Genomic DNA, 72,089 nt, shown 5'->3' with positions numbered 1-72,089 from the left:
CTTTTTGTCACTTTTTTTTGTCACTTTTTGCTTCTCACTGTGGCTCCATCTGACAAAATGCGTGGTTGCAGTTCCGCCCAGCTCAGCCCCTGCTCCTCATTCTCAATTTTCTCATCACGAAGTCAAGGAGCTGCTTAAATCGTTAATCTCAGTGCTTGAAACCTTGTTTAAAAAAAATCTTAAAAAAAAAAAATCGCGGCAGCCTCAATTGACCTTAAATCAATTGAGGCTGCCGAGGCAGCTGCTGCCACTTGGACCACTACTAAAGCGGCTGCTGCAGCCGAGACTGCTTAGATCGCCACAGAGGGGATCAAACGCCGCCAAGGTTGCTGAGCCCACCGCTGAAGCAGCCACCACTGCCGGGATGGCTTAGATCGCCACCGAGGTGATCAAACACCACCAAGGCTGCCAATCCTCCACCAGGGCTGTGTGGAGCACTGCAAATGCAGCTGAGGCTGCCAATCCGCTGCCGGGGCTGCATGGAGACCCGCAAATGCCACTGAGGTGACAAATGCCACCGAGGCTACCAATCAGCCACTGGGGCTGCGTGGAGCGCCACCAAGGCTGCCAACCGCCCCCACCACCACAGCGCCAGAGCTGCATGGACTACTGCCTAGCCGGTCACCGCCGCCGAATCCGGAGCTACATCCGAGGCCACTGAAGCCTCCAAGACCTCAGAAAGGGTGAGTCACCAAAAAAGTACCACCCTACCGTAGGCCCCATTCTCTCACTCCATTCCATTCTCTCGCCCAGCCCTTCGCCCACCTCCATTCAACCAAAGAAGGGCAAGGAAAGAAAGAAAGATTCATTGAAAAGGACTTCCCCAGGAAAGATTGGGGAGAGACATTATCCCAAGAAAAATTCCCCAAGAAAGATTGAGGAGAGTAACTTCCCCCACCAGCTAAGGAGGCCCCTAGGGAGAGAAATTTTCCCAATAAAGATTGAAGAGAGGAATTCTCCCTACTAAGAAAGGAGGTCCCTGAAAGACCACATGGGAAGATCTGAGAATTTAAAAAGTAGCAGACAAAATTATTCTGTAAAATACACACTGATCATTGACCATGCCAGGCAAAAATTCAAACAGATCTGCCAAACACCCTCAAACAAAAACTATCAATATAAATAATGATCAAAATGAATCAAATATATGTTATAAATGCAACAATATAAAAAATGAAAATGAAGAATCCGAGATATGCCGACTATGCTCCAGTTATGTCCACCACTCCTGCTTGAAAATAAACATTTCACCCACCTCCCCTGAAGATATAACGGAAGTCTTCAGAGATGGACCTGAATACAAAAACAGCGATGGCTCAGTGGCACCAAAATTCTGTAAAGTCATATGCATAAATAAGATCAGCAAAAAAAAGTTCATTCAAGCCATAAACAAAATTGCCAGAACTAACCTCAGCCTCAACAAACTTAGAGCTAGACCTGATCTATCTTTTCTTCAACAGATTCACTCTCATGAGCTTTGCACAGAACTCAAACAAAGGCAAGAAGAAGGAGAAACCAACCTTTATATTGACTACCGTCCTGACTGCATAAAAAGAAAAACCTACAACCAACTGGCCAACATCCAACCCCCCACCAATCAAAGCATCCAACCCACCGTCGCACCGAACTTCCAATCATCCGTCAAAAAAAAATTTCAACCAACCGTTGCTCAACCAACTAACCTCCATCCACCCGTCGCACAGAATCCCTAACCACCCATTGTCCCACAGAACCCCCAACCACCCATTGTTCAACCATCCATTGTTCAAACAACCGTAGCTCAAACAACCAACCTCTAACTGCCGGTTGAACAAAACCTCCAACCATTCATAGCTCAACCAACCAACCTTCAAATGCCCTTTGAACAGAACCTCCAAACATTCGTGGATCAGAACCTTCAACCAACTATCATCAACAAATAGGTACGCACGCCCCTTATTTCCTCTTCCCCAAACGTAGCAGATCTTAAATGCAAATTGATAAATGCAAGAAGCATTGTAAACAAATTGCCTGAATTTATCCTCGTGTTAAACAATGGTACATTTGATATTATATTAGTATGCAAAACATGGCTGAACTCATCCATCCCTGACTCCATTATTTCAAACAAAGAGTATCATGTTTTTAGATCAGATCGTGAAACCCGCAGAGGAGGTGGAGTAGCTATCTTTCATAAAAAGTCACTGAATCTAAAAAATGTTCAAGTTGGACATAAGCATGCTATCCCAGAAACTATTGTATGCGACCTGTCTCTTAACACCACACTTCGATTCCTACTATGCTACAGAGCCTCTGACTATGACATCACACATGTGAACATGTTAACCTCACTACTAACTTGGGCTACCTCTTGCCCATATCCTCTCATCTTCCTGGGTGACCTCAATATACCTCTTATTAACTGGGTAACTAACGAATGTACAACTGAACCCATCCATACTACCCTATACAACGCTGTTACAAATCTAGGTCTTGAACAACTAGTAACTAACAATACAAGACTCAACAACTGCCTAGACCTCATCTTCTGCAACAACTCAAACTCAATTTATGGACTACAAATAAAAGAACCCTTTTCCAACAGTGACCACAGCATGATAGACTTTTGTCTCAATATATGCCCTTACAAAAATCATCATAATAATAGTATTCCAAACTACAATTTCAAAAAAGCCAACTATGACCTTATAAACACCTACCTCTCATTTCTTGACTGGCAAAATCTATTCTCAACCTGTATCACTGCTGAAGACCACTACAGAGTTTTCCTACTCGAAGTCAATATAGTCATTAAACTCTACATACCACAAACCACCAGCAAAATCAGGAAAAACAAATTACCAATATCTATAAAAAATCAAAAAAAAAATTTCAACCAACCGTAGCTCAAACAACCAACCTCTAACTGCCGGTTGAACAAAACCTCCAACCATTCATAGCTCAACCAACTAACCTCCATCCACCGTCGCACCGAACTTCCAATCATCCGTCAAAAAAATTTCAACCAACCGTTGCTCAACCAACTAACCTCCATCCACCGTCGCACAGAATCCTAACCACCCATTGTCCCACAGAACCCCAACCACCCATTGTTCAACCATCCATTGTTCAACCAACCGTAGCTCAACCAACCAACCTTCAAATGCCCTTTGAACAGAACCTCCAAACATTCGTGGATCAGAACCTTCAACCAACTAACCTCCATCCACCCATTGTTCAACCAACCGTTGCTCAACCAACCAACCTCTAACTGCCGGTTGAACAAAACCTCCAACCATTCATAGCTCAACCAACTATCATCAACAAATAGGTACGCACTCCCCTTATTTCCTCTTCACCAAACGTAGCAGATCTTAAATGCAAATTGATAAATGCAAGAAGCATTGTAAACAAATTGCCTGAATTTATCCTCATGTTAAACAATGGTACATTTGATATTAATTTGTATACGAAACATGGCTGAACTCATCCATCCCTGACTCCATTATTTCAAACAAAGAATACCATGTTTTTAGATCAGATCATGAAACCCGCAGAGGAGGTGGAGTAGCTATCTTTCATAAAAAGTCACTGAATCTAAAAAATGTTCAAGTTGCACATAAACTTGCTATCCCGGAAACTATTGTGTGCGACCTGTCCCTTAACACCACACTTCGATTCCTACTATGCCACAGAGCCCCTGAATACGACATCGCACATGCGAACATGTTAACCTCACTACTAACTTGGGCTACCTCTTGCCCATATCCTCTAATCTTCCTGGGTGACCTCAATATACCTCTTATTAACTGGATAACTAACGAATGTACAACTGAACCCATCCATACTACCCTATACAATGCTGTTACAAATCTAGGTCTTGAACAACTAGTAACTAACAATACAAGACTCAACAACTGCCTTGACCTCATCTTCTGCAACAACTCAAACTCAATTTATGGACTACAAATAAAAGAACCCTTTTCCAACAGTGACCACAGCATGATAGACTTTTGTCTCAATATATGCCCCTACAAAAATCATCATAATAATAGTATTCCAAACTACAATTTCAAAAAAGCCAACTATGACCTTATAAACACCTACCTCTCATTTCTTGACTGGCAAAATCTATTCTCAACCTGTATCACTGCTGAAGACCACTACAGAGTTTTCCTACTCGAAGTCAATATAGTCATTAAACTCTACATACCACAAACCACCAGCAAAATCAGGAAAAACAAATTACCAATATCTATAAAAAATAAAAAAAAAAATCCTTTGGAGAAAAAACAAAAAGGGACATGTAGCTAATTTCAAAAACCACTACAGAGATATATGCAACCAAATAAAAATTGAATGCACCAATTACCACACCAAGCAAGAAGAAGACCTTCAGCGCACTAATTACAATCGTGCTTTTTATAATTTTGTGAACAACAAACTTAATGACTCGAGATCCATCCCACCACTAAAATAATCTAACGGCAAAGAAAATAATGATGAAACAGTTAAAGCAAACCTCTTTAACACTTCTTCGGCTCAGTCTTTGTTAACAGTAATGGCTCATACCCAACATTCCCCAACCGCACCAACAGCAACCTAACACATATAGATTTCACTGAAGAAAATGTTGAAAAAGCTCTTCACAAACTGAAACCATCCCTATCTATAGGACCTGATGGACTATGTGCTTACTTCTTAAAAAAGCTTTCCTCTAATATAGCTGAACCCCTAAGTATAATCTTTGGAAAAGCCTTCATGACCAGTTCCCTTCCCAAACTTTGGTCACTAGCCACAATCATCCCTGTCTTCAAAAAAGGAGACCCCAGCTTAGTTGAAAATTACAGACCAATCTCTCTATGCTGTGTCACCTGTAAAGTTATGGAATCTATCATCAACCAATCCATTACCCTCCACCTAGAAACAAACAGTCTACTCTGTAATAAACAATTTGGTTTCAGAAAAAAATTATCATGTAACTTACAACTTCTTCACTGCAAAAACATATGGACTACAAATCTTGATCAAGGCAAAACAATAGATGCAATTTACATAGACTTCTGTAAAGCTTTTGACTCAGTGGTACATGACAAACTTTTCCTAAAACTAAAATCCTACGGCATCTCCGGACCCCTCCACAATTGGATAACAGCATTCCTGTCTAACAGACAACAAATAGTCAAAATAGGCAGTGTCGTATCAAATCCTGTTCCTGTCAATAGCGGCGTTTCCCAAGGCAGTGTTCTTGGACCAACACTCTTTATATTATACATTAATAATCTCTGTGACCATATTAAAAGTAATTGTGTACTCTTCACTGACAATATCAAAATATTTAACAGTACCAACAATACAGCTACCCTTCAAAAAGACCTTGACTTTGTGTCAGAATGGTCAAAAACTTGGCAACTCCAAATCTCTACCAGCAAATGTCTGTCTTACACATTGGAAAAAAGAATCCAAACACTAAATACAAACTCAACAGACATTACCTTACAGATGACCCCCACCCTGTCAAAGACCTTGGAGTTTTCTTATCCAATGATCTAAGTGCCAAAGCCCACTGCAACTACATCACAAAAAAGGCTTTAAGAGTTGTAAACCTAATCTTATGTAGCTTCTTCTCCAGAAACACTACACTACTTACCAGAGCTTATAAAACATTTGCTAGACCAATTCTTGAATACAGCTCGCCTGTCTGGAACCCATACCACATTTCAGACATCAATATAATTGAACGTGTCCAGAAATATTTTACAAGAAGAGTTCTCCACTCCTCTGAATACAACAAAATACCTTATGCCACCAGACTTGAAATCTTGGGTTTAGAAAACGTAGAACTCCGCTGCCTTTGACAGGACCTGTGTTTAACTCATAGAATCATCTATTGCAATGTCCTTCCTGTTTAAGACTACTTCAGCTTCAGTCATAACAATACAAGAGCAAACAATAGATTTAAACTCAATGTTAACTGTTTCAATCTTGATTGCAGAAAATATGACTTCAGTAACAGAGTTGTTAATACTTGGAACACACTACCTGATTCTCTGGTCTCTTCTCAAAATCCCCAAAGCTTTAGCCAAAAACTCTCTACTATTGACCTCACCCCATTCCTAAGAGGTCTATAAGGGGCGTGCATAAGAGCACAAACGTGCCTACCGTTTCTGTCCTATTGTTTCCTTTCATTATCTCCAATTAATATAGTTATCACATACTTATGCTCATATATATGCTTATGTATTATATAGTTACTTTCATGCTTATGCTTATATATACTGTTGTGACAAATAAAAATAAATAAAATAAAAATAAATAAATATATTTCCCTGGATGACAAATGGAGAAACATGTTTTAAGGACAAAGCAGCTCCCTGCAGCTTCTTGCCTCCCACACACCTTTGTCAATGGGCCAGAGACAGAAACTCATTCCCCCCCATCTTTGTCAATGGGACCATCTAGCAACAGAAACTCACCACATGATACCTGGGAAGATTACATCAGCCCACAAGGCTAGTTAAGACCCCCACTCCCTGGGAGTCTGACAACCAATCAGGATACTCTTCCGGTGCCCCGGGAAGTTCAAAGCTTAGAGAGAGCATAAAGCCAGGGCGCACACAGCACCTCTCCCTTTTTCCGTTCAGGAACTCAACCCATGTGATCCTGTCCCTCATTAAACCATCTTTCCAAGCAGTCTCCATGTTTCCAGTGTCTTTATCCCCACTTGGAACACAACCCAGATGGACATTTCTTCCAACAGTAGTATCTCCTGAAAGCATTCCAAACTTTAGCACCTGTCACATCAATTCTTTTCTGTTTTGAATCTGCCAGCAGCCGCATAGTAAATATGCATTAATAATTGCATAAATAAGTTTAACTTCGTATGATATAGAGATGTCAGCTTCTGTTCACTCAGGATTCAGTGAAAGACATAATCTGTATCATACAATAATCTCTATGTATATATCTAAGCAAAAAGAAATATAAGATCACTCTAGTCATTCCTAATTTGGGGCTCTTGAGATTTTTTTGAACAACTCTCATCAAACATGAGCTTTGGTGCCCTAAGTGACCATTTGCCATAGACTCAAGTCCTGCTACCCATTTTTGGAGTGCTTCAATATGACATTCAAAAGTCAGATACGGAAGAAAATTATTATTGTCCCAAAATGTATGAAAAGTTAAAAATTAAGTGGCTGAACTTGTCATCTGCAAAACTGACAGCCCGGTTTCTTGAGCTGAGTGCCATGCAATGGGGTGAGCTCCTGTTACTTGCCCCAGCTCCTGCCTACCTAGCAGTTTGAAAGCATGCAAATGTGAGTAGATAAATAGGTACCACTTTGGTGGGAAAGTAACAGAGTTCGGTGTATAGTCATGCTGGCGACATGATCATGGAAACGTCTCTGGACAAGGCTGACTCCCTTGGCTAAGAAATGGAGACAAACACTGTCCCCTAGAGTCAAGCACAACTGGATAAGGGAAGCCTTTACTTTTATATTAATACATCCAGAGGTGGAGTTTCAGCAGGTTCTGACCAGTTCTGGAGAACTGGTAACAGAAATTTTGATTAGTTCAGAGAACTGGTAGTAAAAATTCTGACTGGCCCCGCCCCCATCTATTCTCTGCCTCCCAATTCCCAGCTGATTGGGAGGAAATGGGGATTTTACAGTATCCTTCCCATGCCATGCCCACCAAGCCACGCCATGCCCACCAAGCCACACCCACAGAATCGGTAGTAAAAAAAAATAAACCCACAACTGAATACATCTTATAGATATCAGCTCTTCATGGTAGACTGGGTTAAGAAACAGCTTTCACAAGGACTACTTAGAACCCTACTATTGTAATAACATGTTGAACACTTGCTGCAGTTTCCTTCTGTGCTCCCGTATATTACGTAGAATCAGGACAGGATTATTTTAATTTATTTTTTAATTTTCTTATGCTTACTTCATTTCCACGGCTGAGATTTTATTTATAGTCTCTTTTATCTGTGAAGAGCTCTTGCATTCCTTCACCATCTTCAATTCTGCCTTCTCCTATGATAAGTTACTAGGATACAGAATATCAATTGCAGGCTCTTTGCACAGATGTTTCTTACCAGATATGTACGATGCTTTAATTATTCATTACTCTGCACAGCTAGAAATGTATTTTGGATTTATATAGGAGTGTTCAATTAACTTCTACACGGAAATGGTTTTTGTGCAGTAATTGGGTAATATAAAGAGTGCTTTCCTTTCTTAAAACCAACAGATATTCCAAATGGGAAATTCTTTGCCACTTCCGTAGCACATTACAGGTAAACCTTGACTTACAAATGGTCATTTAACCACCATTTAGAGTTACAACGGGCTCAGCAAAGGTGCTTTATGACTTATAAAGCAGTTCCAGCTGTCATAAAATATCTCCTTCCTCTGGTCGTATGACTACGTTTGGGTTTGAATGCCACATGTATGAACCGATCATACATGTGAGCTATTGGCAACTGGCATCTAGCATCCCATGGTCATGTGACTGCAACTTGGCACTTTTTGCTAGTTTCTGGCAAAATAAATGCCTTTTGGGTAAAATAAATTCAGACTTAGACCCACGATTCAAAGACTGCTGTAAAAATGGTCATAAAATTGGATCTGGTCACATGAATGCCTTGACTTCACAACTTCACCACCAAAATTCTGGTTCCAGTTGTGGTCATAAGTCGAGGACTACCTATATTCCCTTTTGGGATATGCAACAATGTGCAAAATGCAGAAGGAATTAAGAAATGGTAAGTTAAAGAAATTAAGGATCTGAGAAAAGAGAAAGAAAATTAAGTATGTTGACATATTTACTACATTAATTACCAGCAGAATTCCAGCCAACTCAATGGTTTAATTTAAACTTTTAAAGCTCTAGATGTTTTGGTGCTTGCATACTTGACCAGAATTAGCAAGTCTGCTGTTCAACCTGTATCCCCATCCTACTTGAAGTTAAGGGGTTGGCAGGCCAGAGAAAGTTCTCAGTTATGGTCACATTGTGGAACAACCTACCCACTAAAATAAGGATACTGCCACCTTGTCTGAGATCCATTGATCTGCCTAGACCACGGGTGTCAAACTCAAGGCCTGCTTAAATTTGGCTTGCAAGGCTGGCCTGGAAATAGCAAAGGACCGACCCGCAGTGCCTCTGGCAGCCAAAATGGGGCATGGGGGGGGCTGCTGGCCCCCGTGCTCCGTTTTGGCTGGCAAAGTGTTGCAAGAGGCCATCCAGGCTGAAAACGGGCCACAGGGACTGCGCGCCCCCCTGCACCATTTTGGCCAGCAAAGTGCTGCAGGAGGTGTGCGTCTCATCTCCCCCACCCCAGCTCACAGAGAATTACAGTGTTGATCTGGCTCTCGAAGAAATCCAGTTTGACACCCCTAGTTTAGACCACTTATTTTCTCTCTTGTAACATCGGCCTGGCTGATTCAATCCTGCATGGCTAGTGTGCTATAGATGCCTTCCATTAAACAATGCCATCTCTCGGGATCCCAGAAGTGTCTCCTTATAGCGGTGGCTGCCTCTGGAACAAGGTTCCCCCGGAGATCTGGATGGCCTTCACTCTACTGTTGTTTCAAAGAGCTGTAAAGTCCTGCCCTTCACTCTGGCCTTTGCTAAGGGAGAGTGAGATTCCTCAGTTCATCACCCTTGCTACCTTTTCCCTTAATTTTCATTTTAATTTTATATCGTGCTTTCTACTTGTTGCGAGTCATCCAGAGTCATTGAAAATTGGGTGGCATAAAATTTAATCATTATCATTATTCTGAAATGCTCTGGGGACAGGCAGTGATATCAGTTTTCTTTGAAATTTTAATTGTACTTTAATTGTATTCTATTTTTATTTGGAAGTTAGATGATATAAAAATAAGCCTGCACAACTAAGTTTAATTTATGCCAATACTACAGTCTATGGAGATTCTAGTCATCCAGGTCATAGTTGTCCAAAAGGTGCTTTTTAAAGAGGCAACCAGTTACCTCTTGAAAAAGCACCTTTGGGACCAATACTACAGTATTTACTATGTGTCTCTGTACTTTTCTATCCTTGCAAGTCATTACACTTACTTCCATTACATCCATACAGTACTTCATACATTGCCTTTAAAATATTATGTGAAAAAGAATAAGAATAATGGACTGTTTTATTAAAAGCAGAAAAAACCCCAATTCATCTTCATTAAACTAAACAGGTTCTTCTCTATATAGCAGTGATGGCTAAACTTTTCCTGACCGAGTGCCCAAAGTGTGGGCATGTGCATTAATGTGTGCATGCCTGAATCCCCAAAATGCAATGCATGTGTGACCCCGCGCATGTGCCCCCCACACGTCCCGCACGTGCGTGTGCACCCCCACACACATGTGCATCCCCCCACCCCCTGCGCATGTGTAGCAGACCTGAAGACCAACTGGGTGATGGGAGGCGCATGTGCATGCGCGGCAGAGCTGAACTGGGGCGACAGCTTACGTGGCCACAGAGGGCGCTGTGTGCCACCTCTGGCACATGTGCCATAGGTTCGCCATCATGGCTACATAGGATTGCATTAGGTGTTCCTTGCTAAGTAACTGCCTCATTTAGCAACTCTTCATAGTTAGGAGGGTGATGAAAAAAATGTTATAACCAATCATCACATTTACAGCATTTGCAGGTATGTAAAGCAAAGGTTAAGTAAGACCATAAGCACAGTTGCAGTTTCATTTAGTGATGTTTCACTTAACAACCGAGTTGCTACTCCCAACTATGGCTGCAAAATGAGGATGCTTGTGTTTGTTAAGTTGGTAGTAAATTTAATTAAATTTCCTAGCATACACTTATTTCTATAAATACTTTGTAAGGCATCAGGGTAATTTCATACATCAGTTTAGACATACTTCTAGTCTAAATTCTGATGTTATAAATCTCCTGTATGTAAAGCAAATATATTTTGACATCTACATTAAGAAAATGTACTGTACTTCAAAAGGAATTCTATTTTAAACAAATGACAGATTTAATCAACTCTCTTTATTTACATAGAAATATGTGTACACATATATTCTGTATTTGTACACATACATTTCTAAGTATATATACATGTATAATTTCCACATACTCTACAATAAACAATCTCATTTGTATTTAAAGTAGCTACAGAATTGGGTAAAAATACAAGTTCAAAAATAACAGCTTACAACTAAATTACAAAATCACCCAATAATGAACTCATAAATTTTAGCAAGAAATCCTAGCTTATATACAGCCAGATCTAGGCCACATGATACAAATGTGAACCAGAACTTTTAGTTAAGTTTTTAGTTTAGTAATTTTTTTATTTGAGAAGAAAAAGCTGGGAAAAATTAATTTGGCAAATCTCTTCAAGCCAAAATAGGGAAATGATCAAGTTTTTGATCACATAAATGAAAATATACACATTTCCAAACTCTTAATTTTGAAGACCATTTCTTTCTTTTAACAAATGATTTTGAGCAAACATGTTCCTTCTGAACAGTGTGGATGGAGATAGGAACCAACTAGATATATAAATGCCTGGGATATGCTTATAATGCAATCTGGAGTTCCTCCTTGCTGAAAATCATGGAAAAATGTCAATTTCCCCCAGATCCTGGACAGGAAGCCCTCTGTGTCAGACATGTAGGTGAGATAGCTGCTAATATTAATATTAATATTAAATAATACGGAATGGGCTACTTTTTCACTACATGCCAAATTACTGTACATTTCAATTTTCCTCTTCTTAAATGGCTGATTGTAACAAAAGCAAATCTAATGGTCTGATCCTTACATTATCAGAAAACAGCTATTTTCTCTCCTTACTGGTCCTTGATCTTTTTGGCAAAGAGGGTTTTTTTCCCCTCTTCACAGGCAGAAATCTCACTTTACATACTTTGATTGCAGATGCCACTGCCATCATGGATTTATTCCAAAAACTGTTTGAATCTTTAATCTTATCCTTCAAATATGATGGTAAATTTATTGAGTATCTTATTATTAAGCTAAGAGTTTGTCATTCATTTTGCAAAAAATGCATTACACTCATAGCATAATTAAATGAAGCTGTTTGCTGGTCTGCCTCTGTATGTGGCTAACAGTAATCTCCTATCTTCTATGCACAGAAAACCTTTGAATCCCAAATGAAGCCGAGTGGAGTTTCATGCAATGTGAGAATTGTTCGGTTATTACTTTTGTTGCAACAATGAATAACTTCTACCTCTTTCTATAGGTAGACATGCTAGAATCTGCTGTATAAATACTTGGGTGATATATCATCACATGTGACAATCCCAAAATGCACAATGCACTGTTTATATGCCAGTTTCATTTCGTTTCTCTTGGGGATGAGGAGAATGAAGTTCTCAGGTTTAATAAGAGGGACAATTTTCATGTATCCTCTTCTCTCTCTTCAACTGAGCTCCAGAAAATGTGGAACAGATTTGTGAATGGGTAGACGCAAGGAGAAAAAAGAATCTATTTCTGCCTCGGGGGGGGGGGGGGAATGATGGATATAATTGAATTTTCTCTGTAGCAATAGTTCTTGGAAAATTTTTAACAATTTCTTAAAAAGTGATTGGAGGATTGAGATGATACTATCTCATTGATGAAACCTACTCAGTTTGAGATAAGTTAATGCCTAGGTCACATGAAAGCTATCTGATTTCAGCCAATTGATTCATATCCAAAGGTAAAATGTAAGTATTTACATTAGCAAATCTTACATAAAAGTTTCATTTTAAAAAAGATTCACTGCTTTGAAAAATTAAACAAATGTACGTCATCTGGAATTTTAGTCAATGAAAGCAAAGTGGTAAAAATGTCATTATAATTTTATGTTAGGTTTCTTCTTCAAGAGTTTTTCTATAATGGTCCTGGCAAGGGTTTATGATACTAAAAAGACAAGTCCGTTTGTATCTCGACATGATTCCACTGCAGAGAGGGAGATTATGAAATCAGAGTTACACTTTATTGCACTGAATGAAAACAGCCCCCTTTAAAGACCTTGTGATTTTAATTTTAGTAGGCTTTCAGAATGGCAAAATTGGTAGAGATCCCAATTTCTGAATTACATGAATAGACTAAGGACAAAGTAGTTTCAATACAGAACACATTTTCTCAATATTTTTGCATTAAATGGATATTTCGGTAGAATTCTTTCATATCAAACTATGTGCTTTTTCTACCCACTGATTTTGAAAACAAAATCCCTGTGTTTACTTTTCATGTTTGAATGAAGAATAGCACTGTCTGCAAATCTGTTATAGTGGGCAACATATCCACAAACACATTTTTATCCAGTTCTCTGCTCCTATTACAACATGTACTTTACTGATATAAACATGGCTTTAGAAGTGTGCAACTGATTTACCCAATTGTTACATAAAGGGCACAGTTTTGTCAGATTATCGCTAGAATGGTTGTAGATATTTAATAAGCAAATAATATTGCTTGTGAATGATTCATTCACGAACAAATTATGTAAATCTCATAGAAATTCTTCTAATTTTAAATTCCTATAGATTTTTTGCCAAAGTGTTAAGCAAAATTCATGGCAGCACATCAGAGAGATTTCTTTCTCTGAATGTTTCTCCCTAATCTCATAAAAAAAAAAGTTTAGCTACTTTCAGAATCTATTTTGATAACATCTCTTACATGTTAAGAGAGCCTGAATATTACCTTTGACAAATTTGCTGGCACTGGCAGTTTAACATTCCTAAAATGCTAACAAAGAATGTTTTTTTCCAATACTACCAGCTGAATCTGCTGTTGCAGCAAGTCTTAGTAAGAGATCATTTGTGTCTCTTCCTTGCAAAGAATTTGGCTTTTTGCACTTATCTATATACTATTAATATTTGATAAGATCTGACACAATGAGAAATTAAATACAAATACTGTATTTTGAAAAAAGTGGTAGTTTGATTTTTGGATATTGAAATATTTATGGTAACAGCAAACCCTTCAGGCTGGTCCACTCATTCAGTGATTCATCATGGAATTACAACTGCATGGCCAAATAGGGACTCTGATCTGAAGTCTTATGGAAACGTTACATGGTGCTCGATCATGATGGCTCATTGACATATGCAAGTTGCTACATGATGTTCTAGTCACCAAGTGAAGAACATTCATGGGTGAACCAGCCCACAAGTGGTAATTTTCCTTTAGGGAGAAGAAAGCTGCTTACTTAACCTGATTAGGAACAATGCCTTAAGAAATTTAAAACTAGAATTTCAGACAGATTTTTTTTTCCTGATATAACAGTCACTGATGAAGAGAGAGTACATCATCCCGAGGATAAATATGGTGTCTCACTGTGGTAGTTGTAATCAGGGCAGACCTTCTGCACTAGTTTGTAATCAACACTGTAGAAAGCAATGTAAATACAGATGACCTTAAATGGTTTAGAACATAACCAGGACACATGGCTTTGGGTCTGCTCTTGGTAGCAGATTTTTGAAGGGTCAAAGTTACACAGTGCGGTTTTCTTAGCCCTATCAGTTTTCTCATACTCAATTCGGCAGTTGAACGACTTGGATTCCTTAGTCTCTAGAGTTGATTGAGGGGAAGATTCAAATTCCACCACCTTGGAAGGTGGCACCAGGCTTACAGAAACGTTTCCAAGGCCTGTTGAATTGTGCCGGAAATAAACACTAAAGGTTCCATTGCCATGATCGACAATCTTCCCTGTTATCAGAAGATTCAACTTCACAGTTTTGATATTAGAATGGAAATCGCCCCATCCAAACATTTTTTTAAACTTTCCAGTTTTCACAATTGGTCTGCGTTTAGTTCGTGCAAGAGATTCCTGAACTTCAGTGATATTGGATAGCCAATCCCAAAAGTTGTCTGTGTTGTCTGAATATGGCATCCGCCCATGTTTCATTGTTGGGGAGGGCTTCACAAAAAGGCGTAAAGGGTTGATGATCCGAGAATGGACTACATTAGCAACCAAAGTATCCGCAGCATCTTTATCCTCCCAGTCCAATAAGTCTGTGGCCTGGATGATTTGCTTAGCATCACAGAATATCTGTTTCGAAAGAGAAAGAGAAAATAATTTAAGAAATAGAAACACGGTATTTTTTTTTTAATCATTGCTGTCTTTTTAGAAAGAAAGAGCACAAAAGTTTACAACATTGCTAAACTATTATACAATGTTCGGATTAACTGAGCTCAGTCTTGTTGGATTCTATTCAGATGTTATTCCTCTCTTATTATTGTCAGAGCTGTGAATTTTCTACAACTGGCTTGATAATGAATCAAATTATTTTTGTTTCCTTCTCAAACTCTCATTAAGAACTATTTTACCTTCTTTTTATATAATCTTATGATGTAAACATGTGAGACTATTCGTTTTCTTTTTGTATCATGTATTTTAGATTACAAGCCATTACTATAAAACAGACTCCTTGAATTGTTTTACAGGAGGACTATATATACACATATGGTAAATAAAATAAATATCTAAATTGGAAGTACTTCATGAATAAGTGATAGCACTCGTGAATTATTCGTTCATGAATATTTTAAGAATCATAATGTTAAACACAGCAGTTTTACATGCAAAGTGCATCCCAAATTTTTGATAACATTCTTCTTGTACTAGTATAAAAAGCTTCTTCTTTTTTTCAAAAATATGTTGTAAAATTTATTTATTTATTTATTTAAGAAAATGTATATGGCTGCCCAATTCACTCCGGACACCTTACAAAGATAAAAACCTACTATAAACACAATAATATGCAATAACACCACCCCTCCCAGTGACAACAATCAGTCAATCCATAAGCCACTTGATAGGCTCCATCCCACTCTGGGTTGCCCAGTTCTGTTGGTAAAGCCAGATCTTCAGGGCCTTGCAAAACAATGTCAAAGCAGGGGCAATCTTATCTCCACAGGAAAAATATTCCATAGGGAGGGGGCTACCACAGAGAATGCCCTTCTTCTTGGTCCCCCTAGATGTACCTCTTTAGGAGAGAGGACCTGTAACCTTCCCTACCTCCCCGCTCTAGTGGGTTGGTAGATGTGACCGGGTAAAGATGATCCTTCAAGTAACCTGGTCCCAAACCATGTAGAGCTTTGAAGGTGACAATCAGCACCTTGTATTGGATCCAAAAGCAAATCGGCAGCCAATGCAACTCCCAAAGGAGACATGTGCACATCTAGGCCTGCACAAAACCACATGGGTTGCCGCATTTTGAACCAATTCTGGATACTTTTCAAGGGCAGCCCCATGCAGAACCTGTTGCAATAATTAAGATGTGAGGTGACTAGGGTTGTGAACGACTGTGAGCAGGGATAAACAACACTTACCGTATATACTCGAGTATAAGCCGAGTTTTTCAGCACGTTTTTTGTGCTGAAAAACGTCCCCTCGGCTTATACTCGAGGCTACGTCTTCGGGAACCCCGCACAGGAGGGGGTACCGAACGGACTCCCATGGGAGGGACGGGGAGCGGGCCCGCCGAGGTCTCGCGGGATTTGTCGCCCCCAGGCCGGCCCCCATTCCCGTGTCTGGTGGGCGGACGGCGCAAACTTGGCGGACTGTGCATTGGCGCGGGGAAGCCCTGGTGGTGCAGTGAGAGGGCTGGGCAGGGGAGCCGCCAGCCTTCTCGGCTGAGGAGGAGGTTTCCCCGACGCGAGCTTCGCCGCCGCGAGAGCCACCCAAAGGCCAGAAGAAAAGGTCATTCCATCGAGTAATGGGCGGCTCCTTCCTCCCGCCTTCCCCATGCTGTGCGAGCCCGGCTGGCCTCCACCCCCGCCGCCGCCGCTCCTTCCTCAGCCTCCCGGGGCTCGCGCTCTAGCAGCCGTCAAGCTCAGGCCGGACTCGGCAGCTCCCCATCAGCACTCGCACGGCGCGATTCGGGCAGGAGGAGTCGGGCTCGCTCTGTGGCGGTGGCGCCCGCCGCCGCCTCCGCCGCCGCCACCGCCGCCGCCGCCACGGCCACGGAGCGAGACCGACTCCTCCTGCCCGAATCGCCCGTGAGTGCTGATGGGGAGCTGCCGAGTCCGCCTGAGCTGGCGGCTGCTAGAGCGCGAGCCCGGGAGGCTGAGGAAGGAGCGGCGGCGGCAGGGTTGCAGCCCAGCCGGCTCGCACAGCATGGGTAAGGCGGAGAGGAAGGAGCCGCCCATTACTCCGATGGAATGACCTTTCTTCTGGCCTTTGGGTGGCTCGCGGCGGCGAGTTCAGTCGGGAAACCTCCTCCTCAGCCGAGAAGGACTGCACCGCCAGGGCTTCCCGCGCCAATGCATAGCCTGGCGGGAGTTACTGCAGCTCACCCGGCTCCCGCCCCAACTGGTGGTGTTGGGGCAGCCGCCCGCTTAGCAAAAGGTCGCCGCCCAAAACTCCTCGCCTTCTCCTGGGAAGGGCTGGATGGCTAGCCGGAAGGTTGAATAAGCAAGCCAACCTCCTCCTCCCTCCCTCCTCTCCCCGCAAACGAAAGAGCGTTTTCCGTTGGAAGAGAGAGAGAGAGAGAAAGGAGGGCCGTTCCTCCTTCTTTCATTCTTTCTTCTCCTCCGTGCTTCACCGTGCTGGGCGACCTGGAGCAGCTGCTCTTCAGCCAGATGCTCGTGAGTCAGCCTGCCCCTTCCTTCCCGTGGGGTCTGCCTTGCTGGTGAAGGTTATTGGGGCTTTTGAGCAAGGGAGGAGGAACGCGAGCACCGCCTTCGCTGGCATTCCGGGATTTCCTTTGTTTAGAGCTGGGAATCCTCCTTCCCCTTTGCACTCCTCCTCCTCCTCTCTCTCTCTCTCACACACACACACACACACAGACTTCTAAAGTCGATTGGCACAATGCTAAGCAAACACAGCAGTGGGTCAAGGGTGAAGGGCTAGGAACCTGGCAGGTGAAAGGTTGAGCGACATGAAAGGCAAAGACCACAATTGTTTTAAGAAAGAAGCTTTAGCAGGGAGGGGGGGATGGGAGGGTGTTTTAAGTTTTGGCAAACAGCCAGGCCAACTGTATTGGAGAAGGTCACACAACTGGCCTTAACATTTTAGCTGCTGTCTTTTTCCTCACACTTGGGTTTAATGATATTAGATATTGCCCTGCCAAAAAAAAGAGCCACCCCAACGTCTATGAAAATTAACCTTCTCTGCCAAGAGACACTGTGCAGGGTATTTTCACTATTGGTGTGCATACAGGCTTAGATTTGTGCTGGGTTCTTAGTGCTTAGAGCACTGACCTTCAGAGGCACCCTGGTCCCTTGGAAGCTAAAGGAGGACTCATTTTCATGCTTGCAGTTGTATTGTCAATTTCTGTGAGACAATGTTGTTGAAGTAACTCACTCACTCATTCATTCATTCATTCATTCCTTGTGTGTCCAATCACACTTAGCCAATAAAAATTTATTCTATTCTATTCTATTCATTCATTCATTCATTTTATTTTGTCAAATACATATTAAATAATTATATAAATATAAGCATGAATTGAATACATAAAAGGAATACAACTAAAGGGAACATTAGGACAGGGACGGTAGGCACGCTGGTGCTCTTATGCACGCCTTACAGACCTCTTAGGAATGGGGTGAGGTCAATACTAGATAGTCTTTGGTTAAGGCTTTGGGGATTTTGGGAAGAGACCAGAGTCAGGTAGCACATTCCAGGCATTAACAACTCTGTTACTGAAGTCACATTTTCTGCAATCTAGATTGGAGAGGTTCACTTTTAAGTTTGAATCTATTGTGTTCTCGTGTATTGTTGTGGTTGAAGCTGAAGTAGTCATTGGTAGGGAGTACATTGTAGCAGATAATTTTATGAGCTATGCTCAGGTCATACCAAAGGTATGAGTTCTAAATTTTCTAAAGCTGGGAATCCTCCTTCCCCCTTTTGCACTTTTATTGTTTTTCGTTCAAATAAATATTCATGTTATTTTACTTGGCTCTATCTTTATTTTTTACATTGACCAGTAGCTGCCTCATTTCCCACCCTCGGCTTATACTCGAGTCAATAGTTTTTCCCAGTTTTTGTGGTAAAATTAGGTGCCTCGGCTTATATTCGGATCGGCTTATACTCGAGTATATACGGTACTTAACATTGCTTAAGAGTTACTAAATATTCTTTGTTTATTGTTTCTATATAATTTAGTTATTGTTTCCATATGACAATATACCTTGTGTATTTATCCAATCACATTTAAATGTAAGAGATAAGGCTCATAAAATTTTGGTAGTGAAATAATATGCAATGAAGAAAGGATGCTATATTATTGAATCCTTCCAGAAAACTAGAAATGCCTCTTCTCTGAACTGAGAGATGATTAATAGTGAAATACAGCACTTAAATTGTTTTACTAGTCAACTTGTCCTAAAAGTGGGCTAATTTTCTTTTTTATGAGGATTGGATTAATCATTTTTCTGTATGTGAACTGCAGCATTTTCAGAATTTTTTTATTTGGAAAGGGTACATTATTTTAAAATATTAATGGATTTTGTGATTTAATTAATGCTTATTCTAGGTTAATCTAACTGTGAATATGTATTAGAATATTTTGATTACTGTTTCATCTCTTATTAAAATGATCGTAATTGTTATCACAATGTATTCTTATGTAAAACTAGGATATTATGTGTGTCTGCATAATATCCAAATAAATGTTTTATTTGCAATTAAATAATACAAAGCAATATTCACATGGAATTTTTCATATTCCTTAATTAAAAATCCGTCCTTCATACAGCTTTGGTTTATTACTATCTTCCAGCCTTTAGAAGGCATTTGAAAAATATTTCAGCTTCTATAAGGCTTTTCCTAAACTTTTTACTCAGAGTCCTCAATAATTTACCTTTTTCAACGTTTCAATATATATTTTATAGCACTCCCTCCCCCCTATTTCTGCCCCATGACACAAGCAAATTACAAAATGGAGTTGACACCTGATGTTGAGAGAAGATACTCAGGTATATTTCTTTTTCTTTCTTTTTTACAGTGCTGCCTTGCCTTAAATAAACAGCAATATGGTATCAAATTCTACTTGGAGTGAGTTTTAGTGACATTAATACATAATCAAAAGTATAGTCTGGTTGGAAAATGACCCAGCTCTTATTTCTCTCAAGGCATCTGTGTTAAGAAGTAAGCAAAACACTTTCAAAGTATATTCTTGGCATATAATGTACACTTACACTATTTTCCTTTCTATAGGTAAATGCCTCAAAACAATGTATGTATTTAATATGGCTGCCCATCTCACTATAGCAACTTTATAAAGCTAATTAACATATAAATAGTACAATACAAAACAATTTAATATATGATAACAATAAAAACATGTAAAGGCAGTGGTGGTACAGAAAACAATGTATCATATATAACATAACATTGTTATTATGAGTTGGAAGGGACCTTGGCAGTCTTCTAGTCCAACCCTCTGCCCAGGCAGGAAACCCTACACCATTTCAAACAAATATTCAGGATTATGATTGGGTTTCAACTAATTTCCCAGACCTCAAGCATGGGAAGACAATGTCTCTAAAGCCTTCCAAAAGACCAACAAAGTTGGGGCAAAATGGATTTTTGTGTCAAAGGGCAGGCAATGTAAAAGAAAAGACCCATTTCTGGGTCTCGTAAGATGACAAACTTTAATTGACTGGACCCAAAACATACTGGAACCTAGGCACATTAATAGCCAGGTATAATGAAAAGAAATTCCATGTTCTTCACCTTCAAAAATGAATCACATGCACTATCTTCCCAGATATTGTGTCAAATGGAAATAGCATCCCACTCCACAGTGGTGAAATCCAATTTTTTTTACTACCGGTTCTGTGGGTGTGGCTTGGTGGGTGTGGTGTGGCTTGGTGGGCGTGGCAGGGGAAGGATACTGCAAAATCTCCATTCCCGCCCCACTCCAGGGGACGGATACTGCAAAACCCCCATTCCCTCCCCATTCCTGGGGGAAGGATATTGCAAAATCTCCATTCCCACCCCACTCTGGGACCAGCCAGAGATAATATTTGCTAGTTCTCCAAACTACTCAAAATTTCCGCTATCGGTTCTCCGAACTGCTCAAAATTTCTGCTACTGGTTCTCCAGAACCTGTCAGAACCTGCTGGATTTCACCCCTGCCCCTCCACCAGCAATGATATCATGATCCACGATGATGCTATACTGAAATCATTGCATTGCCCTTCTTTCCTGGTTAGAGTGCGGGCCATTCTAACATCTATGGGAATGATGTTCCAGAGAGAGGGTGTCACCACGGAGAAGGCCCTTCTTCTGGGTCCAACCAGATATATCTCCCTAGGGGATGGGAACCGCAACATTCCCTGCCTCCCCACTCTGATGGGTCGAGTAGATGTGACCGGCAAGAGATAGTCCCTCAGATAACCTGGTCCCAAGCCATGAAGGGCTTTAAAGGTGACAACCAGCACTTTGCATTGCACATGATAAAGTGGCAGCCAACGCAGCTCTCACAGGAGAGGTGATACATATGCGCACTGGGGTCTACACAAAATCATGCGGACTGCTGCATTTTGCACCAACTATACCTTCTAGATGCTCTTCAAAGGCAGCCCCATGTAGAGTGTGTTGCAATAGTCAAAACGGGAAGTGACTAGGGCATGAGCGACTGTGAGTAGGGATTGTTAGTCCAGGAAAGGGCATAACTGCTGCAGTTATGCCAGTTGAACTAGAAGATCTCCAAAGCCCCTTGCAACTCTGTTTTTCTATGTTCTAAGTCATCTGATTTTTCTGCTTGGAGATTAGGATTTATTTGAAAAAAGATGGCAGAGGATATTGCAGTTAGACATTACTCAAGTCCTCTGGGCATATCCACAAGGGGTCTTTCCAACATCATTATTACCTATTTTTTTTTAAACAAGAAATGCCAGGAACTGCATCAAAGGTTTGACAAAAAAGATATTGTTTACTGCTTTAAAAAAATGACCCCTTTTCAATTGGCTGTAAACCGCCCTGAGTCCTTCGGGAGAAGGGCGGTATACAAATTAAAATATTATTATTATTATTATTAATTGTTTATGAGTAATTAAATTGTCCACATTCAATAAACGCTTAATTTATACCTAAATCCTAATCTTAAATCCTTCTGCGTGAAAATTTTAGAGGTCCTTATTCTCATCCTTCTTTTCTTGGAAGTATGGTAATAATTTTAAGAGTGTTTTCCTTATAGTTTCCATTGATACAAGTTTCCACTAGATCAGGACAAGCTTCAAAAAATGCACAAATTTTAGAAAAAAATGCAACAGGAGACACAGAACACCAAGTTGGAGATGGAGGCCACAGCCAATGAGTGGGTTGGACTTTATGACCAGATAAGGATTATATATATTATAAATATATAACTTGGAATATAAATGGAGCTAATGCTCCACAAAAGAAAAGAAAGCTTTTCCATCATTTATGAAAATTAAATTCAGTTATGACATGTTTGCAAGAGACTCATATAAAGAAGAAAAATGTAAAATATTTGATTAACAGACACCTAAGGAAGGAATTTATATCATTTTTAAAAGATGAAGTTTTATACATTAGACCAGGGGTAGTCAACCTTTTTATACCTACCGCCCACTTTTGTATCTCTGTTAGTATTTTCTAACCACCCACCGGTTCTACAGTAATGCACCGTGTATCGCCATCTGTGCATGCCTCACGCATCGTGGATTGGGTTTGGGGGGCGCTGGCTACCAGTTCTGCTTGTCTGTTACAGCTGGGTGGTGTGGGGGGAGATGCGTGAACTATTCTGGGACGAGGCTCTTTTGTTTGCGGTCGCACTAAAGCGCCATTTAGTTTCACTTACTTAACGTGAACCAAACTTATGCATGGGCAATACAAATAGTATATTTTCAGAAATTTAAATTGTCACGGGGAATTTTATGAAAACCTAATGAAAATGTTTTTAAATAATGCTATGAATTTTTTTTAAAAAGTCAATTAAATTTTAAAAAAAGGAAAGTGTTTCAGTATTGGACAAAAACCCTACCGCCCACCATGAAAGCTAGAACTCCCACTAGTGGGCGGTAGGGACCAGGTTGACTACCACTGCATTAGACCATAATTGAAGCCATGTCTTTTGTTGACAGATGACCAAGGAAGATAGTAGATATTTAGCCATGGAAGTGGAGATTCAAGGAGTCAAATATATGGTAGGTGAACTTTATGTGCCACATAATTAAAAAAATTTTTTTTTTGTTCATTTAATGGAGCAATTCTCATTTTCATACCAGAACTGGTGTATGTTGGGCGATTGGAATGGAGTAGTACCCACTCAATTTGATATAACTTCTAGTAAAGAAATCAAACTTAAAACAAATTACCAACATCTTTTTTTAAAACTAGATGACTTGATTTTAGGGATGTTTGGAGATGTAAAAATAAATCAGCAAGAGAATATTTTTTTTTCAGAAAGGCATAAATCTTTTCCAAGAACTTGTATGATATGGCTCTCAAAGAATCCAGCATACAAGATAGCAAAGGTTTTAGATACAATCTAGCATACAAGATAGCAAACATTTTACCAAAAATGTTTTCAGATCATAACCCATTTATGTTAGCTTGTATTTTAATGTTTGTTTTTGGAATTTAATAAAGGCTTTTTAAAAAAAATAGTGTTGTGTTTGAGTTTTTGGTAGAGGTACATCCAAAATACAAGTGGGAATTGGAATTTACAAATAGGTCTAATAAGTTACATGAGTCAATTCTCTACAGCATTTGAGATTGCAAATGTTGCTTCCCACCTAACAATTGACAAAGCACCTTCAGGTATTTACAATTCTACTTCACTAATGAAAAGTGGCTAAATATCCCTTGTTCAATAGTTTAGATAATTGGATTGTGTTAATTCTGTCCTGTCCTTTTAGTTTACCAAAATGACAAGCTACCTCAAAGCAGGAAAATAGGGAGGGAGGGAACCCTTTCATGAACAAATTTAGCAGCATATTAAATATTCTGCTTGTAAATAAATCTTTTAAAAGAACTATCTAGCTTTAGAAGCTTAGATACACCAAAATCTCTGCTAAAAATACTGAATGCAGACCCTACTCCATAAAAGAACAGTGATAAAGCTTCTACCAAAACCATATATCTTCTGAATCTTTAGGAAATTGTCAGAGCAGCATAATAGAAAAATGATAGAAAGTGGGTGAGGAATGACAGAAGTGAGCTATATATCAATATACTAATTGTAGATATTAATATTTTCCAATGTAATATATCACTTTCTGAAAAGGTAGCAGAGCTGATAAATGTTAGTAGCAACTTTAAATGTGAGGGTGAAAAGAGGAAGATAATTATAAATTGTGCTCAGTTTTCCTAAAAGCTTTTTTTTCTTTTATGGTCTTTTTAAAAATTGTTACTCAAAACACCATCCAACAGATGGAAGAGAGAGCATCTAGAAAGCATGAATGGAAGTCAGATAAAATCTATACAGGATAATGGATATAAAAAGGCCCATTTTTCCTTTTCTTATCTGTCAGTACATTGGGAATAATTTCTAGATGTACAGCAAAACTGTGGGAGACTTAAGTAAATGGTGCCACTTAGCTTTAGGGTATTCATCAAACTCTTCACTAATAATTTTAGAAGATTCCAGCTGCATTTTTTCCTACTTCTGCTTTCCAATTCTGGTATGAATGTCCTGAATCTGATATGAAACAATGGCATAAATATGGTAGGTAGGTAGGTAGGTAGGTAGCTAGCTAGCTAGATAAGAGAGAGAGAGAGAGAACTAAATTTCTGTTTTCCTCAGCAAGGTTATGAAACCTTAAAAGCATGGTCCAGTGAAGTACAACAGTGCTCAGCTGAAATTAACCTTGCAACATCCCTATATGGCTCACACAGAATCCTAATTCAATTTGTTTACTTGGTTAAAATTCCAGTATTGTTTCATGAAGTTTCAGAGAAGATAGCAGCTAACTTTTGTGAGAATTTGACCATCTCATGTGATTTTTTAATTATTTATTTATTTTCCATTCTTTTTTCATGATGGTAGATAGCACAATGGTATCTACCACTTGAATCTGCCTCCTGTCCTCGAAGTAAGGTTTTTAGGGAAACGTGTCAACTCCTTTGAATACTATTGAAGGTTTCTGTGCTTACCCTCGCTTTCCAATAACTTCTACCAAGTTTCAATATTGTTTGCCTGACATTTTGTTTTCTTCCCTATGCATTCTGCTTCTGAACTTACATTTTCATTTCTGGCTCATGACAAAGCTTACATGTAGCCAGAAAGTCAATAAAGGGTCATTACTCTCCTAATCCTTCTCTTAAATGAGTGTTTAAGTGTGGCCTCTCTGGCGATCATGTGAAATGGTTTTGATCTTCTTGGAGACTGATGAAAGAGCAGTATAAAAAAATGGGGGACAGGTTGTGTCTGAGGCCTCCACCTCTCTCTCGAGGGAAAGATTTTCCACTTTAGCATAAATAGATTTTTTCATTTCCCTCTCAAACCATCTATTTTCCCTGTTCAAAATCTGAGCAGTATGGTCCTCAAAAAAGTGTCCTTTTTCTTTTAAGTGAAGTTATACTGATTTCATAGTAAGTAGCAGCAAATTATTCAAACTCGTTGACAGAAGACTAATGACTGCACTCACTAATTTCAATGCTTCTTACAAAACATATTATTTCGTGATTATTATGAAGACCAATTAGAAGATTTGGAAATAGCTTGATTGTACTTCAAGAATTTCACAGGCTACTCATCTGGCTTTGATGCAAATCTTATGAAAACATGATTCTTTCTGCCTCCACACTGGGATACCTATGAGCAATAACCTTTGTTTTGCTTTTTGATAAAAGTGGGTGAAATTTGCAAAGTTAACAGAGAAGTGATGTAAAATAGTCAGGGTCATGTGATTTTTCACAGTGAATGCATCGCTTCGCTTAATGACTGAAGGAGAAGTAAAATCATAAGCCTGTCATGGCGATTTGATTTTGTCCTTTGAAACCATGGCAGCCCCAAATGTGGTCACTAGGTGAAGACTACGTCTACAAACACAAAGGTTCATTCAGGAAAGAAGACTAGCTTCAGGAAATTTATGAAGGTGCAAATACTTTTAACATTTTGGGAATTTAAAAATAATGTCTTGACATCTTGCTCCAGTTATGGGGACTTAGCAGAACTCTGCATAAGCTTTAGTTACAGAAGCTTCCTATTGAATAAGCAGGAGGTAGCGCTTGTTTTCTCATCTCATTTGTTAAGCCATGAGCACCCCTATATATTCACAAAGGTAATAAAATCACACAAACAGCCTCTTTGGGGGGGGGGAAACCACCTTTAAGTGTCTTCCATACTTCTTGCAAAAGCCAGATTAGAATGAAGGAATTTTGACAAGAGTTATTGTCTGACTGAAAGCTGTAATTTCAGCACAGATGTAATTGGGTGCTATAAAGAACATTGCCTTCAACTGTCTCTTGAGAATATCTACACTCAGCTGTTGACCAGCCAACCCAGAACATGTAGATGACATTTTCCAAAAGCAAATTGTAGATCTTGCAAAGACTCGTAATAATGATTCAAATAGTATTGGGTAACGTTTGTTGAAAAACAATATCTGTATATCCAAGTTCTTGGGAAGGACTCAACAAGTGGACAAAAATTTCAAATCTAGTCTAAACTTTTGTCTGACTAACCATATTAATATCATTAATAACATAATAATATAATATAATAATAATTGCTCACAGCAGTTTCCTCTTTTTCTACTTGGTATAAATTTATCAAGAGTTTTTGCACAGAAATTACCATTCGAAGGAAAAGGCACAAAATTTGTAGTAGAGCTTTCAAATCCATAAATACACTTTGGAACTATTCAGTGGGTTTATGCTTCTCTGTATCAAAATCCCAGATCCACCTGATCCTATGTTAGACTCAGGATTCATCTGAGACAGACCATCATAGAAAGCTACGATGAAGAAATCCCATAGAGTGTTTTTTTCATCTTAGAATGAAGATAGGAATAAAAATGTAGTAGTAGAACTAGGATCTCCAAACTTGGCAACTTTAAGACTTGTGGAATTCAACTCCCACAATTCCTTGCTGGCTGGGCAATTCTGTGAGTTGAAGACCATGAGTCTTAAAGTTGCTAAGTTTGGAGACTCCTGTAGTAGAGTGTTGGAAGTAGACTTCCAGTGGTTGTGTCCTTTTTCATTCCTGCTTTTTAAAAAAATATTAAAAATTATATGCATTTTGTATAAGCTTTTTTTTTAAGCAACTGAACCAAGTGTTACTGATCAGCACATTGAAAACATTTTTTATTTATCTTTTAAGAAATGCCAAAGATTCTCATTTTTCTGGAAATGCCAATCCACATGCCAGTACTTCAAAACTTCCCTGGATAGCTCCCAAATTAGGGGCTTTTTGGGGTTGCTGATTGAAACAAGCACAGCTAGCATTTGTTTCCAAATGGCATCAGCTGACCACTTCTACTGAGTTTTATCGTTTAATGTCCTCCTTTCCTGAGTATTTCTTTAATGCCCGTGGATTTCATTTTACCTTTACTAAAATCAATTCATTAAAATACTAATTTCAGATTGTAATTATATATTGGTTAGCTCTGTTGGCTGAAAAACCTATAGTGCTGATAGCTGCCAAACTGCAAGTTCACAGATGTTTTACTCCCCAGGAGACACCACTGTGCTTAGAGGCAGTCTTCAAAAAGATTTAGAAAATGGGCTTTTAAGAATAAAGCAATTTTAAGTGATTGTAATCAGAAAAATTGTGGGCAACAAGAGAGAAACTAGCAAGAAATAAATATATTAAATAATTTCTAATCTAAATGCCACCTAGCTTTGTTCAATCGTTTAAATTAAAATTGTTTTAAATCAGTTCTTGTACTCTCTACTCAGTTTTAGATATTCTTAAATCTTTATAATCTGGCTAAGCAAAGCATATTTTACTGAACAAATGAGGTTTATATTTAAACAGCAGGAACACTGTTAAGACTTAAAATAAAATAAAAATCTCTTTAGATATGATTTAAGTACAGTAAACCTTTGAGTGGATTGTTTAGTGTGAGGAAGGGATATCTTCTAAAGCCGTGATGGCAAACCTATGGCACACGTGCGAGAGGTGACACTCAGACCCCCCTCTGCTGGCATAAGTGCCATCGCCCCAAGTCAGATCTCCGTGGCGTTTCTTTCGTGAGCTTCTGTTTCCCTGCAAATGATTAAATAGAAGCTCACGAAAGAAAAAGATCTTATCTCTTGCCACGTTGCCAGTGTTGGGATGCCCTGCCTCCTGCCGGCCAGCTGGTCTTCAAGTCTCTGTTGCGCATGCCCGCGTATGCGCCCATTTGTGCATGTCAGCACATACGCCATTCGTGCATGACCATGCATGCGCACATGCATGTCTGCGCACCTTTCAGTTCGGGCATGCACACGTGCGCAGTTTGGGCACTCACTGTCTAAAAAGTTCGCCATCGCTGTTCTAAAGCTTAATGTAGTAAGATTTTATGTGTACATACTTTACCTTTTTATATACCTAATATATAAAATTAAAACCAAGAACATTTTTATGTTTGCATTTAATGCCTGGTATATATGAAATCCACTAAATGAAGTGCAATTGAAATTAAGGTTTACTATATTCATCTATACAACCAACAAGCTCACAGTAGCTTAATGTGTTCCCAGAAATTGAAACCTTCAAAAATGCTATCGACCATGAAAGAAAGAATAAAAAAGGTCAGAGAAGGTTAATACTTCTTTGGGGAGTAACTAAAATTTTATAATGTGAGCTTTTGAGTTCTCTAGGAGTTTGCAGGTTGGACTGGAAAAAAAACAGAAAATGGGAGCAGGGAGACAACAAAAATGGAAAGAAACTATTGATGCTCAAAAGCCTGTATTTTCTAATTAACTTAAGACGGAGTGCAAAAATTCTGCTGGGTGCAAAACAGGTTTCAGGATCCATGTATAATAATTCTAATTTTATTCAGTGATATAACTTAACTTTTAAAGTAATTTTTATATACACAGGTTGTCCTTGCGTTATGACTGCAATTGAGATTGTTGTCGCTAAGTGATGCAGTCATAAAATGCAATGTCACATGACCACTTCACTTAGTGACAGCAGTCTAGGCAGTCCCAGTTGTGTTTGTAACTCAAGACTCATGGGTCGTTAAGTGCAAAGTGGAGGGAATCCCAGATAAGGAGTGCAGGTATGCTACAAGTAGGTGGGGGAGGCCTGGTGTAGATCACATTTCAGTTGGGAGTGAGGGCTGCTGCTGGGGTGTGAACTCAGGGAGGATGGTGAAGGAAAGTTCAGAGTGCATGTGCAGGAAGAACCAGGAAGGACTGAACTAGTGTGTGTGTGAGAGTGCGATTACTCAGATGACTCAGATGAAGCTCTGGGGATATCTGACAGAGACTATGGGGAGCACAAGAGGAACATGGAAGGCTCTATGGCAGAACTGGATGGTCGGGGTGAAGCCATGCTAGGAAAGTGAGAGGAATCTGAGAAAGGAAGAGCAGCCGGAAGCGCAGCTGCAGCTAGTTAGCATAGAAGAGGAGTTGCCATCCCTGCCTGAGAGGCACAACACAGATTGGCAAGGCTACTCACAAAGAGGCAATATCATCTCTCCTAATGAGGAACACTGGTCAATGCCTAATTTACTTCAGCACTTGGACTCTTGGAGTTGTCAAAGACAATCTTTCATAATCTATTCATCTATGAATGTTTTTCCCTCATTGCCTTGTACTCAAGGCAATTTGCCATCATTGTGCCTTGAACCCAAGATTGCCTTTGTTGTGTCTGGAAACTGCTGGAGTCGTGTTGCCTTTGTTATGCCTTCAACTGCATTTGCCTTGGCTGCACTTTAAACCCTGAGCATCATGGGACTGTTATCCTGCCAGTGCTGTTACTATGCCTTAGGTGCAGAACAGACTGTGGCTTAATTTGCCAGCATTGTCTTCGCTATGTCTAGGTTGCCTGGAATGGACTTTAAATGACCGCTCACAGGGAACTGGGACTTGGGGAATGACTACAGGATTGGTTGTGTGAAATAAATAGACTTACTCTACTTGTTTGTGTGGATATGTGTGTGTGTGTGTGTATAGTGGGATAGGACAGTCTATGAGCGTGAGCACAGGGAGGCTGTGAAAGAGAGAACAGGGTGTGTGCATACTTGTGTACAAGTGTATAGCAGCTCAGGAAGAAGGGTGCTGGTGTGTCTCTGCATGTGAGCAAGCCAAAGGAGGCCAGCAAAGGAGAGCACGACATGCATGCCAGGAAGGGGGAGAAAGGGAACCTGGGTGCATATGAGTACAAAAAGGCTGGAAGGGTGTGGAAACTTACCCGAGTGGCTTATGACCTTCCCTGCTGGGTAACTCACTGATTTTCCTTTTGGGAAGCTGGCAGGGAAGGCTACAAATGGTGACCATGGGATGTTGTAACTGTCAAACTGGTTGCCAAACATGCCGGAACTTTTGTTCAGCATCGTTATAACTTCAAACGGTCGCTGAAAGACCGGTCATAACTCAAGAACTACCTCTATCTAAATATACAGTTTTTTATTTATGATTTTTACATGAATAAAAATATCAACATAAGAATATATATAAAAAGGAGAATCTATCTGTCTGTCTGTCTGTCTGTCTGTCTGTCTGTCTGTCTGTCTATCTATCTGTCTATCTATCTATCTATCTATCTATCTATCTATCTATCTATCTATCTATCTATCTATCTATCTCTACTATCATATATATGTGAGTGTATGTGTGCATACACACAGATATGAAAAAGGGTGAGAAAAAGTACAAATAAAAAAAGAAATTAAAGAAAATATAGTAAAAGAATTGACTTTCAATCTTATTTACAGGAGTAACAAACCAACTTATTGCCTTTTTTCCCTCTCTGTCACATAATTCCTCTCTGACATGTAATTCCTCTCTGATATTTAGTCAACACATAAAATCACCATTTCATATGTCCTAATATTCCATTTTTTTACTTACTCTTTTCAAGTATCCAAATTATGTTTATACTTTTACCTGTTATCTTATATATGATTGACAAAAATAAAATAAATAAAATAAACGCAATGCCTTTCTGTTTTCTCCATATTCCCTAGAAAGACCCTGATATTATTTCCTTTTAAAGACATGGTCAATTGAAGAAAAAAAAAAAACACCAAACTTTTCCATCAGGCTGAACAGACAACCAAAAATAGCTTGTGGAAATTATTCTTAAATAAGAATTATAAAATGGAGAATTATATGGAAGTGCGGAAAAATATAGATACATGTTAGAATAAGAGTATAATGTATTTTTAGTTTTCTCTTTTCTAAAGAGAATTGAACTCATTTTTTTCTATTTCGTGTTCTTTCTTTATCTTCTTTCTTGTACTTTCACTTTTTTCCTGAGCTTTTTCTTTTTTCAAATCTTTTTTTTATTTGTTTATCATTTAAGATAGCATTCTTTTGAAAATCAATAAAGTAATATCCAAATAAAAGAGAGTAATTTAAAATACAGGTTGTCTGCATTGCATGAATTCTTTTGCCTGGTGATGGAAGCTGTTTATATTGTACATACTCTTTTTAATGTGAAAGATGTCTGTATATAAAAAAGCTATAATATTAATACCACTTTTTGACATCTTATTATACCTTTTGATTTTACCTTATCAACAGTATAATGCCTGCATAATGTTAACTTGCATTAGAAAATACAGGAAGCTAGAAATTGCCAGCTTCAACTCTTACTCTGTAGCATAACTATTTCCATTTCTTCCATATATGATGGGAACACAAAGAGAAAGACACACACACACATGTCTATCAAGACAGTTATTTAGTCCAATTGCTAACTCATTAGGGGATCAAAATATAGGTATTATTGAAAAGAAGAGCAAAACCACTTTATCTGTAAGGAAAAGGGCCAGAATAGATAATGGGGAAGTCACATGTATTTATAGTACATAAAACCATATGCATTCATTTAATCACAAAAACAAAAGCAGGGGGAGTATTTTTCAAATGTAATTAAACAGACCCAGCATATTTGCAAGTTCTCTTGAAAATGACCAATCTAAATTACTAAAGGCTATATTGCAGGTAGCCTCTTGAATTCCAAATATTGTAGTATTAAAGAGGGAGGTAGAGCTATCTAAGGTCAAAACAGGTACATGGACTTGTATCATAGCACACTGGTTGACTGTTCCTTCCAGTGGTGGAATTCAATTTTTTTTTACTACCGGTTCTGTGGGTGTGGCTTGCTGGATGTGACAGGGGAAGGATATTGCAAAATCTCCATTCCCACACACTCTGGGGCCAGCCAGAGGTGATATTAGCCGGTTCTCTGAACTACTCAAAATTTCCGCTATCGGTTCTCCAGGACCTGTCAGAACCTGCTGAATTTCACCCCAGGTTCCTTTCCTCAGGTCTGAATTCTTCTTTGAGGAAAATTACAAAATGCAGGATAACCTCACAAAAACTTTTCCAGGGAAGTGTTCCTAATGATAGATCATGAACAGCACATCTAAACAACATACGAAAAATCTGGAAGCCCAACAGGACCAGTCTGCTTTACCCAAGAACATTTTTCTCAGTTGTCAATATCCTTTTTGCAACTAGTGAGAGATATTTATCCCATACAGCTGTTTCTAAATTCCCCCAAGCATGCTTCGGTGTTCTCAACATAGCAGCTTTGGAGGGCTGATACAAAGAAGTCCCCTATGAGCTGAGACTGTGCCCTTGTGGACAAGGGGCTATTGAAACTACATCTCATGTTCTGCTGCACTATACTGTAGCTTCTAGAACAGGGCTGTCAAACTCGTGGCCCATGGGCTGGATGCATCATGTGTTGGCCACGCCCACACCATTTACCCAAGAGGGGGAAAGTCCCGATACGTCACATGACACCCCTGCTCTAGAAGGACTCAATGAATTGTCTCATCATTCCTCACCTGATAAAAATACCTAGGGAATTCTGATCATGAATGTATCCTTGAATGTAAAGCTGAATGTTGTTATACTGTCTATAAAACTAGGCACACTTTTATCATCCACTGATGAACTCACCAAAATTGTAATATTTTATCTTGTTTTCTTTATTTTTTTATCCTTAGTGTGCTTTTGTTAGCAATTCTGGTTAGTTAATGAAAATATTCATTTCAGATTCATCAAGCATATACATTTAGCAGTCACCTCCTTCCTCAAATGTCATGCTAAATCAAGGTTTATGTCTTGCTTCAAACTGGAAAAAGGATAAGAAAGAATGGCTGAAGCATAGGAAGGGAAGAAAGCGGATATTTTTTTAGACCTTGCCTAGGCTCAGAGACAACTCTGAGTTCCAGGGTTATTTGGAGGCTTGATTCTGCTGCAATCTAACCAGAAACCAAAGGGCCCAAAATGCACATCATAGCTTTAAGATGGGCTTTAAAACAAGCAGGAAAGAGTTGCAAATCAAAATCAGGTACAGTAAAATCTTAGGAATAAAAAGTGATTTAAAGGTAAGTAGCACTCAATGGGTCTTCACAAGTAGCACTCAATGGGTCTTCACAAGGCTAGAACAGTAATATTGAAACCCACAAAAAGTGCAGGATGGCTGAATCCTACTTTCCTTCCTTGCGGGGATCCAAAATACGGATACTAGGGAGTACAGGTAATCCTCAACGTACAACAGTTCATTGAGCGATGGTTCAAAGTTACAATGGCACTGGAAAAAAAGGGACCATTTTTCACACTTACGACCTTTGTAGCATCCCCATGATCATGTGATCAAAATTCAGATGCTTGGTAACCGGTTGATACTTATGACCATATTTGTATCCCAAGATCATGTTTGCACGCTTCTGACGAGCAAAATCAATGGGGAAGCCTTAACAACCATGCTACAAACTTATTGACTGCAGTGGTTCACTTAACAAGAAAGGTCGTAAAATGGAGCAAAACTCACTGAACAAATGTCTCACTTAACAACTGAGATTTTGGGCTCAATTGTGGTCATAAGTCAAGGACTACCTATATCTGCATTAGAGATCATAGTGTGAGTCATTCTACTACTACCCTTCTATACCATTTCAACTCCTTGCCCCTGCAGAGCCATCTGCACAGCATATAAGAGGGAAGCTACATGAATAAATCGTTCATTCATAGCTACATGAATGAACAGTTGTGCTATTACATTCATTTGTTAGTGTTTCTGAAGTTTTCTGCATAGAAGAATATTCTGGCAATTTAATTTTAATACATACTGACCCCTATTTGTTATGATACCTATTCATTTTCAAAAACCAAGTAAGTATTCTTGTTTGTTTTTGTTCTCTCTTCCCATGTACCTTGCTCTTTCAACCTAGGAATAGAAGTTTGTAATTATTTAATTAAAACTTGAAAGTTTACATCCTAGCTTTGATAGGCAGGAAACTGAATAAATTCCAAAACTGCTGTAATTGTAACACATAAGAGATAATTAAGAAAGAATGTATTACAGCCATCTGCCCCCTCTGAGAATATAACTAATGAACTTCTAACAGCTGCTGCCAAAAAATCAAGAGTACTATCAACCGCCCATTACTAGACAAAGCACAGCTGACAAGTTTGAAGTGACAGATCAGTCTACCCAAGGATTAAAATAACAAGTCCCAGAAGATCTTTAAAAGATCTTGGAAGAGACTTCCATGCATTCTATCAGCATGGAGACCGCTGATGGTATCAGTTTGCAAAACAAATGGTCAGGAGATTTAACTTGCTTAAACCAAACTTAGTAGTATTCTGATAAAAGTTTAGTACAGAGAGAAAAAGTGTTCCCTAAAACACCAAACCATGTCTAACTGGATATGTTTCCTTATTGAAGAGGGTTGAAGTGCCATATTTCATTCCAAATGTTTAGCTCATTTCACTAAATTATTAAAATTATTTTGAATTTTATATCTAAGTTATTAAATGTTCTTTACATTCAGGGTGATTGAAAATTACCTTGAAACCTAACATTATTTGGAAGAACTTGTCAAATTGATTAAATTGGATATAATTCAGATATGCAACTTAAAATGGCCATAAAGTACAGTAGAGAGGAACGTTAATAAAGAATGCAAATGAATTATATATTTTATGGGAATGGATATTGAGTTCGATCTGGAGCAAAAAGATACCTACTGGTAACATGAAAAAACATTAGAACACGAGTAAGAAGCTCAAGTATGTCACAAAATCTTTTTGAAAAGGCTCCCTAAAAATGAGAGTTATGGGAGGGTCATTGCAAATCAGAATAACAACATTCTTTCCACATCACTATGACTTCTGCTCATTACGTATTCAATAATGTCAGCTGTATGAATAACATCCATGTCATTCTTACTGTTGGAAGAAAAGTCCATCTGGGTTCAGTTCCAAGTGAGGAAAAAGACACTGGAAACAAGGAGACTGCTTGGAAAGACAGTTTAATGGTGGACAGGATCACATGGTTTGAGTTCCAGAACAGAAAAGGGGGCAAGATGCTGAGCGTGCCTTGGTTTTATGCCCTCTCTGAGCTTTGAACTTCCTGGGGCACAGGGAGAGTATCCTGATTGGCTGTCAGACCCCCAGGAGGTGGGGTTTTTAGCTAGCCTTGCTGGCTGATGTAATCTCCCCAGGTGCCATGTGGTGAGTTTCTGTTGCTAGATGGGTCCTATTGTGTTGCAGATGATGGTCCATTGGCAAAGGTGGGTGGGAGGAATGAGTTTCTGCCTCTGGCCCATTGACAAAGCGGGGGAGGGAGGAAGGTGGGAGCTGCTTTGTCTTCAAAACATATTTCTCCATTTCTCATCCAGGGAATTATATGCTGCCTTTTTAATATTTCCTAAAATATTTCATTCTTCTAGGAGATGGCTGGGTGCTAACTTCCTACACTATCTTGAATCAATATTTGTATACATCTCTTAGTTTAGGGGTCCCCAATCCTGGGCTGCAGACCTGTGGTCTGTGGCCTCTTAGGAACTGGGCCGCTTCATCCGTGTATGCATGAGATCCTGGATGGTATAAATGGTTTGAGCATATCTGAAATAAAACTGAATTTGTGTGGTGTAGAATACTTTCACAAAAATACTAAAATTAACTGATGGTTATCTAATAGTAGGGAATCCTGCATATGATTTTAACCTAAGGAAACCTGCAACAAGACTATTCTCTCTTTCCCTTTTTAAAAAAGAGGCATGTAAAAACTTTGGTTAACCAAAGGTCAAAAGGCAGAAAACTGTAGGTTTAAGTTTAATTATGAACAAAGGACTACAATGCATATCAGAAAACATGACTTAGTACCTGTCAGTGCATTCATGATTGGCAGAGACATGGTAACAAGATCAGCCAATGAATCGGGCTTAGTAACAAGGTTAGCCAATGGGAACTGAGGCAGCAAGGAGCCTGACCGCGGCTTAGCTGTGCTTAGGTCGGAGTGCTGTGCTGAGAACTGAAACTGAAACTAGTCTGCTCTCTGAACTGAAACTGAAAACTGTTCTCTCCTCTGTCTATGTTTGCTTGTACTCTCTACCACATTGGAAGAATCAGCCATTGGTATTGTATATTTATTTTCATGTGTTCTAGTATATATAAAGAGAGGTTAATGAATGCTGCTGAATCAGTTACCTGTGTGTGCTTTCTGGATTTGATTGCTGCAACAAACTCTGACAGTATCATCCAGGACAGGTGTGCCCAACCCACAGACTATGGGTCCCATGTGGCCCTGGGCAGCTAATAAACATAAGATTGTAAATGTTTAATGTTTTATATACACACACACACTCTATATTGTATTATATATTTTATATATATATATTTTTTTTGTTTACATTTATACCCCGCCCTTCTCCGAAGACTCAGGGCGGCTTACAATGTATAGGGCAATAGTCTCATTCTATTTGTATATATTTACAAAGTCAACTTATTGCCCCCCCAACAATCTGCAATATGCAGTCCAAGATAATTCCTCTTCACTCAATGCAGCCCAGGCAAGCCAAAGAGTTGGATACCCATAGTCTAGACTGTTACTGAAAATAAAAATTTCTAAGTTGCTGATAAATGACAATGGAGATAATTAATGAATTAAGTAGGAGTTCTTCTGGAAAAAATGTACAATGATCGTAATAAAGAAAATCCATGGACAAAAGTTATTCTACCAAGTGACATGAATGGATGGGAGGAAATAAGATGAAAAGGTACTTGAAGAAATGAAGGAGAATAGTGCTTATTTGGCAAGTATCTTCTTATAAAAAGATCTATTTCAAGTGTGTAGTTTAAGTATAAATCTATCCATGAATGCACATAGTAAAAGATTGCAGGTAAAAGCATGACTGAGTTTATTGCTTAGATGAAAAATGGTGAACAATAAAGGGCAATGAAAGGTTCTGAATGTAGAATATACCATTATTTAATAAAAACTGAATTTTGGAAAAACAGATATAAAGTTGACAAGCAAAGATATATGTGAATAGATCTAAATATGGAGCCTGAAACCATGACTGGAATTAAGAAAAAAATGATTCTACAATTTGGGTTACAATTGACCTGAAGGGCTCTTTGAAGGGTATTTTGGAGTTTTGCAAGGGAACGGGAGTAGTATGGTTTAAAAAGGGCTGCAGATGGAAATGATATAACTGGAAAATCTTAAAAACATTGCTGCATGTTTTGCTTAACGTGTATGCAAAAAGTGTCAGCTTTGGAAGCCATACTAGGCTGGAAGCTTCCGTGCTGCCACTTGCTCATGTGTGGGAAATTAGGAGGGGGGGGGGTTTAGCAGAGGGTTGGTCTTTAGACATAATAGCATTCTTCCTGTCAGTCAAGGTCAGGCCGATCCTGCATCTAAAGAAGGAGTGGTTGGAGTGCTGTCTTGAGATGGGACGGTTGGTGATTAGAGCATGTGATTGACTGCGGAGTCAGGGGATGGTTTGGGGTTTTTTTTATTTACTGAAGGAAAACCCAGACCCCTCAGATTCCAGTTTACCTGTGCCAGTTTACTTATCCTAGTAAATAGAACTTTGAAAGATGCTTGCTTCGGAGTTTTTACTTGGAGTGGGGTTTTTTTCTGGAACGCTGACATAGAATGCATCTCTCCATGGCAAGAATACCATAACTATGTCCTTACAGAAAGTGAAAGAGAAAAAAACCCCCACAAAAGTGAACAGAAAATCCACATGAAGGTTTGTTAAATGTGCCTGAGGCGTTTGAGAAATTGAAAGGATGTAAAAAAAAGCCATGTAGATGTATAATTTGCACTTCAGCATTCCACTGAAAAATGTATGAGAAAAAAAATAGTAGTGTATGTTAATTTAAAGAAAGTATATGATAACGTAAATAAACTTGAATTTTATGAAACCTTTTATATTATGGAGTGCAAGGTTGGTTACTATTCATGCAAAACACTAATAAGTAATATACACAAGGAATAGATGGACTATATAGCAACTGCTTCCATAATGAACAAGGAATTTTATTTAATGTCTTTATGGGTAATCCTGCATACACATCACCACCAATCCTATAACATAATGCCCGCCATACATGTGAACCACTTAAAGTGTAATAAATTATGCACAGCAAACTGAATTAACTCTGAATGGCAATGGGGGCAAAACCAGACAGGAACCAATGGGCCAACAAATCTCATGATTTATATTTATCAAACATATCTCAAAGATAGCATAACTGCCATGTTGCGCTGATATGAAAAAATAAATAAATAAAAGTCAGCTAGATGGATTTATCATAACATTGCAAGTTCAAGCTGTAATTTACACATTTGTCATTTTCTTTGTCTTGTGTTTATAGCATAGTAGAAGGAAAGTATATAATCTATTTAATATTTTGTATATTTATAATTTTAATTTTAAGCTACCTAGAGTTACTTTTTGGAGTGAGATGGGCACATATAAATAAATAAATAAACTGTAATTTTTCTTTTGTTCAGGGCTGCTCAGCGAGCTGCCAATATTTTCCTAAGGGCCCACAGAACACTGTAATGTATTTGAATGCTTAATAAATTTATGATATATCTTCAAAATATTTTGATTGATTTAAATGAGCTAACACGTACATTTATACTGTTTCAGCCACAATAAAATAAAGGTACTTATCCTAATTCTAAGATGGTGCTGAGTATCCGAATGATTTTAAGCAGCTAATATATTGCCGGATGCAATGGGAAATATGATTCTGAAAATTAATGGATCAAACGCCAAGGTTTCTGTGTCTGATAGGGTAAATGGTAAATGGATTGATCAATTGCAACTAGCAAACATTCTAACAAGTATATTTCTGAATTTTGGTGAAATGTTTACAAAAGATAGAAGGAAAAGGTTAAGATATGCACAGCTGAATATAATAATGTACTTCTGCCCATTTTATTATATTAAAGTGAGAGTTTGGTATGTCAGGAGAAACAGAAAAGTTGAATGCAATTGTATTAAATTATTAAAATATGTTCGGTAAAATAAGAAAAAAGTCAGAATGAATGGGTGAGAAATGAATGTGGATTGAATACAAAGGTATAAGAAAGTCATGGTTGGATGGAGTTGATGGGATCCTCCAAAAGAATAATGTAAAAGAACAAGATGTATGGATATAATTTGTAAGAGTAGAAAATAATACAGTGAACATTGTTGATTTAAACTAGATTTATTTTTCTCTTCTCCCTAAATTACTTTAATTTCTGTCCTTTCTAAGCTACTTCTTACTTTTAGTGTACTTTCAGTTACTTACCATGTTTCCCCGAAAATAAGATCCTGTCTTATATTTTTTGAACCCCAAAATAAGCGCTTGGCCATATTATTTTGGGGTGCATGGAACAAGACGGGACTCCTCTTGTCATCTTACCTTAATTCCAGCTCTGTCTCCCTAATCCTAACCAGACCGGCTGCCCATGCATTTAAATATTTTCAGGGAGGTCTTATTTTGAGGGGAGGGTTTATTTTGAGGGGAGGTCTTATTTGGGGGGGTGGTCTTATTTTTGAGGAAACACGGCAGATTTTTTAGCATAGCTTCCTCAATGTATTTTTGGCTCAGAGTTAGTGGACCTGTGCGAAGAGTTGACTCTGTGCTGTTTTTTTTATTAATCTTGACTTCAGGGGAAGTTATGATGAAGCTGACAACTGTGGCAAAGACCAAGGAACCTTTCCAGATAAGGAGAGGACAGGAGATCATCCACATATGCTGCAGACAGCTGCTCCTCACCAAGAGACTGAAACAGTGGTTTTCTGAAGTATAATACCGGTAATACGTGGGGATGACCTTGAGGGACGAGAGGAAGAGATGCTACCTAGGAAATAATCAGACAAGAAAGGAGGAGTTCCCAGTAGCTTAATGGTCAGAAGAATAAACTTTGGAGCAACTCACTCTGATGGATCAAGCAGTTAAAATTGGTTGTGGGAGAGTTGTATATTCAGATTTGCAAGATTGATGTCAGCCCTCCCAGGTAAACCAGATAAGAAGCACATCCAGATGACTTAATTCTACTTTACTGTAAGATTACAGTAATAGTATCTTGCAAGTTTGAAGGCATAAATCTCCTGCCTGAGGGACTTTTCTAAGTTTCTTCCTCTGACTGTTAAGCCACTGGAGTTCCACATCTCTTGTCTGAGAGTTTCCTAAGCAGCTCTAGCAACTCCAGAGGCTCTCTTCCTCTTATCCCATACTATATTCTCACAGAACATTACGGTAGGTTTTAGTGGTAGAAGAAGGTGAAATCAACTACCTTGCTTGCAACTGTGGGAGAGACTTTTAAAATACACTACATTCACAAACCTCACCTTATAATCACATCTGAAAATTGCACATTAGCTATTCTAAAGCTATTAGAGAACTTTGGAATGAGAGTTTGAGAAGTTTTTATTGAGTAAGTTTACCTTTAATTCTGAACAAAAGAAAAAGTAATCACAAGCTTATGAATTTAAAGAATAAACAGCAAAAAGCTAAATAAGATGAAAGTTATAAAAGAATTAAGGGTCCAGATAAATTTCAAATATTGACTTCTATAATAAGCTTTTGGAATCAACTATAAAAAAATAAAGTTTTTCATAGGAGATAGATTTATTTTGGTTATCCTGATAATAGCAAGTTATAAGCAAAGAAATGATTTTAGAAATTGGACTGTAGAGGGGAACAAAAAAAATTTAAGGAAAAAAGCATACAAAACCCACTGGGATTTATATAATGATACAAATGTAACATTAGAAATATTAAATGGAATTGTTGAAGAATGGAGCCAGAAGTTAGTATTTACACTGCCAGTATTGATGTTTGCTTCTAGGGGTAGATTATGTCTAATATATGTTAATGAAGGAACGGCAAACATGAAACAAATTTTATCTGATAAGATAGAGAAAATACAGAATGTGAAATAACAAATGATAGGCCAAGGGACTTGATTTGGAAAAGGATGCTTTGCTGTACTTGTAGTAGAAACTTGCTGGTTTTAAAATTAAAAGGGAAATAAAAACGACACACCCAAGAAAATGACCTAAAAATTATAATAAGATGGTGTATTATATTATATATTATGCACAGGGAAACAATGTACTCAATAGCTCTGTGGGACAATTAAATCTTAACAGATTTTCCAAAGGCCAGCAGAACATGTACATTTATAAAAGAATTTGACTACATTTTACTAATAGCTGCCATGACTTTAGATTTGTCTTTAGCCTAAGGAATCTTTGATTCTGCATTGACAATCTAGTGTGATGTTAAAATTCTTTTTCAAATCTACATATACTCAGTTTGTGCTATTTGGTTATCACATTTAGTTAAAAATGGAGGATATCCATGTAGATTAAACAGTATATAAATTTAGTATTTTGTAGATTGAACAGCTCCACTTAGATAAATTCTCTCCTTTATACTGTACTATTGGAATGTATGAGAGACATCAGCAGATACTGTAAAATACCAGTTATGAAACTAACAAAATGAGTTATGTGTAATTTGCAGCATCTTTGCTCTTTGGGCTAATAGTATTTGCAGATGTGTCTGATGACTCTACCTCCATATTAACAGTCCCCTTCTTTTCTCAATTCACATATTAATGGATTGTTTCTACAAAAAGACATGAAGTAATTAACTACACCAGCTCCTTTCCTCCTTTCCCATTCTCTCTAGGCCTTCTTACATTTATCAATTTTCTACTGATGATTTTATAAACCAAACCTCTGGAGAACCAAACTGATTAGTCAATCAGTAGTACAACACTCTGCAGAATTTGAGCCAGCCGTTAATGAAAGTAGGAACGGATGATTATCATTTCTTTTACAAATCATTTTTCCCTGAGGAAATAAAGATTTTTTTTATTCCTTATCCACTAATCTGCACACTTTTGCACCTATTTTTAGTATTTTTAATTTCTAGCCTTATATTTCAATTTTATTTACTGCAAACTTGTAGTTCCCAAATATATATATATATAATTTCATTTTGTCACATCAGTATACACAAACATCAACATAAGAAAATCAACACATTATAAAAGAAAAATATATATATAAGCAAAAGCATGCAACAACCATGTTAATTTGTTATAATGAAAGGGAATAATAGGACAGGAACGGTAGGCACATTTGTGCTCTTATGCACGCCCCTTATTGTCCTCTTAGGAATGGGGTGAGGTCAATAGTAAACAGTTTTTGGTTGAAGATTTTGGGATTTTGAGTAGAGACTATAGAGTCTGGTAATGAGTTTCAAGCGTTAACAACTCTATTACAGAAGTCATATTTTCTGCAATCAAGTTTGAAGCGGTTGACATTAAGTTTGAATCTCTTGTTTGCTCTTGTATTATTGCGATTGAAGCTGAAGTAGTCTTTTACAGAAAGGATATTGCAATAGATTAAAATATTGTTTTAGTATGACTAGAATTCTGAGGCAGAATTCACAATTGTTTAGAGATATGCAATGTAACATATAGTGTGGGTTATAATACTCAAATTAAACACTGTTGCCATATTATCATTATTTTTGTAATTGTTGTTATTAGTCTTGTTCTGGATTGCTATGTAATCCAATTAAGCTTCCAATAGGAATAAATAAACCACAGCTTTCTCGTAAAGAGTTGCAATTACATGTACTAGCTCTATGACTGCTTTTGTCTGGTGTGTCTGTATGCATTTAAGAGAGTGTTGACTCCAGGTGGCTGTCTGGGTCTATCCCTTCAGGTTTTCTTTTTTGGCAAGGGTTTTGGAAGTGGTTGCCATTGCCTTATTTTGTAAGTCTGAAAGAGGGCGACTGCCACAAGGTCATCCAGCTAAGCCTCCCAGGTTCTAGCGTAGTGCCTTAACTACTATACCAAACATTTAGTATTTAAATAATAGTCCATTCATGGGTCATTGAATAAGTATGTTCTAATTGCAGTATAGAGTATTTCATAAATTTGAAAAGAAAGAAATTTAAAAATAAAGAAAAAAGTAGCTAAATTTCATTCTCATTTTGATCCCTACTTCTTTATTATACAATATACAAACATTAAAAAAAATAAAACTTTTATACTGTTTAAAATTAAAAGAAAAAGGTTTGGGGGCAGAAATTGCCAAATTGTGTATCAAATATTTTGAGTAAGTTGGTTTATGGTTGCAGAAGAGGATTCTCTTTGAAGTTTACAGCTGGCAACTTTGGAATGTTAAAATACTTAATTGCATTCTGTTTTATAGGGAGGCAACATTCCCTCAAGTGTGACTCCTCTGCTTGAATAGGCACAAGAATGTCAAAACTGGAAAAAGTACTTCCATCTGCTGCAACAAAGGTTGTCCTAAATAACAAGAATTTAGAGGGAATGGCTAAGAGAAAAGTACAATACCCAATACCCATTATTTATGAGCAGAGTTAATGCAATTGCCATTTATTGTTGCATGGGTAACAATATCTATGATACACCATTGTATCATTCATTCGTTCATTCATTTCTACAACCTTTTAATCCCAAATGTATGACTCTGGGTGACTAATAATAAATAAAGACAAGATAAAAACTTTACAACAAAATAACAACGTATATAGCAGCAAGATAATTAAAAAAAAAACCTATCAGCAGTTAATATTATCAGGTTATGAGCTCAATCACACATCCTGGGCTCAGGTGCAGTAATACAACCAGGTCTTAAGACTTTATGGAAAGGTTGGGGTAAGTTTGATTTCTGCAGGAAGGAAGCTTTTCAGAGCAAGGGTCACCAACCTTTTGGACCTTAGGGACCACTAAACTCATAATTTTAAATCCCTTGGACCACTAATATGATCTGCTTAATGACCGGCTGGTTGGGCATGTCCAACTTTATGTCACTCACGTCGAGGGGCACCTCGCTGGCCTCTACTTTCCCTCCCCTCCCAGCCACTCCTCACCTGCCTGCCCGGGCCCCAACAGGAAGCAATTGCTGGAGCTAAGCAGCCACCACAAGAAAGAGTTGGCAAAAGAGCTGGCTCAATTCAAATTGGATCTGACTGAGAAGAAGGCTCAGCAGAAGCACCTCACTGAGGAATACAAGCATAGGCTTTGCAAGCAGAGGAAAGACCTGCGGGAGTGCAAGGCCAGGTACCGGCGCCTAGAGGCTCAGTGGGCTGAGATGATTAGTCAGTTCCAGTCCCACTGGAACAAGGCCCTCTGGCTCTTCGCCACCAGTGGCACTTTCCTCCAGCTTTCGCCCAAAGACCTGCACCAGGAGGCTGAAACAAACTCCAAGTCGGAATTTCTGCCCCCCTCCGACCTGCACCCCAAAGGGGAGAGACTCTGCAGTAACACAAGCATTCATTGCATGTATCCGGCCCAGGGGCTGTAGGTTGAGGACCCCTGATTTAGTTCAATATAAAAAATGCAAATAATTTTTCTGCGGACCACCAAAATTTTCTCACGGACCACCACTGGTCCACAGACCACCAGTTGGTGACCACTGTTATAGAGGGCAAGTGTCATGACAGAAAATGTGCTCTTCCTTCCAATCCCCAACAGATAGGACCCAGAACATGTGTCTCCTCTGAAAATAGGATGACTAGATATAGGTGGAAAGGAATGATCCCATAAGTAACCCGGCCCCATGCCAAGTTTTGCAAGATAAATATTTTGTGTTTAACTCAGTGATTCCCAAACTGTGAGCCGCGGCTCCCCAGGGAGCCGCGGAATATCTGCGCCCGCTGGGTCTGGCGCTGATGCGCCATTTCTGGGGCGTCTGGGGCGCATGCGCAGTTGCAGGTCGGATTTCCGGGGAGCCGCGGGCGCGTCTGGTGCGCATGCGCAGTTGCAGGTCGGATTTCCGGGGGAGCCGCGGGCGAAAAAGATTGGGAACCTCTGGTTTAACTCCTACACACTCTGGAATAATGTGGGGTTTTTTAAAAGTAATTTTTTTAAAGAAAGACTGTAGGAGAATTCTCTCAGCAGTAACTTTTTGTGTAAGAAGGAAAAGGACAGATGCACTGATGGAATACCATGATGGAATGTGCAGCTGAAAGAGGAATTAAGAAGAAACATCCTAACAGTGAAGGCAATTACCCAATGGAACAGCTTGCCTTCAGAAGTTGTGGGTACTTCATCACTGGAGGGTTTTAAGAAGATACTGGACAGCCCCTTCTCTGAAATGGTATAGGACCATGATGGCGAACCCGTGCCTGAAGTGGCACATGGAGCCATGTTGCCTGGCACGCACAGCATTGCCTGTTTCTCTTCCGGGTTTCTGACATGCATGCACATGTGATAATCAGTTGGCCTTTGTGCATGCAGTGGTGCCGGAAACCGGAAGAGGTGATCTGTGAGCTGGGAATGGGGCTTCCTTGAACTTCAGAATTGGGAGTGTCCAGAAAGGAAGACCAATAGGAATTCTCCCTTCTGCAGCGTCATCGGTCTCTGGGCAGAGTCTCCCTTGACTTCACCCACTGGAGGAGAGAGTTCCACGCAGAGAAGAAGCCCAAGTTGATTATTCAGGCCAAGATCCCCCCTCCCACTTTCTCCGCTTCTCTCTCTCCGCAGAACTGTCTCTCCTTCTCCAGGTGAAGTCCCAAAGTACTCTACCTGGATGATGCTCAAGCAGCGAGAATTCTCATTGGTGCTGCCCCTTGTTCTGGCCCCTCCCAGCTGAATGGCGTGTGCGCATGCACGGCAGTAACTGGAAGACTTGCTTAGAAGTACCTTATCTGGCATGCACATGCCCTCTGGGCAGCTCCTCTTCCTGGTCACGGCCCTGTGCCCATGCTCCCTTTTTGGCATTCAGTGCCAAAAAGGTTCACCATCACTGGTACAGGATCTCCTGCTTGAGCAGAGGGTTGGACTAGAAGACCTCCAAGGCCCCTTCCAGCTCTATTCTGATTCTGATTTTGAGAAGGGGGAGATGTTAGCAGTAGCACTGCAGTTTCTCAGAGAAGAGGCAGCACATTCCGAACATGACAAGAGAATGCCAAGTCCTGAAGTGGATGGAAGAGGGAGGAAAAGATTCATGATAGCCACACTCTGGGGAATCTCCCTATTAAGTTTAAAAGTTATAGCTTTAGTCTCGCAAGATTCTATTAGATGTAAGCAAATAAAGAATTAGACTCAATTGGATCTTACTATGTTGTCTTTAGTCTAAGGCCTCACTGTCAGGCTATGGAGCCTGGTAGTTAACAAAAAACAAGTTTTAGAACCTTGATCAATAGGCAACACTCTAGCAATAGAAAATTGGCTTCATTCAAGTGATTTCAAGAGTGGGATTTGGAGCACCTCTGCGGTTGTAAGTGTAAGTGGGCTGCCAAGCACCTCAATTTTGATCACATGACCATATGAAGGCACTGCAATGTAAGCACAGTTGGCAAGTCCATTTTTACAGCATCATTGTAACTCTTAACGGTTGCTCATATGTGGAGGAGTACCAGTAAACAATGATACCACATATTTTACTGCAGAGTGCTGAACCTTTTGCTAAGCATTCAATTTTTATGCATTCCCACTTTCCATCATAGCCTGCTTATCATATTCAGCAACTAACTTTCAACTACATGAAAAATATTACATACTCCAAGCTTATTTATTTTATCGCATGTTTTATCATAAACTTCTCTAAACGAACAAACATACAGAAAAGTTTCCCACTTATTCATTCAATGATCTGCTGACCAGCAAAAACTCAGCTCCACATATCTCTTGCTTGACATAAAGTCATACTACATTTACCAAATACTGTTCAGTATAATTTCTTGTACAATTTTGGTCAGCATTATGCCAAACACCTCTTAAACACATTTAACAAACTACTCCTGCATTTTTATTACTTTTCACCTTGTCAGTAATGGCATTTTTCCAATTGTCATGAAGAAATGTGCTCTATATAGAGATATTTATTTATTGACGTAATTCATATGGTTGCCTATCTCACAATAATGAGTCTGAGTGGATACAAAAAACCCCAAAAGTTATAAACAAACATGTGACATTATTTTCCATAAATTTACATCTATTTTAAAACATTTCTCTAGTTACACTGTCTCCATCTACACAATTACCATTTTTCAGTATTTCCTAGTATTACCTTATTTTTTTATTAATTTTAGCACTAACCTTTGTAGCATTTATTTCAGTTCTATTTTTGACACATTGTTAAAATTCCCGTACAAATCTCTAAAATTGTCCTTTCATCACTTTCTCACTTCATTTTCATCCCAGATCTTTTCATCTTTCTTATTTTTAATTCCATTCAATCTTCTGGGGTCTCTTTAGTATTTGTTTTTCTTTCCTCCCTCTCTTAACTTCTGATCACCCCTGTATCCTGCTCTAAATACTGTAACTCAGTTTTTCACCATAAATAACTTAATCATGCTTTTACATCCATTTATTTAATATTTGTATTAAAGAAAACTTATGTTTGAACCTTTTTCCTAAAATAATCAACAATCATTGTTTTCTTTCATTCTTGTGTCATCAAATAATCCAGTGACTTTTTCTGTATTCTCTGAATGTATCCCTACCCTTGTTAGTTCATAAAGTTTTCCCCTTAGATTGCATTCATGCAAACTCATGCAATATCCCTATCTCCTAAAAAAAAAACAACACCCACCACTTGTCCATAATTCTTTATCATCACTTACTGGAGCTCAACATGCAATTATCACCACAGTACAAATGTCTAGTTTCACACAGTACTGCAAAAGTCGGACATGCATTTTAGGCTTCTACTCATAATCAAACTTCGTTCCCTACGTACAATATATAGGTAGCCCTCATTTACTTATTGACCCTTCAAACTTACAACAGCACTGAAGAAAATGATTTATGACCATTTTTCACACTTATGACTGCTGCAGCATCCCCATGGCCATGTGATTTGCATTTGGATGCTTGACAACTGACTCACATTTATGACAGCGGCAGTGTCCCAGGGTCATGTGATCCCCCTTTGCTTGCAACCTGACAAGCAAAGTCAATGGAAACCCAGATTCACTTAAGAACCATGTTACTAATCTAACAATTGCAGTGATTCACTTAACAAATGTGGCAAGAAAAGTCGTAAAATGGGGCAAAATTCACTGAACAAATTTCTCATTTAGCAACATAAATTTTGGGCTTAATTGCACTTGTAAATTGAGGAGTACTTGTATTCATCAATTGCAATGAAGACAAGGCCACTTCATATAGCTCTGTCAGATCCTTTCCTTTTTTTCTTAGTTTCATCGAAAACAAACCAAAAAAACCTCACAAATCTGATTTTCTTTCTTTCATTTCTTTTCCATATAGTCTTCCTGTCTTTCAAGCTGAAATCACTGATGTGCCATAGGGAGGCAATATGAGCGGTGGTTAAGGAGTTGGAACTAAGATTTACATTCTATGAATAATTAGCGTTTAGCTTATTTTATGTGGTTTTACACTTTCTCACATATAGGACTTCCATATCTTTAACCACTCTGCAGTTTTTCACTTTTTCAGAAGACTATCTAAAGCAGTTTACATGAGATGTCAGTTATGTTGCAGGAAAAGTGTCCTTTTCTTCTAATTTCCTCGATCCCAATTTCCCATATATTTCTGGAGTTGTAGGCTGTCTGACATCTCCAAGACATGACTTGTTGCTCCCAGTCATGACAAGAAGAAAAAGGGTTTCAAGTCCTAACTAACCCATAATTTACAGATTTTACTATGTGAAGCTTCCAGCTATAGATCAGTAGTTGCTGCTGGTGCTCGCAAATATCAGTTTGATAATTTCTCTTCTGAAAGCCTTGATTTGGTGGGTAAAGGGAGGATTCATCAGAGTCTTCTTCTACCTTAAAGAATTTCTCCAGAGAGCTAATGACACTGTAAATCATATTTTTGTGCAAGTTCTGACTTTATTCTGACTTTAGTTTGTAGGGAACTTTGCCACCATCATCTCTGTCAAGGATTCTCTGTTTGGTACTATTTTTTCCCCCTTTTAGTAGTCAGGTTTTCTTTTTAATACTGTCAAAAGTAATAAAAGATACACTTTCCATCTCTCTTTTTTAGAGTGTTGGCTTTTTTATTGTAAATGATGTATGGTTAACAAACATCTACATATTTGTCATACTGGCATTAAATCAGTAAGGAGGAGAATTTAGGCCTACAAATGAAGATGTTAAGACAGCAGTGTTCATGTACCATTGGCACAATGAGATTTGACTAAACCTGGGACCAAAAGAATGGGTGGTTGAGCTTCTTTCTATGATTTCTAAGGAAAAATGTTAGAAATCCTCTTTTTTTTTTGTAATCTGTTTGTCACTGTTGAATATTTTAGCTCTTTCATATAAGACAAATATCAGATTCCATTAGCATTGTTGAAACATTAATAGTGCCATTCCTATCTAGTGATAACTGAGGAAGATAATTGCAGATTATTACAACATAGAAGAGCTGTGTGTAGTCATGGAACAAGACGAGATGGCAACAGACTAAGAAAAATGACTAGGAAACAGAAAACTGCATTTTGGATTGTCATATATATTAATTGTCAAATTCTATTTTAAATACACTTCCTTCTAATTCTTCAAAATATCTTCAGAATATTAACACCTGAGAAGTGCTTAACAAAACAATTAAATATTTTGTCCATATTTAAGTAACACGTTCTTCATATTCTATTTTAAAATGTTCTTGATTAATACTGGGCTAATCTTTTGTACGTGAAACTTCTAATTTACCTTTTATAAAATGGTATTTCTTGTCTGAATGTATGCATATATTTGGATATGGATAAGAAATATCTGAATAATAAAGCACCTAAACTATATTTACAACAAGAAAAGTAATGTTTTTTTAAATCAATCACATTTCTTTCTGCTTTTAAATCAAAACTGAAACACAGATAGTTTTTAATTACAAAATATCAAATAAAATATAAATGAGAGCAGTAAGTAGCATATTTACTATGTTAATGTTTACAAAGCCTCCTTTCCTTCCCATTATAGAAAAGACTTAAAACAAGGAAAAGTAATACTTATTTCCAAATTATGTTTATATCTTATAGAGATATCAGCAGTTCCATTCCATGAACTGAATATTTAAGAACATATAAATTTCTTTTTCACAGCTTTATGAAATACAAGATTTTAAAATGTTAGTAGATCTACTTTATAGTATAATGAACTGCATTCATTGTAACCAAGTTGATATTCATTTTTATAACAAAATATATTTCAAACAGAAAAATCAAGAAATACCATATAATATTGTTCTTGCCATTTTTTAAAAACAGAAACCTTTATTTAAAGTTCATTTTGTAATATTAATTTTCCTGAAATATCCACTTGTATATTTTTTTATTTGTAAATACAAAAAGTAGGAAAATGGGATACTAGGAAAATAATGTGTTTTTAAGAAAATGATAAACATGCTTGATTCAATTTCAACAGAACTGCGGAATGGATCATAAAAATCTCCTTTATAAGACATTTTCCTGTAGATACTGACTTCAATTCTCTTGCTTCTGTGTTCTAGTTATAAACATGGCACATTTGTTACAAAAGAAAACGTAATGACTATTAATATTAGATTTAAAAAATAGTCACTGATATTAATTCTGGACAAACCTCTTTCTGTCACTATTTAGGTGATAGCTAGGTGTTTACTGACTGGACATGGTAGTGTTTTCGCATATATTGATTACCATGTTAGCAAATGGTGATTTATATGAAAAAATTACCTTTTGGTGGCTATTCACAGCATAGAGGAAAAATGCAAGATGTACAATTTTATTTTTCCATGCAATTTGTAGCATATGGTTTACTATTTACTTTAAGTACACCCTCTGTATTTTAGACACATCAACAACAGAATTAATTACTATCAGGGCTAATGTTCAGTAAGGGATCATAAGACTGTGGTAAAAATCATAATCATAAGATTGTGGTAAAAAAATCAGGGTATGTTAAATCAGCAATCAGGACTGCAAACTTAAATAGAATGCACAAAATGAAATGGGACTTTGATTTGTTCTACTGACTATAAAGTACTGTATTCAACTATTCTATTTTTAATTCTGCACTTGATGAAGATTACTGATATTTATAAAGTAAATTTCAGTTTACTATTTAAAAAGCATTTATTTCATTAGGGTAATGCTGGTTAGCATGTGCAGGCTATTTTCTATGTTTATATTTGCCAGTTTTCACAATATGTTTGAATACTGACAATATTTGGAAGAAGATTAATCATTGAAAAATCTGGAAAAAAAACCTAGTGCATTGTTTTAATAGAGTTGCCAAAATCTATGCAAAGCTATTTATCTGACAATACAATATTTTCACTATATTCAAAGTTATCTAATATATTTACTACAACTAACTCATGGTAGAGTTGGACAGAGCAACATAATCCTACATTCATGTACTTGGGACTAGATGTACAGAGTTTATTAGAACTTAATTCCTAATGCATATACGGGATTGAATGACAACTGATTAAAGTAAAGTCACAAGAAAAGGATGCTCCTCAGTGAGATTCAAATTACCTAAACATAAAAATGAACTAGTTCTAATGAACATAGTACCATCTGAAGACAGTTTTCTCTATTTTAAATGTCTTGATTCTTCAATGTACCACTCATATACAAGGCAAAGGATGTAAAGCAGTAAAATATTACTGCTTCAATCATATGTGAAATAAAACCAATGCCCGCTGGAAATTTTAATCAGTCCCTAATGTATCCACTGGATTTTTTGCAGGGAAATTTCATTTTCCTGCTTCATTCACTATTTCCCATTCATATCCTTAACTACTATGTGATGTTTAGCTGGAAACTATTCTAAGCATTTACCCAGGTTTTATTGGGTGTTTTTTTTTAAAAAGGAAAGCACTGTTAAAGAAAGTATGTGCCTTATCGCAAGGCTGCAGCTTTGCATTTCATTGCTCTGATAAAACACCAAAGTGAAAGAAAAAGACCCACAATCTTACAAGACCAGCACAGTCTTAGAAAAGGATTAGAATTTGAAATAAGCTTTTCAAAAACTAATCAATCAACTCCTACTGTAATATTAGAATCAGCTCTTAAGAAGGCTATTTAATCCCTTCAAGGTTTATTACATATTCCATTATTGACTACAGTAACACAAACTCCCATACACACACCATTTTAGGTTGCATACATCTGGAATGAAAATAAAACTTTGCATCCTGCTGTGTGCAAGCAGTTAACATTTTCCTGAAAAGGGACATTGATTTTTTTTTTAAAGCAAAAGATTTAATTGCAATACAACTTTTTAATGCTTTTCTTTAGGAAAAAGGGGATATTTCAGTGCCATTTTCTTCTTTTGACACAGTATGCCATATATTTAAAATCCGAAGTTTTTTTTTAATTCGTTCTCTAAAATACAATGCTACAACCACCTTCAGGACTCTATACCTTGGTTATAAAGTTTTTTTCTTTATTTTAGACTACAATCTGGTTTACTTGTCCCAATCCTTTAGCCTGACTGGTCTGTATAAAAATGGTTTACTTCCACCCAAACGTGCTTCCTAAAAGCACTAAAGCCAATTAAACTCAGTCACATCATTGTAAATAGACGTTGCACCCACTGGCATGAGTAACAATTACAGAAGGATGTTTTAATATCTGAACAATTAACTAAAATCGAACCAGTTCTAGTTTACAGGGAGCCTTATATCAAAGGAAACAATACAGTATCTATACCACTCATTTCTAGGCTGAACTTTAAAAAGTCCAGTTGTCTTTAGCCCTTAAGATTCTTCTATAATAAAGTGCTTGTATATATGAACACTTTTCAAAACTTCCCTTCATAATCACCCAATGCCTAGATTTTCTCTACTACATCTCACCCCAGAGCCCTCCTGCGCAGAAAAGAGATTTTGTCACCACAGATCATAATCAAGAAATAAACGAACTCTTATCAATCTGAGCATTGGGCAAAGAAAATCTCAAATTCCTGCCCGGGAAACCATTACTTATCGAGATAATTGAAAAATAAAAAAAAAAGTTGGTAATCGCCTATCCAAGTTTCTAAATCCTGCCGCCCCAGTGACAGCAATTCAGTCGTGAATGCTCCTCCATTCTAAACCTTTAGACCCCAAACTCGGACTATATTCAGAGGTCAGACAACGCAGGTGCTTCTCCGGGGTTCCCAGTGAAAAACGCAGAAGGGACCCCCCGTTTTGCCTCCTTCAAAAGCCAGCTCTTCCCTCGGAGGAAAGGCGGCCAGGGCTGTCCCCGATTTCGACTCAAGCACAGCTTCAGGAAGCACACCGCCCGGTTCCCGAACCGAAAAGGCCCGCGGTATTCAGAGAAACCCCCCACCCCCTCCAAGTCCGGCTCAGGAACGAGCGGCTCTCCCGTGGCCGTCGAAGAAAGTTTTCAGCTCCCGGATTCGCGCCACCCCGCCGAACCTCCCTCATCGGGCGATCCCGGCTCCCTCGCGGCGAGGGGGAAAAGGCCGGGGATCAGCCGCGAGACCCGTTCTCAAGGCAAAGCTCTCGCCTTAACACTCAACCACACCGGGTTGAGCAAAACGCGGAACGCCTATAATAAACTTGCCTCAAACGGCAAGCTAAAAGAGGAGACCGCAAAATCCGGACGCCACCCGCTTCGCAGCCTGTCGAAACAAGGAGGGGAATGGGGAGGAGGAGGAGGAGGAAGAAGGGGAAGAGGGAGTCGCCCCCGGGCAAAGTGGACTTACGAGCGGGAGGAAGAAACTCTGCGCCAACACAACCAGAGGGAAAGGCTGCGGCAGGTGCACCATCATCCTGGCTCCGGAGTCTTTTAAGAGAGGCGTCCTTTGCCTTGGCTGTGGCTCATCTCCACTTCGGAAGGCAGGGCGGAGGAGCGCAGGGACATTCCACGACGACGCAGCAGCCGCCTCTCTCCCTCCCTCTCTCTCTCTATTTGCGCCCGCTTCGGGAACCTGCCCCGCACGCCCGCAAAGCGAGGGGAAGACTAAATGGGAGCAGCGGACGAGCGAGCGAGAAGCTGGCCGGCCGGGCCACAGAAGAAAAAAACAACAACAAAACACCGCACCCCCAAGCGACCGTCTGTCGAGCTCGCTCCTCCAGCGCAGTCAGTGGCGGCGCTGGGGTGCGACTTTCTTTCGCGCTGGCGTCCCTGGAGAGGAGGGGTGGGTGTTGAGCTGGCTGCCTGGCTGCCTGGGAAATGGGAGGGAGGCAGAGTTAGGAAAGACGCGGCGTGCAGGTTGTCTGGATTATAAACGCGAAAGCTTGGGATGATTCCCCGTGGGGAGGCGGGCAAGGGCGGGAGGGGAAGGGGAGTCGCGCGCAATGCCGCGGTGAGCGCTAGGCGACTCTTTAGTCTCTCTCTCTCTTTTTAATTCCCCTCCCTCCCTCTCTCTTTCTCTCCCTCCCTCTCGGAGGAGGGTACGTGGTGGGAGGCTTGTTTGCCCTTGGCGGGAAAATACGGCGAGGAACCAGAACCGGGTCTGACTGACTGGTCCATCTTCGGCGCATGCTTTGGAAGCGGAGCTTGGACGTGAGGAAGCTTTGCCCCCCGACTGTGGACTGTGCTGCGCAGCCTTGTCCGGGATGGGCTGGAATCAAGACTTGAGAAAAGTAGCTGTGGGCACCTTGGAAATATAATTGAATTCCCTAGCTCAGTTTAAAACAGAATTGCCTATCCTCAGGCGCTTCCTTTTTTCTTCTTCTGCTGCTTCTTCCAGTAGACTGTTAAGATGTACAACATTCAAAGGACAGAAATGTGCGGCAGAGTTTTAAGCCTGGACGCTGAATATGGCCCACAAGATTTGCTTTTGGTAACTCCACATTTTCTTCATTTCAGCATTATTGCTGAGAGCAAGGATTGCTCCTAGAGTGAAACAATTAGGAGTCAGGTGTTTTTGTACACCCCTGTGAGTCATGTGCAAAGAGTCAGGTAGACTGAAGTCTACTACATGGAGTTTCTTGCCTTAAGGAGACAATAAGATCGCCTGTAGGCATGTTACAATGTTTGTTGGTCCAGGGGCCAACTAACATCTTTTTTTCCCAATGGGCCCCCAAGATTGGAATGCAGGAAGCAACTACTGCCATTGTTGATCAGTAGTCAAGGCGTAGCCAGTCATTGTGGGTTTTGTAAAATTAAGCATTTAGGTCCCGTTGGTCCTTTTCCATAAAGTATGACTGTCTCCTTGAACAAGGGCATACTGGCCATGCATAATCTTTTTTCTTTTAGAATGCAGTACACAACCGATGACCCATGTTTGTTTTGGAGATATTTCTTTACCTAAACAGGAAAACGGAATGACCACGAATCTTCCTGTTGGCTTTCCTACTGTGGGACGCTGGCAGTGAACATCAGAAATGTTCCTTCCTGCTTCCTTCTCTCCTTCCCTCCCTGTATCTTTCTTCTTTCCTCCCTCCCTCCCTCCCTCCCTCCCCTCCCCTCCCCTTCATTTCCCAGCATGCAGGTAAATGACTGCTGGAGAGTGGGAAGTATCAAGTAGGCAATGAGGACTAGACTAATGGTGAAATCCAAATTTTTTTTATTACCGCCTCTGTGGGTGGGTGTGGTGTGGCTTGGTGGGCATGGTTTGGTGGGCGTGGCAGGGGAAGGATACTGCAAAATCTCCATTTCCTCCCCACTCCTGGGGGAATAATATTGCAAAATCTCCATTCCCACCCCACTCGGGGGCCAGCCAGAGGTGGTATTTGCCAGTTCTCTGAACTACACAAAATTTCTGCTACTGGTTCTCTGAACTGCTCAAAATTTTCCACTACTGGTTCTCCAGAACCTGTCAGAACCTGCTGGATTTCATCCCTGGACTAGACCAGGAGTCTGCAACCTTAAACACTCAAAGAGCCATTTGGACCTGTTTCCCCCAGAAAACAAAACAAAGCCACAAAACCCGGGTGGGCATGGCCAATTCAGCATCACTTACTCTCACCCAGTCACATGACCCCCCAGCCACACTTACCCAGGTTGTGTGGCTCCCTGTGTTTTCTATGGGAAACAGGTATCTCTCTGTGTGTGTCTATCTCTCTCCCATCTCCCTTCTCTCTCTCTTCCTCTCCCTCTCCTCATCTCTTTCTCTCATCTCTCTCTCTCCCTTCCTCTCTCTCCCTCTCATCTCTCTCTATGTCTCTCTTTCTTTCTTTCTCTCTGTCTCCCTCCCTCTGTTTCTCTCTCATCTCTTTCTCCCTCTCTCTCTCTGTCTCTCTTTTTCTTTCTTTCTCTCTTGCTCTCTTCCTCCCTTCCTCTCTCCCTCTCCCCCATTCCCCACCCCTACTTCCAACTCCCCCAACCAGGGAATAACTGTAAGGAAATTCAGCCATGTTCTGTCTGTCTCTGGAAAGATACAAAAATAAACCTTAGTTGCAAAAGTGACTGTCCGGCTGTTACATTACAGTGCCACGAGGTTGCTGCCTTAGATCACCACATACACTTAAGAGAAGCATCATCCCAAGCAGCTGCACACTTACACAAGCACATATATGCATCCTGCAATTTGGTCCAAAGTGGCTGGCAAAGTACAGGAGGACCCCCCCCCCCACATCACCAAAGGCAGCATCCACTGAATCCTTGCAAAACTGGGCAGAGAGAGGGGAGCAGACACAGCGGAATTGAGCCAAATATGTCTCTCTCTGTCTCTCTCTTGCTGCCCGACAGCAGGAAACGTCCGGCCTTGGTTGGTGCTGGACGTGTGACCTGATCTCCGCCCCGAGAGAGAGAGAGAGTTGTCAGAGGTGAGTGGAGCAGGGAATGGGCTCCAGGAGGAGGAGGGGACCCAGTCTCCCCCATTGTGAAGTGCATTTTCACTGTGCTGCGCAAGGCACTAGAAGAGCAGTGGGCAGGCCATGAAGGGGGTATTGAGTCTTCCCCCTGCCACGCGCCAAAAGGAAAGCCAGCTGGGCTTTTCCTCCTAGAAGCCCCCTTACCCTGCTTCCTGTTCCCTGCTCCTTTCCACCTACCCCCCCACTCAATCCCAATTTGGGACAGAGGAGCATGTGCTGGAAATGCATGTCAGAGCATGCTTTCTGACCCTCCAGCATTCAGCCTGCAACTCTCTGTGTTCCTCTAGGCCTGGCTTGCTGAGGAGTGGGGGAGCAGCCCTGATGCCTCTGCTGTCCCCTCCTCAGCAAGCATAGCCCCAGCCATCGCTGCCTGGCTTCCTCAAAGGCGTGGCACATTTCAAACGTGGCAGCTTGTGTTGGAGGTGCTGAACAGTGGGACAGCAGCAAGAGCTGGGCCAGGCCTCTCCACCATCCCAACTTGTCAATGGGGGGCGCTTTTGCTGGGCATCCCCCCCATACTGGGCTTTTGTGCTTGGTGCTCAGCCGAGGGAAGGGAGTGCTTCCTTATACCGCTATCTTCTTTCTCTTGGCCCCACCAACAAGGGAGGAGGAAGGCCAGGCTTGGGCGATGGCCCCCACCCCACAAGATCCCCCCGCCATTCTCTCCCAGCCCTCTTTGCTGGTGGCAACAGCAAATGTATAATGAAAGTGGAATGCTGTTGTTGCGCAAAGCCAAGTACAGGAGCTCTTTGATCCCGTACTAAAGCTCCACTCATCGCACCGCCATGACAGGGCAACAGCTCTTTCATCCCTCTGCCGTGACAGGGAGCCAAAGCAGAGGGGTGAAAGAGCCACATGTGGCTTCAGAGCCGCAGGTTGCCGACACACGGATTAGACCATCCCTCCATTTACTTTCTTCCTGCAAGCTTCATCAAGACAAAGACTTTGCCAGTAAAAAGGTGGCAAGGAGTGTTGGAAGATCAGCAATTACATCAGTTCCTTCCTGATTTCCTATTGACTTATGGGAAGCTACCACGGAATGTTGAAAATGAGGATCATGTCACTGCTTCCCGAGGCATTGAACAATAGCAGCGGAGTTGGCATTAAAGTAGCAAAAAATATATATAATTCCCCACACATTTCATTTCCTCAAGACTAATGGGACCTGACATTCTATAAGGTACCTTGAGTTACCTTTGTTGGCAAAGCTTTGCTCTGCAAGGCAGCGTTTCTCCCAGCTGAAGGTTGCAAAGCATCAAACAGACATAAGTGTTTTAATAGTATACAGGTAACTGCAAGGAGCGGCCATTGTGCTTTTCCTGTGTCTGTTCTTTTTTTCCTTTCTTAACCTTTGGCCAAGGTCATAGGAAATACTGGCCACAGAATGAAGGAAGAAAAACTCTTTGATTCTTGATGTGGTATCCTCTTGTTCAAATAAGTTAGAAAACATTGCAATTGTTATTTGAAGCACATTCTTCCAGTCACCTGCTGCTCCTCGGCTCTATCTGATACCAGTGTGCACTCCCGAGACACCTCTTGGGAAGTGCTGCTCATGTTGGCATGACATGTGAGAAAGTAATGGATTGTACTAGTAACGCTGTACAAAATGACTATTTTCCTTAAGGAAAGGATTAAAGCTTCATGCATAGCACACCTCTGACAAATCTTTTAAATACATAGGGGCTTATTTCTACGAGAATATGGAAGGAAAATATTTCTATATAATAAATATGTCCCATTTTGCTACTTTTGGTGTGGGAGTGGGTTAGGGTTAACATCCAATCTAATAATGTTTTGTATTATTTTGGTCCTATTATGTTATTTATTATCCCACTATACACAAGATTTCCCTTTTTGGCCACAGGGCTAAGCATATCTAAGGAGTAATATCAAATAAATTAGAATGTGTGTGTTTCAAGACCATTATGTTCCTTTTTTATAGCAGGTTGTTTCCCTGCCTCATACTACCTGTGAGCAATCCAGGGAGGCAGAAAAATATAAAGTGCTAAGATCATACATAAGTAGAAATGGAAAAGATGTTTTAAATGGAACACATTGTCCTTTTATGCTTCTCAGGGTCTCTTTTAAAATTTGAACTCACTGTGACTTAACTCAGCAAGGCCTCTTGGACCATGCTGTGGGATATGTTATAAAACTCTATTGTAAGAAGAAAGTCCTCCTTCTCCATAATCCAAAACACAGTATAGTTTATTTTGTCTACCATATTAACCTTGTTTCTGACAGTTATGATTTTTATGCAAATGGACATATGTATACATGTCTCAGCTCCCAAAGAAAGGAAACCTGATTGCTGTAAGAGCTGATGAAGTAGGACAGACTGGTTGGACAAGTTTACCTTAGCACAGGTTCCATTTTGTTAATTAGATTGTAAAAGAGCATGTCTTTTTTCTTTCTATCTTCTCTTTTCAAAGATGTGTTAGACAGCAATTTGTATAATAACACACCGTCTGTCATTTTGGAGAAGTGAGACAGACTGTATTACCATAGTACTGTCACATAGAGAATCTTTATAACACTTCCAAAGTTGTTAATTCTTATTTATTCAGAGATTCAACTTACATGGAAACAAATGCTAATGAAACAAACAAATACAATGTACAATTGCTATTGTTCATTCTTTCTGAATTAAAAGCTTCACTCATTCATACATTTTACATACATACATACATACATACATACATATCCATACATATACCTATCCAATTCACAATTAGTTGGCCAGACCAGGTGTGCGCGCCAAACAAATTGAGGCAGATTTCTGTCATGCCCATTCTCTTGTTTGGTGAGATAGCTCCAAAATACAACTATTTCCCTCCATTTTTCTGACGTTCAGCATAGCTTGATGGGTTCTGACTTGTTACTTTTCCACTGAAATGCCTCATCTAGTTAACATGTAAACCCTGTCTTGTTCTGAGAACCACTCTGTGTTTTGAGAACAATTTCTTGTGTAGTCTTAGACAAGTCTTCATTCTGGCATTTTTAGTTATTATAAGCTGAAATCTTCTAAAACAAGTTCTTATACCATGATGGACTCATGTTGGATAGGACTCGTGTTCTCCATTTTTTTATACATGTCCTCTGTGGTTTAATGATTAAGATAGTAGACTTGGATTGGGGAGTTCCAAATTTAAGTCCTCCTCAACTCAAATCATTAAATTATGTTGGAGCAGTCACTCCCATCCCATCCTATCTCATAGAGTTGTGGGATAAATTTAACAGGACATTTCCACAAAAGCCACCTCGAGGAAAGGTGAGGTACAGATCTAAAAAAACAGCATTCATCACTTCATAACTTCACATGCACTTAGATGTAGATATGTTTGAAACGGACAGTTAGAAATAAATACAGAAGATGTATCAAAAGTCAGGTCCTGTAGAAACTGTATCAAGTAATTTTTTCTTAAATATTTTCCTCTAAATATTTTCTTAAGAAAACATACTGTGATTGTCCTACAGTGCCTGTTTTTGGTATATCCTATATATAATAAACTACAAATTCATTCTTCTGCGCATGCGTGTAATGGCGGCGGCGTTCTGAGGCTCGTGAAGGCAGCGGCCGGTACTCCCAGCCGTGATGCCGCTGTGCCGCTTGCCGGGCTGCATGGACTTCGGCCCCAGGTCGGTCAACACGCCGGCAGTCGAGAGCGAGGTCTTTGGACCTCGGTGGTCTCTCGGCTGCCGAGAGCGGGGCCGGAGTCCTGGGCAAGCAGCGGACGGTGGCGGCGGCCATTTTGGGGTTGGGGCGGCCGTCCCGGACTGGCTTGGAGATCCCCGGCCGTGAGCAGAATTCTGGCGGCAATGTGGTGGGCCGTCCGGGCCGGAGCCTTGGAGGGCCCGAAGATCGGCCGTTTCTCCCCCCCCAGCTGACTTTTGGGCATGTTTAGCCCCTGCCGCAGTTTCCAGCAGCGGCAAGATCTTGGGCCGCATTTCTACCGACCGGTGAGTCAGCGGATGGCGGCGGCCATCTCGGGGTGGGGTAGCCGCCCGGACAGGCCCTGGTTTGATCCCTGGCCGCGCATAATGTCGGCGGCAGTGTGGTGGGCCGTGCGGGCTTGGGTTCTTGAGGGCCCGAAGATCGGCCATTTCCCCCCCCCCCAGCTGACTCTTGGCTAGGCCTAGCCTGCGCCGTAACATCTATCAACGGCCTAGGCTTTTTTTTCATCACCTGCGGCAGGCTGGATCATGAACTTAACATAGATCCAGCGTGAATAATAGGAACGGCGGCGGCAGTGACAACATTAGCGGCAATGGTATTACGTGTGGCTTTCCATCTGACCACCGAACCGTACGAGCCCCTTCCTCAGGACGGAGTGAGCCCGGGTCTCTGAGGGACATTATGTCATCTTAGCGGTCGGCAACCGAGGAGGATATTATTGTACCAACTATTAGGAGGGAGGCCATTGGATTTGGCCGGACCTCTGGTCCCCTTGGCTGTTTCCTGGATCATCTGGACTTGGGCCAGTTATGTTCCCCGGATTTCAACGGATTGTGGGTTTGGCATTTCAGCCTCCCTTTCTCCGTCTGTGATAAGGACAGGGACGAAGTGGCTAAGTCTGCGGGCCTAGAACTTGCTTAACATCTATGCCGGCTTGGGATGTACACTTTCTGCTGTCTTGAACTTGACATTCTCATGAGATATTCATCCACCGACCTATTACAACTGCGGGGTTCCCCGCCGCAGGAATGGCCTCCAAGTTATCGAGGCCTACCTCATGAAGGGTTTTGGGACCCAGAGAGGTGGCATGCTGCTAAGAAGATTGTATGGGGTTTTTTAATTAAATTTTTAATCAGGGGTTTTTTAAGGGGGGGGAGGGAAAAGAGGGGGGGGGGGGAGAACCCGTCGGGGAGGGATCCAGCCCTGGTGCCAGTTCGCGGCATTACTACATCTGGTCTGAAGGCAGGGGGGGAGGGGTTTGTTCCAGGTCTAGAGGGTGGTTCAATCTGTACCGTAAGTGGGAGAGGCAGATATGGCGGAGGGGGGGGGGGTATCGAGTTTGGGGAGCACGTGCGCGATGTCTGAAAGCGATCACGTGCTCCGGCCCCTTAGTCCCTACCCGTTCCTCGGGCGGCCGTGATCCTCAGAGCCTGGATCTTGGCTGATGTTATGTAATGCCGGTCCGTGGTAAATAAAGCCCCTTGATCTGTGATCTTATTCAGGGGAGTCCGGACCTTATGGGCATTACGGAGACCTGGTTGGGGCCAGAGGGGTGCCCTCGTTGAACTATGCCCCCAGGTTTCCGAGCATTCCATCAGCCGAGGCCCAGGGTAGGGGTGGAGGGTGGCGGTTGTCATTAAGGAAGATCTAGAGCCGAGGAGGCCACTGTTCCTCAGATTGCCGGCTGTGAATCCCTCTATGTGAGGTGGGGCCATAGGAATCAGTTGGGCTTCTTGATCACGTACCTGGCTCCTTGCTGCGTGACCACAGCCCTGCCCGAGCTGTTGGAGTTATTTGCCACTGTGGCAGTTGAGACCCCAGACTTATAGTTATGGGGATTTCAACTTGCCATCAGCTGGCTTATCATCGACTGCAGCTCGGGAGTTCCAGGCTTCCATGACGGCCTTGGACCTGATACGAGTAAATGATGGCCCCTCGCACATGGGGAGGCACGCTGGACCTGATTTATATCTCTGGTCAGTGGTTAAATGATCTGATACTAGACGATTTAGTAACAGAACCAATGTCATGGTCTGATCATTTTCTCCTTCGCCTAGACTTCCGAACCGCCACCCACCATCGCAGGGAGACGGAGCCTCTACGTTGGTTCCGTCCCAGGCGCCTGATGGACCCTGAGAGGTTCCTGACGGAGCTTGGGCCATTCCCTGAGGATCTGGCCCGCGGCACGACTGAGGAACTAGTTGCGGCCTGGGAACAGGCCGCGGCTGGGGCCTTGGACCGTGTCGTGCCTTTGCGGCCTCTGACCCGGCGCAGATCTCGACCGGCCCCTTGGTTCTCCGAGGGGCTGAGAGAGATGAAACGCCGGAGAAGACGCCTAGAGAGCACTTGGAGGTCCAGTCGTTCCGAAGCTGATCGGACACTAGTTAGGTCCTATTCTAGGACCTACCTAGTGGCAATGAGGGAGGCGAGGCGTTCCTACGCCTCCACCCTCATTGCGTCGGCAGATAACCGCCCGGCCGCCCTGTTTCGGGTGACCCGCTCCCTCCTTCATCAGGAGGTGCGGGATGACCCGTTACAGGGACGTGCCGAGGAGTTTAGTGGTTATCTATACGACAAAATCGCTCAGCTCCGGGATGGTCTGGACCGAAATTGGGATGATCCAAGCGAGGGAGAGGAGGCACGTCTTGTTGAGCCTGTTTGGGATGGGTTTGACCCTGTGGCTCCCGAGGACGTGGACAGGTTGTTGGGGAGGCTCCGCGCCACTACATGTTTATTGGATCCGTGTCCTTCCTGGCTGGTGCTGGCTACTCAGGAGGTGACACGAGGCTGGCTCCAGAGGATTATAAATGCTTCTTTGTTGGAAGGGGTTTTCCCTGCCGCCTTGAAAGAGGCGGTGGTGAGACCCCTCCTTAAGAAGCCCTCTTTGGACCCGGCTATTTTGGGAAACTATCGGCCAGTCTCCAACCTTCGCTTTGTTGCGAAGGTTGTAGAAATGCTGTGGCGTCAGCTACCCCAATACCTGGAAGAATCCGTCTATCTAGACCCGTTCCAGTCCGGCTTCCGACCCGGTTACAGCACGGAGACAGCTTTGGTCGCATTGGTGGATGATCTCTGGAGGGCCAGGGACAGGGGTTATTCCTCTGCCCTGGTCCTATTAGACCTCTCAGCGGCTTTTGATACCATCGACCATGGTATCTTGCTGCGCCGGCTGGGGGGATTGGGAGTGGGAGGCACCGTTTATCGGTGGTTCTCCTCCTATCTCTCCGACCGGTCGCAGACGGTGTTGACAGGGGGGCAGAGGTCGACCGCGAGGGCCCTCACTTGTGGGGTGCCGCAGGGGTCGATTCTCTCGCCCCTTCTGTTCAACATCTACATGAAGCCGTTGGGTGAGATCATCAGTGGCTTTGGGGTGAAGTACCATCAATACGCTGATGGCACTCAGCTGTACCTCTCCACCCCAGGTCACCCCAATGAAGTTCTCCAAGTCCTGTCCCGGTGCTTGGAAGCCGTACGGGTCTGGATGGGGAGAAACAGGCTCAAGCTCAATCCCTCCAAGACGGAGTGGCTGTGGATGCCGGCATCTCGATTCAGTCAGCTGCAGCTGCAGCTGACTGTTGGAGGCGAGTTATTGGCCCCAAAGGATAGGGTGCGCAACTTAGGTGTCCTCCTGGATGAGCGGCTGTCGTTTGAAGACCATTTGACGGCCGTCTCCAGGGGGGCCTTCCACCAGGTCCGCCTGGTTCGGCAGTTGCACCCCTTCCTTGATCGGGATGCCTTGTGCACAGTCACTCATGCACTCGTTACCTCTCGCTTGGATTATTGTAATGCTCTCTACATGGGGCTCCCTTAAGGTGCACCCAAGGCTTCAGCTAGTCCAGAATGCAGCTGCGGGTGATAGAGGAGGATCTCGTACCTCCCACGTAACACCCCTCCTGCGCAGACTGCACTGGCTACCTGTCGCTTTTCGGGTGCACTTTAAGGTTTTGGTTATGACCTTTAAAGCGCTCCATGGCTTAGGGCCTGGGTACTTACGGGACCGCCTACTGTTACCATATGCCTCCCACCGACCCGTACGCTCTCACAGAGAGGGACTTCTCAGGGTGCCGTCCGCCAAGCAATGTCGGCTGGCGGCCCCCAGGGGAAGGTCCTTCTCTGTGGGGGCTCCCACACTCTGGAACGAACTTCCCCCGGGTTTACGCCAAATACCTGACCTTCGGACCTTTCGCTGCGAACTGAAGACACATCTTTTTATTCGCGCGGGGCTGGCTTAAATTTTATGGATTGTATAGTTTTATTATTAATTTTAAACGGGGTTTTAATTTTTATATATTTTAAAATTTTAGGCACATTATAATAAGTTTTTTAATTTTGCATTTTATTGATTATTGTCCTGTCTGTTTTTATTTGCCTGTACACTGCCCTGAGTCCTTCGGGAGAAGGGCGGTATAAAAATCGAATAAATGAAATGAAATGAAATGAAATGAAATCAATATTAGTAGCAATATGAGGACAGTTTGAGTTCAATCGCTTTTTATATAGCTTCTAAAAAATGCTAATCAATACCAAAAATACCAAATTTGTTTAAGTATTGTATTAAGAAAGTGGGCAGTATACATGGGGTTTTGAGTTCTGCTACTCTTATGTTTTAGATTTAAACAGGACATGGCATGGATTGAATTCAAGTAATGGATAATTCTTCTTTGAAGGACAGAATATTTCGGCTTCCTCATCAGGAAGTGATGGTTCATCCTCTTTTCAAGAAATTAGTATTAGATTCAAAAGTACTTTTTGCCCAGTCTCCAATCTTCTCCTTTTAGGAAAGCTTGTTGAGAATCTCTTAGACTTGCAGTTCCAAAGACCCCTTGAGAAATCTAAATTTCTTTCAGTCACATTCTGTTTGTATCTTTGAGGCAGCATTGATTGCACTTGTTAATGGTCTGTGTTGGCCTTAGGATAGGTATCCATCCTGACCCCGCTTGATTTTTCAGTGGCCTTCAGTACAGTAGTGGGTTTCAAATTTTTTTACTACCAGTTCTGTGGGTGTGGCTTGGTGGGCGTGGCAGGGGAAGATACTGTAAAATCTCCATTCCCTCCTCACTCCAGGGGAAGGATACTGCAGAATCCCCATTCCCACCCCACTCCAGGGGAAGGATACTGCAAAATCCCCATTTCCTCCTGATCAGCTGGGACTTGGAAGGCAAAGAATAGATGGGGACGGGGCCAGTCAGAATTTTTACTACTGGTTCTCCAAACTACTCACAATTTCCACTACTGGTTCTCCAGAACTTGTCAGAACCTGCTGAAGCCCACCTCTGGTTCAGTACACTCAGTCATGAATTGGTCGAGATTTAGGAGTGGCAGGAATGTTTTTTTCAGTGGCTCTCCTTCCTCCAAGGCTGGTTCCAGGGTGTAATTCTCTCCTTCTGCATTTTTATAGACTTATAAAATTGCTTCCTTCATTCTGGGATCATCAAGCTTAATGTGGTAATAGAAATGATCAAACTATAGTAAAATTATGTCAATACTGAATATACATGCTTATAGGAGCTTTACTAAACCAGGACTAATTGCCATCTGTGATATTTGCTTGTGGAAGAATCAGAAAATGAGATAGTGAATTTTGCCATTTTTATTAGAAATATACATTTTCCATCTAACTTTCCACCTTATCTGTGCTGATTGTGTACATTTGTAAATAAATTCAAATACCTTAAGTGACAAAAATAGTCTAGTGACTTCATTGAAAAGGAAAGTCCAAGGCATGCACCACACACTGAAAACCTATTGTAGAATTTCTACATTATAAAAAGTAGAAATACGTTGATATATATACATACAGTACATACCGTGTTTTCCCGAAAGTAAGACCCTGTGTTATATTTTTTTGAACCCTGAAATAAGCTCTTGGCCTTATTGCCATGCACTCAAAAGCCCGATTGGGATATCTTATTTTGGAGGAAAAAGGGTACATACATACATACATACTGTTGTGACCCAGGTTCCTGGACCCGGACTCCTAGACTCGGATGATTCAGAAAGTGAGGGAGAAGAACTGGCAAGGCCTGCTTCTCTTGGGCCCTCTCCCTCCCTGGCACCCACCCAAAGGGAGGAGGAGGGGCCGGCAAGGCCTGATTCTCCCGAGCCTTCTGATTTGGCAACGCCCCAAGAACAGTTTTGGAGTGATGCAAGACTGCGCAGACGTGACCGGCGCGCGCAGCAGAGGAAGCGTTGGAACAAAGCCAAAGAATGATGGTCATGCAGTGACATCTGCAGAGACTATAAATAGGAGGCGGGACTTCCTGGTTTTTTGTCTTGGACAAAGCAATGAATTTGCGCGGGCAAACTGTATCAATGGAGGGAAGAATATATTCGTGAGTAATCCTGGCCTTATCTATAATTTCCTCGTTATCTCCAGAGACTTGGCAGGCCCGTGGGTAGACGTGGCCAGGACATTTATCTATGTAAATAAACTAGAAGAGAAGGCCTTTGACTGACTCTTTGTTGGGAGTATTGGGGGAGGGAAACAGAACACATACATGTGGGTGTATTGCAAAATTGATAGAGAAAGTGATTTAGAACTTTTGGAAGAGGAGTGTAAATATTTATCAAGTAGCTTTTATAAAATGGTAGGTGATAAAATGAAGTTTATTTGAGCAGAAGTGACCTAATCTTTTCTTCAATTTATTTGTTCTGCATTTACTCAGATAAATACCTCACTTAACAAAGCAATGTACAAACAGATACTATAGGCTATAAATTATTATTTTTTAATTGCAAGTTCTTATTGCTTAACCATAGAATGATTGCAACAAGAGTTACCAGAGGTGGGGTTCCTCCCCCCCACCATTTTCTATTATACAGGTTATTCAGTGATTTCTCTCATCTATTATTCCTTCTCTTGCCAAATTCTGTTCACGGTTTGACTCTTTTCCTCATAAGTAAAAGTTCAATCGACTATTTATCTGCATTCTGAGTTGAATTATTTATCACAGAGAAGATATAATTCATATCAGAATCTAGTTTGTTTCATTTTGTGTTTGTAGAAGGTATCTTACTTCACCCCCCTAGCACCCGTGCTCTTATATTTGTTCGATGTCAATATAGTTCTTCCATTAGAATGTAGTCTTTTCCACAGCTAATCCACAGCTAGCAAAATATTTTTATAATAGTATAAGAAATCTGAACTTAACTAGCATTTTGTGCCCTTCTTCCACATTTATCCTTTTAAATCCAGAAATTAGAATGGATTAAGTTGCTAGTGCATGCAGTCAATTTATATTGTCTCACAGAAGGGCTGAAATTGTTCAGTATTACATAGTATTTATCATTTACAGCAATTATGTACAATTTCTTCTGTTCAACAATTCATTTCTATGTCCCTTTTTAATGCCTAAAGGACTAAATAATTTTCTAATCCTTGCATAAATAGGGAGAAAATCAGAGGAGAAACATAAAATGTTCATGTAAGAAAATGTATCATGACTCTTTAGACAAGAGAATTAATATAGAATAGAATAGAATAGAATAGAATAGAATAGAATAGAATAGAATAGAATAGAATAGAATTTTTTTATTGGCCAAGTGTGATTGGACACAGAAGGAATTTGTCTTGGTGCATATGCTCTCAGTGTACATAAAAGAAAAGATACGTTCATCAAAGTACAACATTTACAACACAAATGATGGTCAATATATCAATATAAATCATAAGGATTGCCAGCAACAAAGTTACAGTCATACAGTCATAAGTGGAAAGAGATTGGTGATGGGAACGATGAGAAGATTAATAGTAGTGCAGATTTAGTAAATAGTTTGACAGTGTTGAGGGAATTATTTGTTTAGCAGAGTGATGGCCTTCGGGAAAAAACTGTTCTTGTGTCTAGTTGTTCTGGTGTGCAGTGCTCTATAGTGTCGTTTTATAAAGTTTATAACTTATAACTTATGAATTAAATTTATAAATTATAAATAGATTACACAAGAGTTAGTTCTGTCTTGAGAGGTGTTTATAAAAATGTTTGTAAAACAATGAGGAAAGGCATTCCCTGAACAGAATCTTTAAAAAGAAAGAAATCTGTAGATTTCCATTGCGGTAAATCAAAGGATATAGGGATTTCTATCCTAAGTACAGAACCCTGATTTTCTCAGATCTGATGGTGTCAGGCGCAAAGTTGGTGCCAGATTTGGGTCAAGAGATTTCAGGAAAGGTTGAGCTTGGATTGTTTGTTGTGAATGTAACAACTCTAAACTGATGATGCACTTAATTCTGCCTTATAGTTCTAAGCCTGCTCTTCTCCTACAAATGGCTACATTACAAAATTGCAGTTGTATAGATTTCATAAAGCAATGTTATGTACAAACTAGCAACAGCCATATTAATGCACTTATACACTGCAGAAATCCTTATAAGGAGAAATACTAGTGTGTGGCTTAGATTGTACAAAAGAATATGCCTTGCTACTTATAGAACGTGTTATTTTATAATTAACAAGTAAAACCCAATAACCCTAATAACCCTTTCAGAACAGACCAAAATTATGTATAAACGAATGGCACTATATGGATAGACACTTGCTTTTTGAAAATTCATTTATGTATTTATTATATGAACTTTTCTACTAGCCTTTAAATATTTTCATGCATTATTAATCAAATAACCATAAGAGGAATTAAATCATGAAAACAATTCTCAACAATTCTACAAAGGAAAAATATAAAATCATTAGCAGAATTAAAACTAATTACCATTTAATGAGAAATAAATCCTATTCTATCCATGTAAAGTCAGAATAGATCCTAAGGAAATGAACACAATATTGCTGGCACAACATTGAAACCCTAAACCTTAAAGTATTCTACAAAAAGTGGAGAAGAGATACATTGTCTGACTTAACAATTATCAAAACAGAGATCATTGTAGGCTATTTCTACCTGGGTATCAGCATTGTAAGATAGATTGCACTAAGAAATAGACACCCTATAGACTTAAGGCTACTTTATTAGAACAGCTATAGTAACAGAATCTTGCAAGTCTGAATGTGCTTCCCTGCCTCTTTCTTTTATCTCCATGTGAATGATGGGGGGAACTATATGAACCATTTTGTAAACCACTGGGTTGAAGCCTCATTTATCTGATCATTGCTCTTGGCAACAGATTTTTCCTCTTTTCTTCAAGGCTACCCTCCATTCACACTTCCCCAGTAAAGTATATCAATCTAAACAGATAAAATTTGATTTATCAGGATGAAATATCCATGTCCTGATAATCCCTAGGTGACTATAGTGAATTCTTTTGTAGAGACATTAGAAATATTTGGGACAAGACGGAATCTTCCAAAATAGTTGTTGTATAAAGAAGTGAAAATTAATTCAGGAGTACCACATTTTAGAATTAGCTATTCAAATAAAAAGGAATCACTTCCTAAATCAGAAAACTTACCTCAAAGAGTATTACATAAGCAGGACTGCAAGATGCAATACCAACTTATCTAGAGCTTATAGACCTCCTCAGTTTAAATGTCTGGAATTTATTAAGGTATCATGACTAAGAATTGATAAATTGATTATATACCACTAAGACATGGTGTCATGTCTTAGTGACCACATATACCATCTCTGGGATGATTTGTCTCCCAACTTAAAGTTTGGGTCTTCTAATGGTGCACCGTATTTATTCTGGAGATCTTTTTCTTCTCTTTCACAATACCATGGGAGCCATATTACTTTCTTTACTTATTGTATCTAAAATATAGTATTATTGAGCCTAGTTATTTGTGCCTTGAATGAGAACTCTGAATTAATTAATTAATAATCCATTAGTTTGCTTTACTTTCCACAGTACTCTCGAAAGTCTTCTTTGATACCAGAATTCAAAAGCTTTGATCCTGCTTTTTCAAAGACCAATTTTCTTTCCCATGAAGTATAACGAGGAACTTCACTAAAGAGTATGATTAAAATTATTACATTTTGGTTTTTAAAATCTGACTAAGCCAAGAGTTGTACTTTATGGAAGTGAATTTAAAACGTTAATTATGTAATGTGTGAAAAATAAAAGCATTTTTATCTTGTAAAAGCAGTTTACAGTTGTAAGAAAATAAGAACAAACCATTTGGAAAGGAAGGCCAATAAGCTAGAGAAGCATGTAAAATAAATCAGATACCTGTAAAAATGACATATTATTTTCAGAAATCTTTGTATAGGTGTCGATACTGACTTCCAGTGAGGAAATTGCAGAACATATGTCTCTGAAAGTGTGATGACAACGCTGAGGATGGAATCAGGATTGGGTGAGGTGCCCAATTTAGTGAGTCTTTCCAAGAGCATGGAGAAAAAGAGATGGCGCAGTTGTGCTTTTCCTGTCCTCATGAGGAAGTCTGCAGTATCTGAAAGGATTCTGCAGGTACCTTGTGAGTAAGAATATCTGGGAGATAAATCGGGATCAGATTTGCAGCCTCAGCAGAATCTTTAAAAAGGACACCAAACCCCACTTCTTAAATCACTTTGAAATACAACAATTAAATGAGGGGTTCCCAAACCTTAGGCTGTGGCCCACTACTGGGCTGTGGCCCGTTCAGAACTGGGCCGCGGAAGCAGCGGGCGAGTGCATGTGTGTAGCCTCACTTGTACGTGCAGTGGATGGACAAGCGTGTGCGCAGCTCTATTTGTTCGAGCGGTGGATGCATGTTCTCTCTTCCCGCTGGTCCGTAAAGCCAGAAAGGTTGGACACAGCTTAATTAAATGCTAAAGAGGACGTCAGAGCAGGAGTTTAACTGGACAATCTGATTAGTGTTCTGACAGCCTATAACATACTTAACTGAAAAAGGTCAAGACTTAAAAAAAATTAGCTTGCACCAAAATGCACAGTAAGAATCTAGATTTCAAACTTTTCAAACAAATAGGTCCAAGAGCTATGGTTTTTCTGTTCTCCCTGGAGGGGAATGGGATTGTTCTGAGTTCCTGGGAATTAATTAAATAGCATGTACCTCAGCAATGAAAATCCCTGGTCATCTTTCTTTAACAAAGGGAATAATGGGAAGAGGACTGGTACTATTTGATTTTACATTTTATTTTGCTGCCTGTGGTTTGGTATGGATGAAGGAATGCCTGTTAAGGAACAAGGAAAATACTGCAGATTTAGAAGGTCATGGTTTGAAGTTTGGGTGTTATGGTTACTTATGGTATTATACAGGGATGAAATCTAAAAATTGTCCCTACCGGTTCTGTGGGCGTGGCTTAATTGGTGGGCGTGGCTTGGTGGTCAGATGACTGGGTGGGCGTGGCCAATAACAATAAATAATAAAAATAATAAACAAAGTATAAAAAACAATAAGAGGTACCAAAAACCAACTTTCACACTTTACACACACACAACACAACACTGACTCACACACAATGTAAAAGCAGCTGCACTTCACACTTCACACAGCCACAA

General features: G+C 40.1%; 1 protein-coding gene across 1 annotated transcript; it reads right to left on the bottom strand.

Moving 5' to 3' along the window:
* Nucleotides 1-12,395: 12,395 nt before the first annotated feature.
* Nucleotides 12,396-54,395, bottom strand: NXPH2 (neurexophilin 2). The gene is made up of 2 exons (XM_058165249.1): nt 53,967-54,395; nt 12,396-15,014 (listed from the first exon to the last, which is right to left on the bottom strand). The coding sequence occupies exons 1-2, from the start codon at nt 54,030-54,032 to the stop codon at nt 14,271-14,273; spliced, it is 810 nt and encodes a 269-aa protein (XP_058021232.1). The 5' UTR covers nt 54,033-54,395; the 3' UTR covers nt 12,396-14,270.
* Nucleotides 54,396-72,089: the final 17,694 nt, after the last annotated feature.

This window comes from Ahaetulla prasina, chromosome 1, assembly GCF_028640845.1.
Source record: "Ahaetulla prasina isolate Xishuangbanna chromosome 1, ASM2864084v1, whole genome shotgun sequence".
Taxonomy (NCBI): Eukaryota; Metazoa; Chordata; class Lepidosauria; order Squamata; family Colubridae; genus Ahaetulla; species Ahaetulla prasina.
Note: the sequence above shows the minus strand (reverse complement) of the source record. Positions and strands in the feature narration are given on the sequence as shown.

Bases quoted from the DNA above. Each gene is read 5' to 3' on its own strand.
- NXPH2 (XM_058165249.1), bottom strand. From the start codon at position 54,032: ATGATGGTGCACCTGCCGCAGCCTTTCCCTCTGGTTGTGTTGGCGCAG. The intron at 15,015-53,966 runs GTAAGTCCACTT...CTTTCGAAACAG, and splicing joins AGAGTTTCTTCCTCCCGCTC to ATATTCTGTGATGCTAAGCA.